Source organism: Urocitellus parryii, chromosome 16 (assembly GCF_045843805.1).
Source record: "Urocitellus parryii isolate mUroPar1 chromosome 16, mUroPar1.hap1, whole genome shotgun sequence".
Taxonomy (NCBI): domain Eukaryota; kingdom Metazoa; phylum Chordata; class Mammalia; order Rodentia; family Sciuridae; genus Urocitellus; species Urocitellus parryii.
The window spans coordinates 2,052,352-2,124,440 of record NC_135546.1 but is presented as its reverse complement, the minus strand read 5'-3'; the positions used below and the strand labels follow the sequence as shown (position 1 = coordinate 2,124,440).

At 43.7% G+C, this 72,089-nt stretch overlaps 1 protein-coding gene across 1 annotated transcript; it reads left to right on the top strand.

Moving 5' to 3' along the window:
* The first annotated feature begins 49,428 nt into the window (after window positions 1-49,428).
* Window positions 49,429-59,327, top strand: Mdfic2 (MyoD family inhibitor domain containing 2). Its single transcript, XM_026392700.1, has 3 exons — window positions 49,429-49,492; window positions 50,404-50,682; window positions 59,068-59,327. Exons 1-3 carry the CDS (start codon window positions 49,429-49,431, stop codon window positions 59,325-59,327), a joined length of 603 nt encoding a protein of 200 aa, XP_026248485.1.
* The last annotated feature ends 12,762 nt before the right edge of the window (window positions 59,328-72,089 follow it).

Genomic DNA, 72,089 nt, shown 5'->3' with positions numbered 1-72,089 from the left:
ATCATTAGAACAAAGTTAATACTCAGAGGAATGAAAAAAAGCCCAGCACTCAGTAACGTAACGCACTGCCCAGCACACAGTAAAAAATTACTAAACAGGGAAGAAGTAGTAATATGTGATCCATAGTAAGATGGAAAAAAAATCAGTTGATTGAAAACAGAACCATAAATGACACATATGATGGAATTTTCCGTCAAAGGTGTCAAAACAGCTCTCACAATTCAGCTCCACATGCTCAGAGATGTAAAGGAAAAGACAAACAGAATAAGGAGAGTGATGAATTACATAGAAATAAGTAAAATGGAATTTTTAGAAAAATGAAATATCTAAAATCAAAATTTCCCTAGATGGTATTCAGAGTAGATTAGACACTGCAGATAAGAATCCCAGTGAACTTGAGAATATAGTAACAGAAACCAGTCAAAGCAAAGCACAGAGAAAAAATATATACATATCAATGGGGACAAGTCAGGCTGTGGACCTACAGGACAATACCAACTGTCTGCCACACGTGCAATTGGAGGAGCAGAGGAGAAGAGCAAGACAGAAAGCACAAAGATACTTGAAGTAATGACAATTTGGGGAGGTCAATTTTGATGAAGATGATAAACCTATGGATCCAAGAATTTCAACCCCACATGGAAAAAAAAAAATGGTGCACGCAGTAATCCAGATACACGACACAGTGTAAAACCCCAGAGTAGAGGCTTAGCTGTCCAGAGCGCAGCAGTGCTCATCTGCACGTGTGTTACATGTAATCTTGTTCAGAATTAACTTTAAATTTCTTTTATTTTGACAGTAAAGTTAATTCCAAATGAAATGACCTTTCAAGTCCCCCCAAGACATTGCCTGTGACAAACACTTAACAATTCTGTGTGTACTATAACTGGTCTTAATTTATTTGTACAGAAAAAAATTATCAAAACTGTTCCTTCTCTTTTACGGAACTTTTATTGAAGTCCCTCTGCATTGAATCTGCCTCATCAAAGCATGGTGTAACAGATGGGACTCTCGAGGTACTTTCTGCTTTGGCTCCTAGGAATCTCAGAGTCAAATTCTGCTCTAAGCCCCAGGGCCTGCTTTCAGTCTAACATTACAGGCACGACTAATTATCCATTCCCATCTTTTCCTTAGACGACCTTGGTTCTTTCATCTTTAATTGATGTTCTACTGAAAGTATAAATTGTTGGAAGTGAAGAAAGCCCTTCCGGGATGCCAAGGAAGCCAAGGAGAGGAAGCACAACAGGGCAGAGCTGGCCACAGCAGGGAAGGGAGTCATGCCCACCCCGTGCAGGCATGTGCTCTGCCACTGAGCCACACCTCCAGCCAGCTCTCTGTTTTAGTTTGAGACAGAGGTTGCCCAAGCTGGCTTCAAACCCTCAACCCTCCTGTGTCAGCCTCCCCCAGTAGTTGGGATGGCAGGTGTGTGCCACCATAACTGGCTGAGATCACTCTCTGTAACAGTTTGTATCCACTGAATTCTATGTGCCAGAAACCATGCTAAGGACTTTACATGCAGTTTGTTTTCAGTGCTGGGGATTGAACCCAGGGCCTCCTGCATATTGAAAAGTGCTCTCCACTGAGCCGTATGCCAGCCCTTGGGCACTACGTCATTAATCCTCAGTTACACTCTGTTACAAGTTCTCCATCATACAGAGGAGAGAATAAGCCTTTGAGTGGTTAGATACTTCCTAATGGCACCAGGCTCAAGTATCCAATGCCTACTCTCTATAGTCCCTGGGCCTTCCTGTGTATCTGAGTCTAAATCAGAAAATATAAGGGGTGATGGTGGGATTATCAGCAGGTGGGTGGGGGTTGAAATCTTGATTATCAATCAGGATTAGAGAACAAAGCGAGAAAAAACACAATCACAACTGTCAGGGGAAGCCACTCCAGAAATGCCGAAAGGACAGGGCTGCTGGGGAGTGAAGCGGCAGCGCTGGCATGGCACACGAAGGTCACTGTGGGAAGCACAACTGTGAGTGTGTGACGAAGGGCACGCCAAGGGAGCATGCAGGGAGAAAGCCGCCCAGCACTAGATCCTGGTGTGGTGTGAACGGGGCCTGGGTTGATTTGAAGCATCAGGATGGAGTCTCATGAGCTGTGACCGGCCAACGTCTTTGGTTCAATTTTAAGGAATGCAGACGAGGACTAAGTCCAAACGCCTTCTGTTAACGTACATTTGACTTTTGTGACTTTATCCAAAATTCATGGAACTCAACGCTGAATAAAACTTTGAAGTGCGCATATGCTTACTGTTTGAGTAATTTCCGCAAGGTCTGTTTGGTGCCACAGGGAATCTTTCCAAGAGGTTGGGGTTCACAATTTCTGCAAATATTATGACCTTGAGAAAACCTCTTCTCCAGACACAGTTTATCTAACAGCTGGAGGTTTATCAGTCTGGGGCCTCACCAGAAACGATGGCACATTCTCTAATGGGAATAGAAGTTCATAAAGGAACTGTATTTTAAAGTATGGGTACACATTAGACCTTTGGTTTTGGGGGACTGGCTTACTTCACTTAGCATAATAGTCTCTAGATACACCCATCTGCTGGCAAACGCCATAAAGTCATTCTTCTTTATGGCTGAGTAATACTCCATTGTGTCTACGCGGCACCTATGTCAATTCCATAGCTTAGCTCTTCTGATTTGAGCTGCTATAAACATTGATTGATTGATGCTAAGTGAAGTAACCCTCTCCCCCCAAAGAAAATGTCAACTGTTTTCTCTGATATGTGGAAGCTAATGCACAATAAGGAGGGTGGTGAGGGGAACAAGAGAAGCGCAGTAGATTAGACAGTGGGGAATGAGGGAAGGGAGGGAGAATCGCTAAAGGAAAGACAGTGGAACGACTCACGTAGTTTTCCCACGTACATACATGAAAACAACACAGTGACTCCCACCACCATGTGCACCCATAAGAATGGGACTCTAACTAGAATAAGATAGATTCCAAGCTGGCAGAAGTATATCAAAGTGGAGTCCACTGTCACTACGAAGAACCAATAAATTTAAAAATAAATGAATAAATAAATAATTTTAAAAATATAAAGTGTGGTTACACAGATGTCAGGAAAAACCAAGAAGAGAGAACATAGTACCTTGGAGCTGGGTGGTAGTGTCGGGAAATGTGTTCATCACCCCTATAAGGCAGATTGATGGGAGCTGAGAGGAAAGATGAAGGAATACAGCATGCAGAACCTCCTCACCCCCACCCTGATTTCACGATGGGTACCTCCTGTCCACGACCTAACCCAATGGGAAGATGAGGGATAGCTGAGCTGTTGTGGGCTGCACTGTGTCACCTCCAAAAGACACGTTAGGGTCCTAACACCTGGTGTCTCTGGACACGACTTTATTAGGAAGTAGAGTTGTTGCAGGTGCAAAGAGCTGAGTTCAGAGGAGGTCAGATACAGAAACACAGTGGATCCCCAAGTCCAGCAGGACTGGGACCCTTGAAGAAAATGGCAAAGAAAAGACCCAGGTAAACAGGGAAGGCCCCTGTGATGACAAAGGCAGAGTCACCCAGCTGCCATCCAAGGAACACCCCTGATGGCCAGTGAGCCACCAGAAGGCAGGCGGAGGTGGGGATGCCCACGATGGTCCAGCCAGCAGAAGGCAGGGGGAGGCAGGAAGGTTCCCTTACGGGTTTCAGAGGGGACACGGTTGAAAGGAAGCAGAAAGTAAATATGCAGAAGCCAATAAACACTCCACGGGTGGGGGGGGGGCAGTGCAGAAAGCCCTGGCTCTGATTTCTGACACGGTCATGACGATTGTTGCACACAAGGGCGAGTGTTCACATACAATTCCAACACACCCAGACCCTAAATCTATCCCTAAGTAATTCAATTCTACCTGGTTGGGTAGGAAATAGTGGTTCTGTTTCCTTGAAAGGTAGTGTGAGATTCCACCCTCACTCCTTTCTCTTGGGTGTTCAGCATAGACTACAAATCCTGGGGGCTGCCTGGAGCCAAGGCTGCAGACCTGAGCAAAGGGCCCCACAGGATCAGGGCACTTGCCCGTCACCCTGGGACACGCACAGTGGGCACTGAGAGTGAACAGGGGCGGGCCACAGTACATTTTTAAGTAGCAAACCAACCCAATAATGCATGTGATCTTGATCTAATGAGTGTGCTCCAACTTCAGTACCTTTCTCTATTATCTCGTGCAACTTTCCTTTTCTTGTAGCTATTTCTCAAAACCATATTTAATTATTAAAGTGAGAGGTGCTCTGTTGGGGTATGAGCCCAACTTAAAGGAAATAATAATAATCAGCCACCGGGACATCGCCTGCCCTCTGCACTTTGGTATGCTTCCTTACTGCTTCTGTTTTATTGGCTAAATACCATTTTATTGCAAGGTTCTATTTCCCTATTGTTGATCATTTATATGAAGCTTTCACTGTGTTCACTATGTAAAACATGATTTGATTCACATTCTTGTACATGAAACTGTGACTGCATAGTCTCCTCTTATTTTTGTAAATTCCCAGTTGCGTAGGAGTCTAGGAATATTTTTTAAAGACTGTGCCCATCAGTAACTCTCCATTTGCAATTGATAAAACTTTATATCATACTAACTTAAGAAAGAAATGCCACTGGCTTGTACTAGTGGACAGTGTCAGCACTGAGCCCCATTCAGTTACAACTGGACAAATACAACTATGTTTTATTCTAGAAGATGACAGTTTGTATCTTTACATTGATATCTGTAATCCATTTCAAGTTAAAGTTTTGTGTGTGATGGAAAATGAAAGTTGGAATGCATTTTATTTTTTTCTTAAAAATATCCAAGTATTAAAAAAAATATATCAGGTATTTTCTTAAAAATATCCAGCATTTTTTTCCACTAATGACCTTGGTAGTTTGTCAAAACATCAATTGACTACATGTGTCAATGTCGATTTCTGGACTCTTTCTTGCATTTCATTGAACTACATGTCCATCCTCAAATCAATGCCATGCTTTCCTGATTACTGCAGCTTTTTCTGTAAATCGTGAAATCAGGTAGTAAATGCTTTCTAATTGTTCCTCCTTCTCAAAATTGTTTGGGCTCATTCCTACCAATATCTACTGCTAGGATTTTGGATGGGATTACACTGAATCTAAAGGGCACTTTGCAGAGGATTATCATCTTACAAGACTGAATCTACCAATCCACGAATAGGCATATATCTCCATTTTTCTCAGGCACTCTCTCAGCAGCATTTCTTGGTTTTTAGTGTGTGGGTCTTACACAAACTTCCTAAATCTATCCCTAAGTAATTCATGCTGTTTGATTCCAATGCATGTGATTTGTTTTCTTCTGATTCAATTCCAGTTCTCTCCCCTCATCCTCTCTGTCCCTCCTTTTTCCCTTCTCCCATCTTTTATTTTTGTACTGAGGATTGAACCCAGGGATGCTTAACCATTAAGCCAGATCCCCAGCTCTTTTTTGTATTTTATTTAGAGAACAGGTCTCACACAATGTTTTAGGGCCTTGCTAAGTTGCTGAGGCTGGCTTTGAACTTGTGATCCTCCTGCCTCACCTCCAGAGCTGCTTAGTTTATAGGCACGTATCACATGCCCAGCTCCACTCATCTATGAAATGTGGTTTTGCTCTTGGGCACATCTTTCCTGCCATTATCAGGTTTTCTCCATGAGGAAAGATGGCCAGGGACATTCCTAAATCTAATTCCTTAAAGGTAAAGATTTAAAAGTGAGCAATTCTTTCCTGTTAGCTCCCTGGAGAGTTTCCCACAGAAGTCCATTCTCCCCTTGCCTGAGTGGCCAGATGAACCCGGCTATAGAACTGGGGAGTTTGCTGACGGCGGCCAGAGAAGGCCAGTGCACCCTTAGCCCAGGCCCCACAGCAGCATGACATGTATTATCAAATTGCTTTCTAGGAAAGCTGGGCTGTGTAAACTCCCACCAATAGCTGTAATGTCCCCTTTTCTGTCCGTATACACGTGGGGTCAAGCTCTGACTCACAGCAATGATCCCTTGTCCTCTCCACGATGGCCCTTCTCTCCTCTCAGCAGCGATCTGGGGAGACAACTTATTTCCCAGGGAAAACAAAGCAGATGCTGGAATTCTACGTATTGACCTAAGAAGTTTATCCAAGCTCTTAGTTGCAGACACCTACAGTATCAGTGTGTTAAACATGTCTAGAAGGCTCTTAACCTGGAAGTCAATGCTTAACACAGGAATAAATGAGGAGACCAATACCATTATTTGGACCTTTCCAATGCTTCTCTGTATTATCAGTAAAGAGGGGCACAGCTTTAGACTTTCCTGAGTAATGCATTATTTATTTTACAGATGGAGCAGAAAGGGGCATGGGTTTTCCATATTACAATCATTTCTTCAAAGTCTTTATGGTTCCTTAGTGAACGCTTAGCAGACTTAGAAGAACTAATTAAACAGGGGGTTCTGAGTTCCTCCTAGAGTTAATATACCTCCCTGAACTAGAATTGGGAGCACAAGGTGTTATTAATTCCAGTTTACAGCCAGTACTCCATTTTAAAGAAATCTGAGAGATTAGTTTGCACAGTGGGTTCTCAGTTGATAAAACCAACCAAATCATGTCTCTCCAAAATCAAGTGCATTTCTCTCTGTAGGTTCGGTAAACCTGTATCATGATTCCCCAAAAAGCGGTCTTAATTTTACTGGCAACATTTTACAACATAATTTTACAATGTAATTAAAGTTTTAGCATTTCAATCTCAATTAAAAGGACCCATCTTAAAGAGATATTGCTAACCATGAGGAAATGCACAGATAAAATTATTTGACCTTCTTGGTTCTTGCTCTTTAAACAAGATCCCTAAATTTGCAGTGTGTTTTTACTAATCCTACTAAAAAATAATTTCAGACAGTAGTATTATACCTATAAAGTGGTTCAAATCTGGGAGGAGACAGAAGGGGTAGAATCTGATTCTAAATTTCATGTTGTAAAAATTTTACTAATTATCCATGTAACTTATTCTTTTTTTTCATAAATGCTCAGGATCTTCAATTTGTCTGTAGCCAAAGCATTCAAGAACCCTCTGCTGTGATCAGGCTCCCACCAATTGGTGTGCATTGGCCGTTCCCATTCCCAAGGTTCAGAGGGTACATATACCATATTGAGGGCTGGACGTCTGTATACATCCCAGAATCAAAGAGCCAGCCTGCTCACCTCTATCTGCTTATTATGGACCAAATGCAAGCACAGCCCAAACTCATCTTTGGGCCTTCTATTCATCTATAAAATTCTAAAATCTGACTCATAGAAGTTCTGTTTTTAAAAAATTGTCATTAGAGGTTGTGGCTCAGTGGTAGAGTGCTCACCTAGCATGTGTGAGTCCCTGGGTTCAATCCTCAGCACCACATAAAAATAAATAAATAAATAAATCAATAAAGGTATTGTGCCCAACTACAACTAAAATATAAGTATTTTAAAAAATTGCCATTATTCCAATCCACTTTTCTCCTATAGCCGACTGACATCTTAAATTCCTTTTACTTAAAAAGAAAAGTCAAAATAACTTCCTTGATATCAAAGGATGGCTGTGGTTCTAGAGCTTCATGGCCGATGGCATCAACAGATGGAAGCCCTTCCCGCTGACCTACAGCTTCTGCCTGAGAATTCTCTTCTCCATGCCAGTTTCCCACGCATTTAAAAAAAATTATTTAAAATTATAGGAAACAACCTCAATATCCATCAACTGACGAGTTCGGGCCACATGCATTGCCAAAGAGCAAGAATATCAAGCCACAATAAGGGAGTGGTTGAGGTGGAAACAAGAAACACAAGAACTACTGCATGTGTTTTCCCATTTTTCAAATAAAAATGAGAGATGCTACGTATCCATCATGCATGAAAGAATATACAGGAAACTGCCAACAGTTGAACTACCAACTGGGGACAGGTGATTGGAAGTCCCCAACGGAGCCATGGGACTGTGTCCCTGTAGGCCTCCTTTTCATTTTATAATCTTGAGAAAAGATCTTAAGTAATGAGCTAACTTCTCAGTAATCCTTGATTTTATAGACAGTTGTTTTTGACTTTGTGTTTTTAAGTTTGATTACCTCTGCCACCTCATTATTGGGAAAAAGACTTGCACTTAATACTCCAAAAGCTTTCTTCGTGAAAACTAATTTTCTCCAAAGTTTAATGGAAGGAAAGCCCAAAAGCATGTCTATTTTTGCTTTCATATCCTTTGTATCTAAGATGGATTATGTTATTTCAGTTCATGCCCACATCTGTTTATAATAATGTAAAACTAGTACAAAACAAAATAATAATTGAGAATAATTGCCCAGACGGAATACAAATAAGCAATTCTGGAATGTTTTGGGTTGAGCTTTCTTTAAAAGAGTCTTTTAAGTAGTCTCAAAATATGACTTTAATTTATCCATTAAATTCAACTGAATTCAAATACAGACTTCATAGCTGTTAAAATCATGCAATTGACACTAATGTTTTATCATTACTAGTTAGCATACAATTTTTTCGTAATTGCCACTAGGTTTTTGTTATGTACAATTGCCCCCAAATTTTAACATTCTGAAAAGAATATTAAAAATATAAATATACCGATGAAATAACTGCTACTTGAATCCAACTGTACAGATTCATAATTAATCTTATCTTTGCAATTGTTCACCCTGTTTTGATTTTTCAGAACCACCTGTCCTACTATGCCAACGGACCACATTAGGAAAGCTTCTGGGTTTTGCTTTATTTTTAGGAGTGATGAATACTTTTGATATATTTAAATATTTTTATCTCCTGGATCAGATTTTTTTGTCAACAGGCTTACTTGATACAGGAATTTCAAACTACATGGGCCATGGCATGGTCCGGTTGGGGTTTACTTATGCTCAGAGTCCAGGGTCTGGGTGAAAGGTTTTCAGTGTGGACACAGACGTGCCATCCCAGGCAGCTGCTCTGGGGCTTCTGAAACTCCTCAGGCCAGCTCCTCTCAGACCATTCAGTGCCCTAGGACAGGCCAACTCTCACACGCACGCGCCTCTGTACCTTGCCTAATGGAGCAGTCTCCCGTGCACACAGCTTGATCCAGGCTCCCTTGGGTCTTCACCAGGAAGGCACCTTCTCAGAAGAGACTGAGCCCGGCCCCTTTCTAAAATGTCCCATCTCACTTAGGAGCTGCCTTTTATTTACTTAATAGCATTTATCACAATCGAAAGTGATTTTCATTTTATTTATTTAGCTTCTGTGAAGTTTCTTTATGAGTTAGCTTTTGTCCGGGTTACATCCTGGCACCTGTTATGGGTTCTATCTTATTTTATTATTTTCTTTTTTTTGTAAATAAAAGATAATATAGTCCCTTCTGACAAACTCAACTGGAGCCAAAAAAAGCTGCCCCTCCTCCTGGGCACACATTCCTCAGCTCACTGGGAATATCCTGATCTCAATACCCGCCCCACTTACTGGTTTATGATGATTTCCTGGACTTGCTTAGCTTTTGAGATTTACCTTTGAGTCAGATTTTAAACCAGCTATTCTCTTAAACTTGTCTTAGTTGAAGCACTTAGCGCAATAGCCCACCAATAGCTCAGACTACAATGACTTATACTTTCAGTTGAGATCACCAAGCTCTAAGCCACCAACCATCAATAAGAGTCATATGTTAATGCAAATGAGGTGGCACCTACACAAGGAAAGTCTCGTGGGATACCCTCATGCCACACCACACCTGTGGGAAATCAGAGCATATAGTAAATGCAATGTAAACCTGAGTAACAGACTGTGTGAGAATACACTGGGGTATGGGTTTGCACCTTCCATCTTGTTCGAGGTCACCAAGTAAAGGGTCTGGGTGTTGCTCAGTTACAACTTATTGCTTTACTGAAGCTTTTCAGACATATGTGAGCTGAGGTCCCACTGCAGCTGTACTATCATGAGGCCAAGCAAGGGTGTGCACACAAGATGCAACTCAGGGAACAGAGAGTTATAGAACAAGAAGCTGATCTAATATACACTGTTGTGCAAGGAAACAGAGACCTGGAGTGTCTATAACCTTAGACCTCGAGAGGCATCATCAGATAAATCTGACTGAGACGATGTCTTCATTAGGACACAGTAAACACAGAGATATGAGGGTAGAAGACTGTAGCAATCATGTCACCCTCTGGACATGAAGTTCTAACAACTCCGATGCTGGAACTAAAACTCTACAAAGCACTGGCATCTCAAAATCCTGAGACCATGATGACCTCAGGAAGAGAGGAGTCACCATTTCCAAAGATGCGGGAGAAGACACCTGTCTGCAGTTTCTCTAATGGAATTATGACGCATGGGTGAGGCGGGGAGTTGCACTCTACTGGTCACAGAGCTTGGCTCAGTGAGCACCATTCCCCAGTGCAAGGCACAACCCAAGCCTCCCTGGAAAGGCCTCAGAATGACAACCTCACAAAATCTCACTTTTAATCAGATCACGTCAGCATGTTGTTATTGAACGGTTTCTCTTTCTCTACATAGATTAAGTTTCATCAGTGCTCACTCTGCTGGCTGAAGGCACTTCTGCTTGGTGACGCCTTCATACTCTTTGACAACCTGCCCATTAAACTTGGCTTCCCCCAAAAAGAGCCAATACTGCAGAGGAGTCCATATGTTTATGTCCATAAATCCAGAGGGAACACAATATTCTCTTGGTTCACAGTTGCAAGGTGCTTCCAGGACAAACAAAGGAACTGCCAGTGGAAACTCTGGATATTAGTATTTTAAGTGTTCTGGGCAAGCTGGAAATTTTTGTGAAATAAAAACATACAGTAATTTGAAATTACACACATTCACTGAAGAAACCACAGGCAGACTGGCTGCTCACAGGCTCCGTTCCTGCCCAGAGAGTTTAATGGTTTTTCTTTTAAGTGCTACTTGAAAATATTTACCTACAAGCTCAAAGAAATGTCCTAGAGTTTATTAAAATCTGCTTGGAAAACACTCTATTTTTTTAATGATTCATTATCAAGAAAAATAAAATTTAAAAAATATTGTTAAAAGCAAGAACATAGGGTGTTCTAGCAAAGAAGTTGTCATTAGCGACAGTAAAATTACAACTAATTTACAAATTATGCACTACGAGGAGAAAACTAATAAGTAGTAATAAATATACCTCGACAGATTCCATGCTTTTGCTGCCCAGAATGAGAAAAATTAAGAGGCCTGATTTGAGAAGTTGGGAAAAAGTGTTAAAAACTCCAGACCCCTCAAAATGTTTATTGAACAGAGAATAACTAGCAACAGATTGAAAAGAAATACCTTGGCTTAAGCCACGCAGCCGAAGAAGGGACATAAAATGTGCACAAGCTGACCACTCTCTTTGTTGAAAAGTCAGAAGTTCCCTCTAGACTTGACAGCAACACAGCTGGAGCTGGGGAGCAGGGGAATCAGATGAGGTGCCACAGCACACGCCACTTGGCAGCCTTAAGTCAGAAAACTCACTCGCCCCTCAAGAATTTTTTTTTTATTAGAGTTAGCAAATAAAGGAATCTTAGTACTTTATTTTATGACCACTGGCATTGGTGCTTAGGATTTGAAATAACTACCGTGTCTTAGCAACTCTAATCTTAACAAAATAAATACAGCAAGGAGCAAACCACCTCCCTGCCCTGCTGAAGGGGGGCTCCTCCACACCCACAACAGGAAGCCGGCCGTGGAGGGCGGCTATCACATGGGGGCGCCGTGGAGCAGGTCAGCTGCCCCGTGACCACCACATGGCACCGATTTCACAGCAGGGTCACCTGTGATGACAGGTTTTAAGAAAACTGCTCACTGGGAGGGGCAGCCTTGAAGGAAGGAGGGAAAGATGACTGACCAAAGGAAGGAGGAAGGGAGGGGACCCTGACTTGGGGTGATTTTCTGCCTCCTGCTCTCCCATTACTCGGCAGTCGCAGCCATGGTGGCATCCACTAGTTGTCCCCTAAACTATGTTCAAGCTGATGCTCAAACCTGTACAGGAAAACTTCATCCCTGAGGCACTGAAGTCTGTGGAGCCTCCAAATCATAACAAAAGGAGAACCGAGGCACCCAACAACCCTTGAATGGAGGAATGAATCCAGCTCTGTGTCCTCAAACTGGTTGGAAATAGGAAAGACACCAGCCCTGGAAAATGCCCCATGCCTGCATCCATCACTAGCAGAGGCCCTACGTAGAATTAAGACCAGACACACACATGCCCCTCATATCAGGCAAGCTCAGACTGTGCAATGTGAAGGAAAGATCAGGGGCTTTGTGGTTAGGCAGACTCAAGTGGGGACTGGATGGGGACTGCCATCTTCCCCTGAGTCTGCAACCCATAATATGATATTGGGTATCTGAGCTCTTGTGTTCTTCAGCCAGAGGGATGAGACTCTCTGGGAAAAGAGGTGGGGGTGAAGCCGTCGGTGGGACTAATCCAGCTCTTTCCTGGTGAGCCAGTTCAGGTTCACCTCCATCCCCTCGATTCCGTTGACCTGAGTGACAGAGGCGCCCTATGCACTTGTGCCACAGGCAGCCTCTGCAGGAGCGCCTGGCTGTGCTCTAACCAGGTTTACCCCCACTCCCCAAGACGTTGAGCGGTTGAGTTCTTTGCTTCCTTAACTCTTCAATCTGTCACCTCCTCTCCATTCCCATTTGCAAATTAACATCTTGTTTAAGCCTTCATTACCTCTTGCCTGAACTATTGATTGCAAGAGCCCAAACACTGCTGTTCTAATCTTGTCCCTCCCAATCTGCTGCCAGCACTCTTTCTAAATTTGACTATGAATTCTCCTGCTTTAAATTCTCCTCTCAATGACATATAGGGCCTCCAACTTCTAAGCCGTGCCTACTTCTCAAGTCCCGTTTCCCATTTTTTCCTCTCCTGAGCCTCACATTCCTGTCGAATGCAGCTCCATGACTCAACATGTTGGCAATTGTCATGCCGCTTAACATTTTCATCCAGGGGATAGATTCCTGCAGAACTTGATACAAGCACTGTCCTTACAGGAAGACACCCCTGCTGACAGCATTCTGTAAGGATCATAGCTGCACGTTGTACTGTCTTTGGGCGACAGTGTTACGTACGACAAGGCTTTGCAATTGTTGTCTTGCCTCTGTAGCACTCTCACTAGACTGTCAGTCACAGATTTCAAGTCAGAAACTACAGTTTAATAAGCTCTGCCTAGAGCCTGAGTTTAGTAGGTGCTTAATAAATCTTAGCCCATTTCCTCTACCAACCATCCTCCTACCCTTTGAATAATGAAAACGTGGATTGGGTTGACTTGCTTAGACTTTTGTTTCCATCATCCCAGCTACAAGTGTTATTTGGTAATGTAATATTTAATCCAAAAGAAAACTAAGCTTCTTTACACAGAAAACAGGAACTTAGAAGGAAAAAATGATCCGTGCTTGGTGAATATTTTTTAGTTGTCATGTTTTCTCAGTGACCATGATTCTATTTTGTGGGTTTGTAACCTTGAACCTTCCATGAGGCTCTGCCTCACTCTCCTTGCAGTTTCATCTGATCTCTCTCTTGCTTTATATTCTACTTCCTGGGCAACTGACCATTGCATGAATAAGATCAGAACAAAATGAATAATGATGATGACTTAGATGAAAAGACTTTTCATTTACTAGTAAAGAGTCATAAATTCTGAATTTTGAAACAGATAAACAAATGTTATATATTAAAATTCTAATAAAATGAAGTTGCAGCTTGGGTTTGCAGTTCAAAATCTGGGACCACACCTAAGATTAAATTTCTTAAAGTCTTCTGAAAAATTTGTAACTCATTTATTGCCGGGGTCCGGCTGCAGCAAAATAACCGGGGGGGGGGTGACGAATAACTTGTGTACGTTGATACAGCAGGAATAGGAGCCGTTTATTGTAGGGCAACAGAGCTATTTATACATTTTGTATAGCTTATCTTAATTAGCATAAAGTAGATACATCAATCAACCAATAAGGAATCTCCACACTTAATGGCTCGCTTTTGTTACTTCTCAAACCACTCCCTCTGACATTTTGCCAGGCACCATCCAGACTTGTTTATGAACTCTAACATTTTTCTGGCAAAATACCAGGTGTTATTTTTGACTTATTTACAGACCTTAACAATTTATATAATAGATAACAAATATTCTATGATAAAGAACATATACAAAATACTCAAGAGTACAATTGCATTTCTATAATGTAATTTTCTTGGTGGACTTAATACTTCACTAATTCTCCCAAAGAGAATTATTCAGGGAGATTTATTTTCTGCCATCCAGAATTCCTCTGTTCCCAGTGTTGTAAGAAATGCTGCCTATACCTGTGGGTAAGATGTGTCAAATTTCATCCCGTGTATGCTAAAGAATATGTTGCAATGGAAATGAAACCACAGAGGGAGCATTATTATATGCCTGGAAAAGGAGGGAAATGAGGGAGGTTAGAAGGAAGGAGAGAACTTGAATTCAGTGGCCCAAGAATAAATTCACTCAAGCAAAAAAGGATTGGTGCTTTTTTTTTTACCATGTGCTTGATACCATACTTAGCACTCAGGAAAAGAAACTCAAAAATAAAATTCTCTATCCTTCCTGGGATGTCAGGGAAGACTGACTGAATATTGTGCTATAACTTGAGCCTAGCATTGTCCAAGAGTATTCCATCCAATTCCTACAATCATGAATTATAGAAAGAGTCATGTCTAAATATAATATAGTTGTTTGTTATTATTTGAAAAGGAAAACAGATTTACAGATTTTTAGATGGGAGGTTTAAGAATAACAACAAAAAAACTTCTAATGTCTTTTCTCTAAAAACTTTCTTTACCCCACTTATAATCTATTTCCTAAAGAGTACACAAAGCTTTGTTTTCCTAGTTAGGACTGCCAGATTAAATATAGACTGCCCAGTTAAATTTAAATTTCAGAAAAATGATGCATACTTTTTTAGTATTTTGTCCCATATATTGTTATATAGATGTAAATTGTTGTCAATTTCAGTATTGCATCTTACATATTGTATGTGACATCCTTATTCTAAAATCCTGTGTCATTTAGCTGAAATTCAAATGTAACTGCATATCCTGGATTCTTATTTGCCATATCTGATAACTTTATTTATAATGCCCCCATCAATCATCACCCTCCCAGTTGGAGTCCACCGCCGTGTTGTCTCAATGGGTGTGACAGCCTGGGCCATGTCTAAGGGCAATCGGCAACTCTCCTCATGTCCACAGCAGCCACACACTCCAAGCACGTTGCCCCAGACACTTCCTGCCCAGCAATCTTTCCTAAACTGCTTCTGGTTCAGTGCACAAGTAACAACATCTGACCTTTATCCTTTCTACCTTATGAAGAAAACAGAAATTTTCTATGGAAGTAAAAATATCAAAAATTAAAAATGACGATGAACTTTTCCAAGACTCTTAAGGCTGTCAATACTTTATGCTTTTAAATAGTTGCCATGGTTCACCCCAGAAGCATCTGCACATATGCACGGTTTTGTTCATGGTGTGTAGTGAACTTTGATATCTCTGGGGAATAAAAGAACTCTCTGTCTATCTACACATATATATTTAACAATGCAAGTTATTGTTATATAAATGTAGGCTGTTGTCAATTTCAGTTCCCTGCCACATCAGAAGAACAAAGCAGGCAGGAGGAGCAAGAGGATGATCTAATATGCCTACGCTAATAACAAAGCCAGTGTCCTGAATTGGCAGTGGCAGCTCTGCTGCAGAGATTGTTTTTAACACCACCAGGAGACATTCAAAAACATGGATGGTGACAGGAAGAGCACATTTTAAATTGTCAACCTTTATGATGTCCTTTTGAAGAATAGCAATTACATAACTCAGGGAGCTTTATTTTGCATTCGAAAATATATATACATATATAAAGCAGTTTGCAGAGTGTTATGCAAGACTCCACGGTCTGAATTCTTTGTAGAAATTAAAGTTACTTATTTTTAACTGTCATCTTTCCCCCTTTTATTACCTGGTTACTAGTTAAGGTTGGCATCAATATTAAGTAGTTCAGAATTTAAATGAATTTTTACTTAAATTATTAACAAATTAATTTAAGGAGGCTGTCAAACATATGACTTTTCATGTGTTATTTCTTAAGTATACTCAAGGTCTGGTTTATAGTTTTCCAAGGTTCATGTACTTTTTTAATCTACATGGCATTAAAAACAATAGGAGATTTTGCTAATATTTAAATATTCTGTTTAAGATTTAAGCCACTTTTTTAAGACAATGAGAGGAAAATATTATCCAGAAGTAATTTTGTATCGCCAAAATTTCATTTGTGTTTTTTTTTCTTTTTCTAAGTCTCATCTTCTTTTGAAATAATTTTAGAAAAGAAAAAAAAGCTCTTCAAAAATATAGACTTAATGCCAAGAGAAAAGCATCGCACGCAAGTCCCCTAAATAGTTCATGTATTTTCTAAATGAATGATTTAAAACAGCTATTAAAGGAGAGGAAATGAGCTCAGGTTTCTAGTAATGACTTCTCCTCTTCGAAATGAAATCTGTAAATCCCTGATTGCAATTCCAAATACCCAAAGGAGCAGCAGCTCTGGGACCAGGGCTCACTGGCTTTATGTCTAATAGCGCCAGAGAAGTAGCATGACTTTTATATAAGTAATTTGGGAGAATATTCAGAATTTATAGTCCTGGAGACAAGTTATGAATGAATTTCCTTTTTAAAGTACATTATTCTGAAAATCAACTTTTCTACCCAAATTGTAAGCAGAGCACATAGGAATGTGAGAGGCACGGGTATGTATGCAGGGACGTGTATGTGTTTATATATGCATGCACACACATGCACAAAGTAGAAGTACCATTTTACGCATAAGAGCATAATGATTCAGCCTGCGACTGTTAATAAAAATGCATTTCTAACCATCACATTTGAGTCTATTATTCTAAGTTAATTGCATTTGCCCTAAAGAGACTTGCAGCTGGCTGTCAGCCTGTGTGTGTCAGTTTCCTTTCATTCATCAGTCAATCTTGTCTCCTCTTCTTTCTACATCCCCTCTATTGATCAGATAGATTTGTTAGCATATCTGCACAGCTTTCACAGGCTTAAAAAGTAACAATAATCTCGATAATGTTATTAGATGCCTCGATGGCGTTGTTCATTTGCACGTTCTTTTAATTGCTGTTTCAGGAGCCAATAGAATGCTCTTGGACAGGCTTATGGGACTGCCATTAAATATGATAACTGTACCCCATTCAAAGGGGCATTGAAAAGAAGCTGTATGTGAAAGTCTACACTGCAGTGGCCTTTAGCACCTGGGCTTCACGGCTGGAGCAGGAACTCCTCTGCGGGGTGAACATGAGTTCTCACAGAAGTGCTTTAGAGAGCAAGACAACATCTTGATAAAACTGGTCCTCTGCAGAGAATGCACTATTAGGAGGCAAGATGGATTAAAGAAGCAAATGGGTACCTGGTTCCTATTTGAGCAAAAGAAAGCCAGTGAGGGAGCAGAGGAGCAGGGAGGTGATGGCGGGAAGTGGTTAAGGTGGAAAGTCTGAGAAGATTTAGTCTCCTCCTTCAGCAAGTCAGGTGGCAGAGAACAGGATAAATGGCATCGTAGTGTGAGGAGATAATTAGTGGATCATAAGTGAGGCAGTTGAAAGGTGACCCTCGCTTCCTCTGTGACTCAGTTTAAGGGACTCTAGACAATTAGGACATGTTTCCCGACTGTGTGATGCAGAGTCTCCTCCAAGGCACGAAGCCCTCAGCACCTGCATGTGCTGCCAAGTTCAGCGTTTATGGAAATTCCTTCCATCTTGTGTTTCAACCTGGCTTTAGACCTGGGATTCCCAACGGGTTGCTTTTACCCTCAAGGGACACTAGGAATACCTGGGGACATCACAGGAAGTGTGGCCAGGTGTCTGGTGGGTAGAGGCCAGGGACACTGCCCCCAGCCCACCACACACAGCATAGCCCTACCTACTAAGAATTCTCCAGCCCCAAATGCCAGTCGTGCCCATGTTAAGAGAACCCGCCTCAGATGGGGGCAGGAACATGCTTAGAATTGAAGACCCAACTTTACATCCCAGTCCAGCCACTGTGCAGCAAGTGGGATTCAAGCAGCTCTGGGTGACAGCAGCACAACACCTTCACCTGCCTATTAAATAACACAACCCATTACCTAGACCCCAGGAACGCTGGAGCCCAATGCAGCCATTCCAAAGACCTCCAAGATGCACGAGCCAAAAAACAAAAAAACAAAAAAAACCCAGATAAAGCCCTCAGCAGTAGAATCGTGCCACAGCCCCTCATCCTCAACAGACCTTCCCAGATGTTCATGAGCCATGACTCAGGTCTGCAGAAGATGAGATGGAGGAGACAATGGAGGAGAGAGAAGGGTTACCATTGAGAGTCAGGAGAAAGATGAAACAGACCCTTTCACCTTACAAAGAACTCCAAAAAGAGTGACCAGCAATCTGCTAAAAGCTGTGTCACAATAATGGGTATGTTGCTGCCCAAGGGAAGTTAATAGTTAGGTTAGGCCTGGGCAATATTTTTAAAAACTGTTTTTTGGTGTTTTTTTTTTTTTGTTTTGTTTTTTTGCTGGAGGCTTTTTACCCACCTGACTAGACACCCTACCACAAAACCCCTCCCTGGCACAGATGGCCAGGACATTTGCTTTGTGAAATACTCCATATTTCCACAGCCACCCACCAGACAAAAATTAGATTACCAATGCTTGTGTAAACTTTCCAAGCTCTGACACAATAAGATTCCAGGAAATGTACATGCGCAGCTAAAAGCAGCGTTATACATAATGCACTGTAATTCCAACAGACAAGTTGCTATCTTCGATAGATACACACACTTTTCCATGCCAAACACATGAACGTCAATACATTTTTCTCAAGTTAAAATGGAAACCATTTAACAGATATAATGGGCACAATGAATTTCATTTTGCATTACTAACGCAGCAGAGGAGGAGGGAAGGTTTGGCAAGGCTCACAATGAGGCCAAGAAGACAGAAAACAGCTTAGAAGCCACTCCACTCATCTCATCCCAGCCACTGCCCCCAAGTGCAGCCCTGGAACCCAACTGTCACTGACATGTCTTATTCTGCAAAATCTAATGCTCCCCAAACTAATTCACTACAAATCGAAAGTTCAGGGATGGACACAGTCAAGAACCAGTTTTGCTAAAGGATTAAGAGTGTCACTATGTATCTTCCCTGCTCATTCTGAGGACCTGTTATCATGGTCAAGTTGATTTTAGAGGTGATTAACTGGAGGCAAATGCACAGAATGTTGTGTCAGGTAAAACAACGTAGGAAGAGACTCCAGAGCCCGATTCCCAGCCCTTTCTTTTCCAAAAGGTCATTCATCTCCAAGTTTCCTTTTTGTCACTGTCATATCTCTGTCAAGAGTAGCAGTAGGCATCATCGGCCCTTACCCGTGCCAGGAAATTGTCTCAAGGCTTGCCATCATCAAAGATGGCTCATTCAGCCATGGTCGGTCATCACTCACCTAGGAAGTATGCTGACACTAAGTACTAGGTTTGGATATTAAAAGTCTAAGGCCCTAAATAAGGGTTGTCACATACTTCACAATGGGACCTGTGCACAGGTTCCTGGCACAGGCAGACCCTGATTCTAAGCCCATCTCCACTACTTAGGAACTAGGGAAGCTTGAGAAAATTACCAGTGTCCATTTCTGCATTTATAAAATGGGTACAGTTTCCCCAAATTAATGGATGTTAGGAAGGATTCAGCGTAAAGCTTTGGGCACATCAGTGGGGTGGTAACGCCTGGGGTAGCAGAACCAGGATGAAACATCCAACCACCCCTTGAGGAAATGTGTGTTTCTGCCACTTCTTGACTCTTTGGCCCTGGGTAAGTCTGTTTCCTCATGTCCAAAACGGGGGTAATGCTAGTAGCAATCCCTCTAAGGTTGTTGGATTAATTAATTTCTTTATTCTAATGAGGTCTATATGATAGAATGCATTTTGATTCATCATACACAATTACAACACAACGTTTCATTTCTCTGGCTGTACACGAGGTAGCGTCACACCCTATGTGCAGTCACTCACGTACCTAGGGTGATGATGTCCGTCTTATTGCACCATCTTTCCTGCCCCCTCCCCATCGTCCACTTATCAGAGAGAACATTTGGCCTTTGGTTTTTTGGGATTCTTTCCATCACATTTATTTCTCTAGTACTAGACACCAGAACAATTGGTGGAAACCTCTGAAAACGCAAATGCACACACAGAGAGACACTTGGAAAACCGTACCTGTGATCAGCCTCCACCACACCTTGTGACGGAGCCAGGGCTGCCACCAGACTGTTTAGACTTTCGGTCTCCCAAACCGAGAGCAAAATAAAATGCTTTTTCTTTATAAGTTAAAAAAAAAAAAAAGACAATTGGCAAAGCCCAACAAATTCTGGATTGTTTACCATGAGTTCCTCCAATAACTTTCTTTTCTTTGAATTTACTTTTGCCCCTAGCAAATAAGAACAAACCTATATGTAGTGAAGTTTGAAAAGCAGAAATGGGACAATGTTCACGAGGATCCCTCCCACGCCAACAGCCTCTCCCAGGAACACAGGCCTCCAGGAGCTAATGCATCATGGGGTAGCTCATCCAGGTACAGAAGTTCTCTGTGATCGTGACAGGCTGCGAAGGCCCTGAGAGCTGGTGGGTTGAGGGTTACCAAGTGTTCACAGCAGAACCACAGCGGCTACCTGCAGACACAGCTCTGAGGAGCATCTTTGCCCATGAAGGGTCAGGATGAGATAGTAAGCAACTGACTTGGCTCCTAGGCAAGTGGTGGATCAAACTAGGTGAGAAGTATTTGGAGTTTGCCACCTACTTATCAAGGATCCTGATCCTGTCATCTTTCATGCCTGTGTCACTGAAGTCTTCAGGACACCACTTAATACCAGAATGTCAGATCCCAGTGACGGGCCATGGTGTATGCAAATAATTCACACTTGTGACTTGTTTCTGTTTTTCTGTGTGGAATGGACTTTTGAAAATGAGGGGCTTCTAACGTGTTTCGTGTTTAGCCAGATGAAAAATAAACCAGATTGGTCCTATAATCAGCAATAGAAAGAGAGACAAATTAAGTACTTGTAATTGAAGTTTGAGGAATGGGAGAATTCACACTTCCCCACAGCTATTATTCCAGGCAGTCTGTGTCAGAATTAAAAGCCAACCAGTGCATCTGTTTATATTGCCAAGGATTTTCACAGTAAGAAGGGCTAGGAAACACATATTTTTTAATTAGGGTCCAAATTCCAAAGAACAACTAAAAAATAGTATTTCAAAAATATATGTTCTTATGATTTTGATTGTCCAATGTCTAAACAAAGACAAAAAACACGCTGCTTATTCTCCTTCACAAATACAAGTGAAGGGGGAAAAGTAATTCTGTTGCTTTGGCCATGGACTCCCTTCTTTCTTTTTTAATTTTTTTTTTTGTTGTTGTTGTTGTTGGTATCCTGCTTGCTTCTGGCTTAGCTACTACTTTTCTTTCCCAGGATAAACTAATATAGGAAAAGCCAAACATGGCAGGTTTCCTTGATCCCCACGGAAGGTCCACCAGGTTACCAAGTGTTCATAGCAGAACCACAGCGGCTACCTGCAATTACCAGTTTAAACTTTAAAATAATTTCCCTTTATATTGTACTGCACTAACTGTTTGGCACCTTGAGCTTCTCATAAAAAGAAAAGTCCTATTTAAATTCGTATTGATGTATAGAATGCTCTAGTATTCAAGTCTATCGTGGCCCTATATCTGCAACTCACCCACAAAATATTTCACAATATTTTCTACCATTTCAAAGACCATTCCTTTGGTCAGTAAAAGGAAAAAAATATGAACTAAATAAGCAATATTCTGCACACAGAATATTCATTGCCTCATTTGTTTATCCAATAAATACTGGTTGATACATACTATTTGGGAAACTGATGAGGACAAAGATATGTCAGCCTGTGACATAACATACCTCAGGGTGCTGCTCTAAGCTCCAGCAAGGGAGGCACAGAACCCTGGAAGCATAAAGGAAGAAGGTTGTTCCTTCTCGAAGCTTGACCCTCAAGTCTCGTCCAGCCTTCAGAGACTACTGACCCTTAGGCCCTTTCATTTTACTATGTAGGATATTAAGGTATCAGGAAGTTGAGCTTCCTAATGACAAAGCCGCTTAGTAGAAAACAACAGGACTAGAATTCACGTCGTGGTGTGCAAATCGCACACGCTTTAGACAGCGACATACTTCCCCTTTAAAAATAATCAGACCTGGTTTTCCTCAATAACAAGGATAACAATGAAATTCCAGTTCACGAAGTTCAAGTTCAACTTCAAGTTGACTGAAGTTGGGAGTGTAATTTGAGAATGAAGAACAGAATTAATATCCAAACTAATTGCACAGCACCAAGAAGGTAGAGAGGCAGGTCTGTGAAGCCAGATCTGGGTTCTGATCTCGCATCTACCACAGCCACAAGCTGGAGGAACTTGGGTGACAATGGGACACCAAGCATCATGTGATTTTTAAAAGAATCCTTCCAACCAGGATAACAATGTCCACAAGACACAAGTCAACTTCATGACATGGTTGAATAGAGTCCGCACTCGCACTAGTCCCTGTCCCTTCTTTTCGCTATGGTAAACTGAATAAAATATGAGGTGAAAGACCAGGCCAGGTCAGCAGAGACGGCCTCTCTGTTTCTTCATTCCTTTCCATTCGTTTGCGCCCAAGATTCAGCCTCCAATTTCAAGTCATTTTTCTAAATGATTTTTGGCATACCTTCCCACAATTAAACATTTCCACTGAGTATTTTGGGAGTTTAGGAAGCAAAGACTAAACAATTAAATTTACAGAATTTAATCAACTCACATCCTATAAAGAGAGATGGGAATAAAATACAGACTTAAGAAAGAGTCAAAATGAATGAAACCCCTGTCCATTTCTGTGCGTCCTCTCCATCAACACCTGGATGGAGGGGCTTTGTAGACTTAGAGTGTGCAGGAGTAGGCAGCCTTCCATGCTGGACAAGGAGCAGCTAACTCCAGGGACCTGCACGACAAAGTCAGTGCCTGCCATTGCCCTGTTCCCTGGCTATTTGTCCTATTTTGTGGCTTTGTTCTTAGGCTGACTTCTTAGGAAAGAAGGCTCAGTCCATCCCAAGTCCGCAGACTGCACACCCACCCCGTTCTGGGTGTTAATTTCCAATCTCAGGTGATGCCCAGCATGGTTCTCAGGGATTCTCATAATCACCACAGGACAAAGCGGCCAGAAGGTGGAGACTCTGGCTGCCATGTGTCTGCATGAGCCTCACCTGCTCCAGCCACTTGGCACCATCCAGCTCTTGTTCCTAAGAAAGGGTAGAAAGGGATCCTGGATAAGCAAAGACCAGAGGTCCACTTAGTTCCTGTCCTTTTCCCTTCTGGTAGGATTCTCCAGCTTCCTTCTAAATCCTTCTGGAAACCCTGGTAAGCTCATCCTATCTACTTTCTCTGGGTGTAGGTTCCTGTGTTGACTGAAGGACACTGTTGGTGCAATATAGTAAAGGCAGAACTCTGCCCCTCCCCATGTCTACAAAACGGCTGTGAGAGCATCAGCATGCCAATGATCACACAGGCACATTTTTCAAATCATGCTTCTGTCTTCGAGGTACTCCTAATCTATCTGTACAAACACCAGGCAAGACAAGGCTAGCAACTGTTTACTGCTTTGAGCAATACATAGATTCAGAGTCTACTCTTATGTAGGACAGCAGGTTTAGCTCTGTGAGAGTAAAAACTCAAAGGATAGGTATGGAAGAGGTCTAAGTCTTCACCTTCAGCTTGACACCACATGGAAGGTAATATTTGATCTTCATTCTAGAGAATGAGCAGAAATTTGACTATGAGTAGAAGAGAAAGAAGGCCAGGCACAAGAGGCCAGGACAGAGAAGTATAAAATGTGTTTTCTACTTTGGTTAAAACCTTACACATAGCACAGGGCATGGTGGTGCATGCCTATAATCCCAGTGGCTTGGGAGCCTGAGGCAGGCAGATGGCGAGTTCAAAGCCAGCCTCAGTAATGGAGGGTTTTAAACAACTCAGTGAGACCCTGTCTCTAAATAAAATACAAATTAGGGCTGGGGATGTGGCTCAGTGGTGGAGTGTCCCTGAGTTCTATCCCTGGTTCCAAAAAAAACAAAACGAACAAACAAAAAAACCTTATACATAGGAGAGGGACAGGGATGGACACAGCCAGGTAGTTTTTAAGCAATCACCTGGGCACACCTGTGCTCCATAATGTGCTGTGGGAGGAGCTCTGGAAGACAAGGCAGGTGCCCAGGAGCCCACCTCCAGGACTTGTCCAGGGGAAACCCAGCTTTACAATGATAAACACAGCATAGCCCAGCTTACAACAGGTCAAAGCTGTGTGTGTCCATAAACAGATGCTAAGGTATCACCCCCTGCTGATGGTGAGAACCAAGTGCGTTTTCCAACGGACACTTGGAACAGAGTAAGCAGCAGCGAGGCAGAGACTCTGCTGACACTTTTCCTGTTGCTTAAATCACAATTTCTTACAAGAAAATCTACCTGCATGCTGCTTGTTGAATAAAGAAAGATTTTACTGCCATTTTCTGCTAAAATGAGGGTCAAATGAATGGCAAGATAAGGAGGGGAATTTTTTTTAAAAATAAAATTATTTGGAATTGCCATGTGGCAGGTCGCTCATGCATGAAGCCACACATTAGGAAGAAAACAATTTGCAAACGGGATCATCTCAGAGCCAATGTGGAGGTGGGTGTAGGGAATTCTCCAGAGGCTGTTGGAATATATGTGTGTAATAAACAAGTATCAGCAAATGCTTAGGGTTGAGAGGGCAACCAGTTCTTTTCTAAGTAAGGAAGGTTAAGTCATCAAAGTGAAGTCTTCGGGTGTTCTTTTGGGAAGTGTTTAGCAGACAACAGATCTGGGCTCAGAGGCCACAGGGCAGAGCTCCACTGAAGTTAGACTTGCCAGTCATCTCCGTGGAAGAGACAGCTACCCAGGGAATGAAATCAGGAGGTCACCAGGGTAGAGACCAGCCCAGCCAGGAAGGTCAGAGAGCTGAGATAAACTGGGTAAAGGCCACCTAACAGAGAAGGAAAACAGTGTGCCTGCTCATCCGCTCCCTGTAAATATCTTCAAGCACATTGTGCCAAATATTCCATAGGTCTGAGGACAGAATCGTAAAGTTTCAAAAAAAAATGGTATAGGACCACCTGTAGGGGATTACCCCCATGCTAGGTCCTCAAAGCTCTCCCAGCATTAGGTGCCTGCAATGGCAGGTGAGCTTCAGTCCACCTTTGAAGCGACACTTTCTCTTTTTCCTGTGGATGTTGAAATGAGACTTGGGAAAGTGGAACCATTTGTCCTGGGTCATGCAGTTAGCAAGTGTCAAGGACAACAAATCTCCTGCCACCATGGCCCTCACATGGGCAACACAGCCTCTGAGAAGTGCCAGCCAATGGATGTTGGAGAAGCATTCAGAAGAGCTAGGATTCCAGGTTACAGATTACGGCAGAGTCTTGTGCCGCAGGCTTCTCGGCCCCAGGCCGAGCGAGCTGGCTGAGCCCCGTTCCTGCCGCTGCTATCGCCGAGCACTGCCTGCCGCACCCCTGCTGAGCGCTTCCCTGCTGGGCTGTCAGTGCACGCGGGCTTGCAATCTTGCAACCCGGTTGGGCACAAAAACACAAGCCAGTCAAACTGAGACAAAGTTTTATTTTGTGAGAGGCCGTGTGCGTCCCCTAACAAGTGGGTCCACCACGTGTGTTCTACCTGAGCCGGGGGGCCTCCACTTCCCCCGGAACACCCTCCTACCATCCTTTCCCAACCAATGGGAACTCTCCCATTACAAGAGTGACATGAGTAACCTGAGTCCTGAAACGGGCCCAGCTAAACAGCATGAGTCCAATTACCATATGAATGTGAATTGCTGGCTGGCAGTCATTAAATCCAAAGGTGCCTGTATCAATATTTTTGCTGTGGCTCCTAACAGTCTTGGGCTTGACTGACTGTGAATCAAGGAAGATGGAAACTGCCTAAAGGTCACTGAGTTGGTAACTAGAGGCACGTGCTCCTGTGTTAATTCACTGGACAATCACTTATTAAGCGCCTACTGTATATCATTGCCTGGGCTTTGGAGGACCCTTTCATTAGTGCAGGGATAGAGACCAGGGACAGAATATAAACCCCAAAGGAACACCCCGAGTGACCTCTTCCTCTAGTCACACTTTACCTGTCTATAGTTACTTTCCAGTTAACTCATATCAATAGGTTAATCCATCCATTAGGTTCCAGCTCTAATAATATAATCATTTCATCTCTGAACATTCTTGCGTTATCTCATACAAAGAGCTTTTGGGGAACACCACATATCTAAAGCACAACAGAAACTGTACTAGTAAATCCTTTTGGGACAGTGGTCAGGCCCGGCTACAACTGCATCATCTTCCAATCTACAAAGGCAGTGCCCAGGGGCAACCCAGATCAAAAAAGTCAGAAAACCTAGAGGTTTCTTCAGGCTAAAGCTATTTAACACAGGCTGTAAAAATGAGCTAGAAAGATGTTGGGGTGATTACTCATTTTTGATACCCATGCTTTCCCCCAAAAAATTTTTAAAGCAAATTTCAGATATTAACCTCATCCCTTTGAGGGCCCCAACATTTATGGTCAATTATGATTTTAAGTGGCAGATTTTTTTTCTCTCTTTATACAAAATAATGACTTAACCTAGGAAGACAGGTGGAACCCCCTCCCCCAACCCAATAATAAGAAATTTGAGGGCAAGGTGGTGTAATGCCTATCAACCCAGAGGAAGGATGCAAGTTTGCCTGTCATCCCAGCGGCTTGGGAGGCTGAGGCAGGAGGATCACAAGTTCAAAGCCAGCCTCAGCAACTTAAAAAGGCCCTAAGAAACTTAGCAATACCCCATCTATAAATAAAATATAAAAAGTGCTGGAGATGTGGCTCAGTGGTTAAGTCTTCCTGGGCTCAATTCCTGGTATCAAAAAAAAGTGAGATTCTGTTACTGGTAGTTCATAAAATAACAGATAACTGTGTGATCACTGTGAGTCTCAAAATCATTGGCTTTGGTTAGAACCACATCATAGTGCCCAGTCATGTGAGTGGTGGGGGTGAATACAGTGGCGCTCAGCACATGCGCACTAATCATGGGGTTAAGGGTAAAGAGGAGCAACTCTGAGATTTTATACCTTATAATGGCAGCCATAGTAATAGCGACTTTGTACATCCAGAGCTGTTTGGAAGGACTAAGATTTCACATGGCACACATCCTCCCAGAGCAGATCAATATTTATTCTTCCCAGTGTGAAAAGTATACAGTTGGGGCACCTCGAGGTGAAAGTGTCACCCTGCCAGTGCCGCAGTGTCAGCCTCAGAACTTGGAGATCACATCTCCCAGTTCACTATGTCGGAGTAACAGAATGACCCTCACCATGGAGCATGTTCATTAGTTGTTAGGCCGGGAGAGCAGAGGGGCAGAGAGGATGCTCCAGGGCTACCGCTCGGAGCCGCCATCAGGAAACGGGATGTGACTTGAGGTAGCATCAGGCCTGCAAGGAAAAGACGCACACGTCCAGCAGGACTGGTTCTTCCTTCTACATGGGAACTCACTTCTATGGCTCCCGGTCCAGGCAGGTCCACTGCCACTAATTGGCAGGAGGGCTGGAGAGTGGGGGGTTCCCCCTCTCATTTAGCGTGCTTCACTGATTAAGCAAATCAACCTTAATTAGTAACTAGCAGGGCGAGGGCTCGGCAGGATTCCCTGCAGCAGGCTCCAGCCCAGCCCAGCCCACCCAGCAACTTGAGGCCATTAAGAGGCAATCAGCCAGGGCAACTAACAAGTCACTCAGAGCAGGCTGGAACGGGCTCTTTGTCCTGTCCCTGTGAAGTACACCCGTGATGCCAGTTAGACGGGAGCTGGGTTAGAGTTTTCACTCCCGCAGGTGGTGGAAGCTGCGGGGTAGAGCCGGCTCAGAATGAGGAAGGATGCCTGTTTGCCTGGACAGCCAGAAACCAGAGGGAGTGGCATGCCGTTTGTCTAGCAGGTGCCCTGGGATGCAGTGCAGCAGCACGGCAGCACCCTGGGGGCGAGTGTCCGTAGGTGGTGCTGCAGGAACGCTGACCCCTCACTCCTCCTACAGCTTGCTGTTGGCCAGGGCTGTGTCCCTCAAGGAGACTTCTTCTCACTTGGCAGCCCGAGCCCACCAGACAATGTTAGTTTTCATGCGCGATATATGTACTAAAATGCCCTGTGTGCTCCCAGTACATACTGCTGTTTTGTCAGGAAAGGCAGAAGTGTGTGCTGCAAATGCACAGCCATGGCCAGAGGTGGCGCTCCAGGGCTAGCACTATACCTGTTGCCTGCCAGGTTCATGGGAGGGTCACCAGACCCCAAGGAGTGGCAGGGAAAGAGCAAACTGTGATCAGGCTAGTCTTTCTATTCAAATTGAGCTTCCCCTTTTTAATAAAGAGCTGAGTCTGTCCTATTGCTCTTCTGTGATTTGGGAGGAAGAGGGAGAGGACCAGCAACTTCCTTCTATCTGACTACATTTCTGGCCCTGGGTCTCACTGGGAAGTGCTGCCATCAAAACTCAAACAGGATACAGGAATGGGGTGAAGCATTCCATAGCCGAATCACCATTTAGAAGAGGGACCCACCCCAAACGACTGGCTTCCCTGATTAATAAGCTACGGCTTGCTGTTGTTACCACAACCCAGACTATTTGTTGCTAAATGAAAGTGGAAATAGTAAACCATAAATAAACAATTTTCATCAGCCAATCTCAAGAGAAATTCTGCTACTCCAACATCCCCCCTCCGGCCAGCTCTAAAAACATATATGCATATGTGATCCATCTATTATCTGCCCAGTGGTAACCATAAGTGGGTAGAGGTTTGGGGAACCAAGTAATCGCTATTGCGGTTAGAAATAGGGTTTGACACCAGTCTGCAAATAAAGACAGATTTTTAGAAACAACACACAGATGGAAAGAATTGTTACTGCCACAAGAAGAATGAAACCACACTTTTAGGTTATGGTAAACTACATTTGTCTTCTTCAAAAGAACAAGGGATTAGTGGTCCAACACAGCCCACAGTGGGTACTAATAACAGTACAGAGTGAATGAATGGCTTCTGTGTCAGACACCTTGGATTCCAGTCCTGGCCTCGCCACTTTTAATGCCATAATATTAAGTAAATAACTCCAACTCTCAGCTCTCCCATTTCTTAACTGGCAAAAATGAATGGCAGTAACTGTATCGACCATGGAGCGTTTCTCAGGGGATAAAATTAGATAATAAATATGCCATGCCTTACACAAGTCCTGGAACTCAATAAATAGGAAATATTTCTTTTGTGGTAATTCCATAGCATACACCAAAACATGTTTCCTGATTAATTCATGTATTAGTTGTATTCCAGATAAATATGCTGAAGTGAACGATAGCAGCTGTGGGAAGCGACCACCCCTGAATTCCAGGACCTAATTTAATAAAAGGCAATTCTTGGCCCCTGAAACTTCAACACAGCAAGATCCTCCAGCTGCTCCACAGGATCTGGTGACTCGGAGATCCAGGCTTTTCCCTTGTAGCTCTGATGTACCTGGGATGCACCTCACAGTGTCCCTGCCTTCTGCTGGCCAATATTCACACTGGCCAGGTGCAGCATCGTGGTGCACACTGAAGGGCCCAAACCTGCAAGTGAGGTATGCACCATCTCTGCCCACACCCTTTGGGCTAGAACTACCTGTATGCCCCAGCTAGATGCAAGGAGACCAGAAAATGTAGGGAAGGTCTCTGACACATGCATCTAGCCTGTCTCTGTCACTGACATAAATCTTTAGGAGCTACAGATAATCTAATTATGAATATCTTCTGCTGTATTAGACACATTGGATATACCAATATATGCAATGTGGATCTTTCTGCATATGCAATGGCACTGGTGACCACTAAATCTTTTATTTGCTCACCTCCCTGGGATGATTCTGGGCTTTCCTCCTATTTCCTGAGTATTCTTCATCACTCTCCTTTCCTCTGTTTACATACATACCAGGATGCCGATTAAAACAAAAAAAAGAAAGAAAGAAATCACAAAATGCTTCATGCTTTTTACAAGAGAAGGTGCACCCTTCCTACTGATCCTACAGTAAGCTCTTGATTCATCTTCTCTGGGAAGGTAGATGATGAAGGATAAGCTGGGTGTCCCACATGGATTCCCCACTATGTCTGTCCAAGCATTTGTCACCTGGCATTCTGTGTCTCTTCAGTGGACTTGGCCATGGGAATGGGATCCATTCAAAGGCTGGACAATCATGGCGTCTCTGGGACAAAGTCTATCTGTGTTTCTCGTTGCATGACGATGTCTGCCACAGAGTAGACACCCAACCCCACTGCCTGAAGGGGTTAAGGAATTTCAAGGTGTATCTCAGCTTGTATGTCCTAGGAGGTCAAGAAAACCAGAGACAAAGGAGACTCAAGTGTTGCCAATCAGAAAGCAAGCAATCATGGTAACAACTTACGGGAGGAATGCACGTTTTCTTCAGAATGCTTTACTATTCCAGAGGTCTTGCCTTTGTTTTCAACACTATTACCATAGTTAAAGAAAAAAATAAGCAGTCTTAAGCATTTCCTACAGATTCTAGAAGTCAGAAAAAGAGAAACTTGGAACAATCACACAGGAGTCCTCTTCCCCACTCTTTTGGGCTAAATCAAAGCAAAGTCTATCTGTGAATTTCTATTCATATTTTTTAGTAGCCAAATATCAGTTACAAGATGAAAAACTCCTTCTGAGAGTTAGGAGAGAATATTTATGGTGAACATGGTTACTTTCCAAGTTAAATTTTGATTAGAGAATAGTTTCAATTTATATTTGCCAAGATTTTCTACTAACAGTGAAACAAAAAGTAATATAGGGTTCTTTGGTATTCTGGCATTATTGTCCTGTTTAAATTTTATGATAGCTATTCACCTTGGAAAAGATCCTTGATATTAAAACATCTTAATTAAGGTTAATAAAGACTACAGACCTACTACTAAAGTATTTAGCACAGGTTACTCTAACAGTAGGGGTGACCTATTCAAATCTGACATTCAAGTATCTCCTTTGCATACGATTTAAATTGCTTGCTGTATTACTATTGTAACACTACTGCATTATCAACTTATATTCAACATGCATTTCCTTTCTGTGTCTCATTTGTAAACTGTGGTATAATGCTCAGCCAACTGACTTTGGTGAGGACATAGAAACTTAGCTTCAGAAAGCTTTATAACACTGCTGGACATAGGAAAGCCTCCTGAAGTGTTTAGCTATTGGTACCTATGACATTTTCACTTCCATATACCCCCCCACCCCCGTCAGCGTACTCCACTGCCTACTGGCCTTGGACCCTACTGGGATTGATGGCCTCCATGGGGCTAAAGTTAAGGGTCTGTTTTCCAAAGGGCCTCCTTTGCACCATTTGGTTCTTTAAATCTCATCTCTTCTCTTGAAGTATGCTCAGTTCTTTGGAGCAGAAGAAGAGGTTTGGAAAGCAACCACAATCAGAGAAGCAGAGACCAGAGCCTGGGCAGGAGGAAAAGCTGTAATGCGCTTGCTGGTCAGTGTGCCCAGTCTTCTTGCCTCCCTGACTTCTCCACAATCATGGCATCTCTAGGACGAAACTAGGATCTCGTGTCATTCCTTCTTGAAACCTCTGCTCAGGCTCTCAAAGAGCAGGTAAGGAACTTACAGATAGCTGGAGCCCTTAAGTATTTCCAGAGTGAGTAGTGAGCTAGCTACCCTCTGGCTTCCCTTCACCTTCTGGGTGGGGACTTGATGGGGTTTTCTGAGGAATGCAATCAATTATCATCATTTTTAAAAAAGGAAATGAATGCAGATTAATTTATCCCGAAACATGCCTAGAATATTCCCCTAGGCATTTTGTCTCTAATCCTGTAAATGTTACATCAAATACAACCTAGTAGACGAAGATAGAGCAAAGATTTGATACCTTGCTTTTTAGAGCAAGGGTCCCTGCTCTCTATCCATGAGCAACATTTGCCTAAGTGTCACTCATTCAGAGTGACTTCAGTCCCACCACAGATCTTAAACTAGAAAGCAGTATTTCTAAAGGGACATATCTCCGGTGTTGGTGTTCTTGACACGAAAGTGCATATCCCTCTGTTGTTTCATCTTTGTGGGTTCAAGAAACACCAAGCCTCTTCATTCAGAGGAGAAAAAAAATTATTACTTTACAAATTTTCTATAGAAAACTTGGAATTAGGCATGCTTCCTGCACCTTCAGTGTTCCAGAGAAAAGCATGCTGGGGTTGTGGTGGGGAGAGGGCTGCGTAAACAGTAGACACTGACTCTCCGCACACCACTGCTTTCTTCAACTAGAATAATAAAAATTTGCAAATGAACAAAAGAGTGGGAGGTAGCTATCTGATTTACAATGTTTTTGAGATAAAGAACACTGTAAAAAAAAGATTAAGGTGAATAATGCAGCATTGTTAACAGAGTCTGACATTCCTAGGCTGTGACTCTCAGGCAGAGCTCAGCAAATGAGCACCTAGAGCCACCCCCAAAGGGGGAGGGAGGCATATAATTACCACCCTCACTGAGGAGACTTGAAGAGAATCTAGAGAAAAGTTTATTGAAAAACATATTGACATATCAGCATTATAAATTACTTTCTCTTATTAAACCAAAAAAGAACTTTCTTTTGTGGGCTAGCTCATCCTGGTACAAAAGATGTATCATGAAAAGACATTCCTGCTTTCAAAAGCCTTTTCTTATATTGGAAAACACCTACCCTGTATTTATTCTGTAACTTTTCCAACACCCATCATATATTAGAAGCATATCTTCCCAATACACTTTAACCTCCATTGCCTGGAGCTCACCTCTCAGTATTGACATGTCTCCTACCGAAAATCTCATGGAAACCTTGTATTGAGTCAAAATGAATGAATCTGTTTTCCCGCCCTTTGCAAAAAAGTAAAAGATCTATATTATGTCTTCATTTCACATACATTTCCAGCCATCTCCATTCTCTGGTGCACAGTTAAGGGGTGGGAAGAGGACTGCAAAATCTCCAGCGATGTTATCAATGGCAGTGTTTGGAGAGAATTGGGGTTGGCACCGTACTGGGTGAACATGGAAATGAACAGGCAATGAACTTTCTCCTGATGCTCAGCTCCACTGGTCTCGGGTGCATTTCCTAGTGGGTGTGGAAGAAAGCTCTCTCTCCATCCCGTCACTGCCACCAGTTCTGAGAAGTCCAAGGGGCAAACGTAAAGTGAGATGCTCAGAGAGCATTGTGGAAATCATAGCGCCCTGCTAAATGCCCCTCTGCAGGGAGCTTCCCCGACTTCAGACAGCAGGCTCATTAAGTGCATCACTGAATGAGAGGACCATGGGGGTTTTGCAATTTTGATTCTTTTTTTTTAATAAAGAGCAGCACCTTTTTATAGAACTCCTAGAGCCCATCCAAAGGGCTTTGGGAGTAGATGGTAGAACGGTGCAGGAAGCAGGTCGGCTGGCCACGGTGCAGTGCCAGCGGCCACAGGGCAACAAGGGCACAAATACCCTGGCATTACTTGTTCTCTGCATGTGATACGTCCACTCTGGGTGGAAACCTGAGCTAGGCCTTTGAATCAGCCCACTCGTGGAGAGCAGAAAGTAGATTCTAACTACTCAAGTTCACTCTGTTTCTCCCACCTTCGATTATTTCCCGTCTGCTCCTTAGTGATAAAGATGCACATGCAGATTTAGTTCTTACACTAATCTGGTGCTTTCTGTAATGTCTGTTGTGATAACGAACAGACTAAGATAGGAGAGGGAAATTAAGACTATTGATACAGCATTCTGACTAAAGATAGCGTGGGGGACCCCAGGTCAAATTGATCAGGCAGGGGCAGAAATAGCACACAGCCAGGAGGAGCCGAGGCTGGGCCTGAGGGAGTGACCACAACAGTCAGCCTTGGGGGGGGGGGGTCCATAGCAGGGCCCACAGCAGCCTCAGGCTCACTGGCATGCAAATGAAATGGCCACATACCACCTTGGAGTTGACCTGGATGAGGCGGTAGGCCAGGAAGAGAAACGTCCCAGATGTGAATGGTGGTGATGAGCCTGGGACGGTGGCAAGGAGGCACCTGTGGGGCCACTGTAACAGCTCACAGTGCAATGGTCTCAGAGGTTCCTCATTTCCAGGTGACATGGCACCAGTTTCCTGGAATTTAGAATAGGAACTCGTGCTTATGGAGGAAGCATGGCGGCTGGGATGTGGGCCCTGGGCACAGAGTGGGGTTCTTTCCATACTCTGCGGTTGATTTTAAGGGAGCTGCATACAGACTACTGGTGGAAGGACAGATCTGTGACATCAGAATTGACCAGGTTCAAATCTTGGCCTTGTGGCCTTCAGCAAACTGCTCACCTCTGAGTTTTGGTTGCCTTTTGACAGACTCTGAACATGTGAACAGGAAATGACACCTCTTTTTGAAAGTATCCCTCTCCCACTTTACCATCCTGCCACAAACACACACACTCTGAGGACAGGAGAGCAGAGGGGGAAGCAGAGGTGAGCAGTGAGATCACCAGGCTTCCCTCACTCTCTGTTTAATCTTCAGAGATGTCAGGATTGTCTCCAACGAGGCTTATGGAATAGGAAGTCCTGGGGGAGTAAGGGTAAGCACAATGGGATTCCCCCCAGGCTGGAGTTGGAGAAGCACTGTCCTAGGTGGCGTCACAGAACTAGATCAGCGGCTCCTGCCAATACCCCGTCCACACCCCACAGAACATCAGCAGGACTGCAGCCTGCCCACCTGAAGCCTTCCTCACCAAGCAACCTCAGAGGAGCAAGGGCAATGCCTTGACAATGCGCAAAGCCGATCCGAGGACTTATGGAGCACCCTTAAGGAAAAACTCCTCTTGCCACAGTGACTGAATTGAAGTCACCTGACATGCTTGTACTGTCACCCAGGGACACTTCGTAGCAGGATGGCTCATTCCAGGTTTAACTATCCCAGGGCTAAGGGGTTAGGATGCTGGTGTGACCAGGAGGCCCCGGCTCCCTCTAAACTATTGTCCCTTTAGGGGCTGATCCTGACCTTCTGCAAATGTGTCTGGCGTCCAATTCAAGAGAGAAGAGTCCTGAGAAGATTGAGCAGTAGTACCAAACTGCTTTGCTTGAAAGCGATCCATCCTAAGAACTCAATCATAAGACACACACACACACAAACAAATCCATAAATAACAACTACTGAATTTGATATAAAATGCATAGCTTCATACAGCTCATTTCACAAAAATGGAAATGTCAAGGAGCTCTCCGCAATGTCCTAAGAAGACCAGTTTAATCTATAAGGTAAAAAAGAATTCCAGTGACCAAGAATTGCAGAGTCTTCATCTCTAGTTGCCAAGAACTCAGATTTTTACCCAAACCCACAGCTCTGACTTTGCTCTTCTACCTCAGGGTCTCAAGGAATCAAATGGCAGAACTTCTTGGCCTCTGTAAGCCTCTGAGCCTGTGGCGTGGGGTGGAATGTGTGCAGGGGAGAAGGAACTGGACCAAGTCAACGCCCACAAGGCAGATGTGGTCAATTGCTATTTACTGAGTGGGCCCTGTACTCACGTGCACTTGGGATTCAAGCCAGGTTCCACTGTTTTTTTTTTTTTTTTTCCTATGACGACCTAATTGATTGAGGTTCTTAAAGGGAATCAGGTGATTAATCGACCCTGCTGATGAGAATCCACACTCACCATCTCATTGGGCTGTAACTTTGGAAAACTGCTCTACAAAGTCAGCTGGACATAAAAGTACCTATGAAGTTCTGAGAAGTGGGACAATAGCCAAATTGCCCTTACCCCATCCTGCAAGACCTCTCACATTGTCCTCTCTACCCCTTCATCTGAAATGAGGCCTCACTCGGGAATTGTGACCTGTCCATCAAGAAGTGGAATTAAACTGGTTCATGAAAATCAGCTTAGAGATGGCATGGAAGGGATGCCCAGGAGCAGTCTGTTGGCCCCAAAGGCTCAACTGTGCCTTATCTGTCTTCTTGTCTCCTGCTCACATCACAGTGGTACGTGAATTCAAAGGTTCACTCAGCTCTGACTGGCTTAGGGATCAGAAGGCATAGTCCCTTGCTCTGCAAGAGCATTTTCCTCACTAGAATAGAGCCTATGATAGCTTTCTCCTTGGGTTATTCTGAAGATGAAATGAGAATTCACCTAAGGCACCTGTTCAAGACTTCCTAGTCTTGAGAGCAGATACTAAGGGATGGATGGATGGATGGATAGATGGATGGGCATGAAGGAGAAGAAAGCATCTTTCAGTCATGATGTATTCCATATATAAAATTCTACAGTTGAGTTTCCAAAGAACTTATCTGCAAACTGTTTTAGCCAGCTTTTTCATTGCTGGGACCAAAAGACCTGGCAGGAACAATTAGAAGAGGAAATGTTTATTGGGAGTCTCACAGTTTCAGAGGCCATAGATGGCCAACTCCATTCCTCTGGGCCCAAGGTGAGGCAGACCATCATGGCAGAAGATTGTGGCAGAAGAAAGCAGCTCAGGAATAACACCATGAAGCCGAGAGAGGAACAAAAATGTGGATGTGTAACCGATGTGATTCTGCAACTTGTATTTGGGGTAAAAAATGGGAGTTCATAACCCACTTGAATCAAATGTATGGAAGATGATGTGTCATGAGCTTTGTAATGTTTTGAACAACCAATTAAAAAACAATAATAAAATAAATAAATAAATAAAAAGCTAGCTACATGCAAATTAATGTCAAGAAGCAATATTCCTAATATTGAGAGTAAATAGATATGCATAGACATGTCATTAGAATATTAAGATTTAGATTACATATGTTATAATTATATAATCTGGAACTTATTACAAAGTAATGAGACTCAACTTTTTAACAATATATAACTCCAATGTGTTTAAGTGTATTGGCTATGATCTACAGACACAATGCATTAAAAGCCTGTTCTTCCATCTGAGCCCCCCAAAAAAATAAATTAAAAAAATAAATAAATAAAAATATACACCCCAAAATCATGCCCCCAGCAACCCACCTCCCCCAGCCACACCCTACCTGTCTACAGTTACCACCCAGCTAGTTCATTCTAGTGGATTATACACTGATTAGGTTAAAACTCTCATAACCCTATCACTTCACCTCTCAATGTTTTTGCTTATCTCACACACAAGCTTTTGGGGACCACCTCATATCCAACCATAACACAAATATTTCACCAGTCTGGCTATTTTTGTGGCTGTTTGGATGTAATACAGCATACGGTTTGCCAACAGGACTAGAAGCCTGAGAGGGAGGTTTGAAGTGCTTCCTCCTGACAGTGCATAGGCTGCTGTGCACCTGCCTTCCTTCAACCTTCATGCCAGGCATGGTCCATTCTCGGGAATGCCCAGGCAGGCCCTTCCCTCACCGTGGGCAAGGCACTCTTACCTACTTGTCAAGGAAGCACAGAAAAGAAAACTGCTTTATTTTACTCAAGTCAAGGAAGGCCTCCGAGAGGTGGAGATCTCCATGAAGGTGGGAAATAGGTTTGGTTCATCTCATGTTCCTGGTACTTGAAGAATTTCTAGAATATTTACACAATTGGGAGATACAACTGGGTGTGGGTGTGCTGTTAGGTGGAGCTGGGACTCCAAAGAGACCAGGGTCCTGGAAAGTCAACAAACACTCCTATTCCCAAAATATTACTATTTCTATTAAATCATTTTGAAAAGAAATATTCCTTCAGTGAAGAAATATTTTCCTTAGTTTTTGGTTAAATTTGTTTTTGCATTGAAATTTTCATTAGGAAAATTTGAAAAATTCACAAAAATTGGAAAATTCAGAAATATGTGGAAAACACATTCAGCAAGAACATTTGGAAAATGCAGAAAATACTTTTGTGGATGAAGCTTTCATTTTTTTGTGTCATTTTTCAGGCTACTGCCGTAATGAAGAAAAAATTCATTTTAACTTAATAAAACTTAAATAAAAATCAATTATAATGTATCCTCTCTCGTGTCACACCCTACTGTCACCCTGAGAGGACGAACAGCCATCCTGTACCCTGTGGGTCCTCAGGACATGAAGTTCCACCAGGGTTAACTCTGTGGGTTGAGATTTGCCTTGGCACTTCATAAGAAGCATTTATACCAGTCAACAGCTTCTTTCTTGTCTTGGTCTCTCAAATCTTGGCTCCCTAATTTTTGCTCTCTTCGTCAGCAAAAATGGACATTAAATAATGATTTCAAGAAGCTCCTCGTGGGAGTTTATTCTCTTCTCATAATATATGAAAAAAACAGTTGTTCTCTCACAGAGAACACAAGTTGATTGAGGATTACATTTTGGGGATATGATCTTACTCTTTCAAAATTTTTAATATGTTACATCACTGTTTTCTAACAGTTTGGAACAAGAACAATTTATGAAAAAACTCAAGGCATTTCTGTCTTTCTTAAACAATCTGATTTTTCTTTCCTGGTTGCTTGAAAGGTCGTATTTTTGTTATTAAAATATTTTCTAGGATCGCGGTCCTCTTTTTACTAAATTTTGGACAGCAGGGGATACATTTAAAACTGGTTTCTGCTCAGGACATGCTTCAGGATCACCTTGAATCAAAGCTTGTGCTTAGACTGCCTTGGTTTCCCCTTTGGGGAAGTGTTTCTCACACAGAATCCATGTGCTCTGGCCTCTGTATCTAGCAACAACTTACCACAACAAATTCTTTGTCCCTCATTTTTCAGCTATAATAGAATTTTCAACATTTGCTTTCTGGCCAGTCACAGTGGCACATACCTTTAATCCCAGCAGCTCGGGAGGCTGAAGCAGGAGGATCACAGTTCAAAGCCAGCCTCAGAAAAAGTGGGGCCCTAAGCTACTCAGTGAGGCCCTGTATCTAAATAAAATACAAAACAGGGCTTGGGGATGTGGCTCAGTGACCAAGTGTCCCTGAGTTCAATCCCCTGTTCTCCCCCTCAAACTGCTTTCTGTATTTCCAGTGGTATTTTCTGCAGTGTCGATTCTGTTCTTTACTGCCTCTAAGGTAGATTTTAATTCTGTAATTACATTTTTGATATCTTCATATCTTTCTTATTTCACACATAACCCTTTGGGTCTATCATGTTGACTCTTCATTTCATTCATTTGTTCTTTAAGATATTTCTTCTCTTCTGTACAAAGTTCTTCTTGCATCCTAAAGAAAACCTTGCATGGCTTTTGGAAACGTTCTTCTATTTGTTGTAACAGCCCACTCTTGGCCCACTCGTGGCTTGGTTAGAATGACAAAGAGCTATAAACCTCTCTTGGCAACATAGAAAGCAATGCCATTCTAGAGAGATGCAGCCCAGCTTTCCGGTTGTCACACACTGAGTTTCCTGTGGCAGGACAAGCAGAACATAAAGGTAAACTCATCTTATTTCAGTAGAGCCAACCCAAATGCTAGATGGATGAGGTTCTCTAGCTTTGTTACAATGAGCTAAAAGTTTGCATAAATATACCCAGGGGTATCACTGCCAAACTCCATGGATGTGTGCTCTCTTCTCTTTCTGTATTTTCAGAGGTTTTTCAGAAGGAAATGAGGAGGCTACACCAGGGCCTACAAGGTAGAGCATACCTTAAACTTGGAAACCTCAATACAATGACTATTTGGCCTTTGGAAATAATTTTTTCAAACCTCTCATTATTCATAAGTGGAACAAATGAATACTCTTTTTTCTAAAAGAAGACTTTTTTTTTTTCCTTGAAATGACCCAAACACTTCATAAAATTGTCCCATTATTTTTAAGACCTGAGATTTTTAAACTAACTTTGCGGTTGCTTATTTTAACACTCTAACATACATTCAGCAAGCATAGTTCACCTCGACAGGCTCGAAAGCTGCATATTTTATGCTTGGACAAAGAGCAGACTGTAGGTCTTTCGCCAAGCACAGTCAATGCACTTGAGTATGGGTTCCCGAAAATGCTGAAGAATTTTTTTTTCTATTTATTGTTATAGCTTGAATCCTTGTGTCTCTTGTAGGCTTTAAGTGACATAAATATGCATTTCCATCTGCACATCCTTGTCAGGAATAGTTCTGCTGGGAGGTGTTATGCCACCCAAGTACTTCCAGAATAGAGTCTGTTAATCCTGTTACCACTATAGAAACTCCAAGGAGAAGTCTACTCAGGGCACTTCTGCAGCTGCTGTGGCTGCGATGGTTCCAGCAACCACACCCGTGGTACCGAGAGGAAGCAGGAGAGCTGGATTCCTCCAGTAGCACAACAATATGGAGCCCTGACCTCAGTCTCTCCTTTGTGATGGTGGTCTTCAAAGTTCTTACTGTAAACCTTGTAAACCTCGAGTAGAAAACGGAGGAAGTGAACAAGCCCACCTGATTCACACACACATTCACACTCCCACACACACAATGGATACATGTGCTACCATATTCACTGTCATACACAATATTAAATGTGCAAAAGGAGTGATTGTATATTAAGATTTAAAACTAGAAATAAATGGTCTAACCCCAATGGGTAGAATTGGGCCACCTGGAGACCACTGGGCTAACTTCTACCAGGTGGGACAACAAGAAATCCATCATAGAGCTCAAATCAGGCCTTTCGATAGACTCCATAATGCAGTTGGGAACGCTGTGGGTGGAGCACCATAAATAAGCCTGAGCGTGTCCTCTCCAATCCTCCCTCCCTTATCTGCTGACCTTCAGCCACGGTGGCCTGACAGCTGGCCTCTCTGGGGCCTCAGCACAGATCTGGTTTCCAGCCCACATTTACAATGTTGGATGCCAACCAGTCAAGCTAGGGGTCCACAAGGAGCCTCCTAAGTCCACCACCTCCCAGCCCTCCTGATTCAAAGACTAGAACCAAACAAAAGAAACCAGATACAATCAGCGGCCATTCAATAAAGATTTTTAACAAAGAATGTATTGATCTCTAAGTACAGAATGGGTGTTTTGAAGTGCCCAGTTCCATAGAACACAAGAGTTCTCAGAATTACCCAGAATCTAGCTGCAGAACAAACTTCCACAGAAAAAAAAGTAGATATGAAGAAATCCTATCCTTGTGGGACTGTAAGACCAGCTACTCAGCTGTCCCAAGTGGACATTAAGATTCAAGTTTCTTTCAAACTGATAAAAAATGACTCATTTTAATGGTGAAACCTAGAATTCACCAAAGAACAGCTCTTCCCAATCTCTGTTGGTATATACAAGAGAAAGCTGACAATCTCTGGAGCTTTAGAAATTCAGCCATTAATTCAATAGGAGTTTTCCTGTCGGTTCAACCTACAGAAACAGATTCTCCCTCCCTCCCTCCCTCTCTCTCTCTCTCTCTCTCTCTCTCTCTCACACACACACACACACACACACACGAGTATTTACCATATCAAAAATCAGAAACAACCTACATTTTATTGAATGGGGAACTGATTAATCATTTCTGCCTTTACTAGAAGAAACATTAGTGCATTCTTTGATCTTTCTTACACAGAGCACCTACTTTATACAGGTGGCCCACTAGGACAGGAATTAATAAGCACAGATAAAGCTTCCTAAGGGTGGCATCTTAGTGAAGTGTGGGAAGAAGCAGGTGAACCAATAAAATATTTTTAGAGTGTTGAAAACACTTGCATTAAAGACTGGCATGATAGTAATGGCCAGTGGTGAGGACGGTGGCTGCTTTCATATCAGGTGGACCAGGCAGGGTCCTCTAGGGGACCAGAGCCAGCAGGACATATATATGCATGGTTATAAAAGGGGACTTGTGCCAGGTGCAGTGGCCCATGCCTGTAATGCCAGTGGCTTGGGAGGCTGAGACAGGAAGATGGCAAGTTCAAAGCCAGCCTCAGCAACTTAGAGAGGTGCTAAGCAACTCACTGAGACTCTATCTCTAAAAAAGATACAAAATAGGGCTGGAGATGTGAGATGTGGCTCAGTGTTCAAGTGCCCCCGAGTTTAATCCCCAGTACCAAAAAAAAAAAAAAAGGAGGGGTGGGGTGGACAGGGAGGACTTGATAGACTGCCCTATAGGGTCAGAAGTCAGAAGGAGCTAGTCCCAGGACAGTCATCTGCAGACTGGAGCAGACTCTTAACCCTAGGCATCTCTCAATCCCATCAAGTTGACAATCCAGAGGAACCACCACACAGGACTCCTCCTCCTTGGCACCACAAACATTTGGAACCACATTTTTGATGGGTTTGGTGGTGGGGGAGCAGAGTAGGACATTTAGCAGCATCCTGGCATCTAGATAATGTCAGTTGCCCCATCTTGCTCAGGACAATGAAAACTGTCTCTAGACATTGTCAAATGTCCCTTTATGGGTAAAACCTGCCCCAGGTGAGAACCATTGTTTTCAGTGTAGTGAAAGGGAAGGCCTCTCTGAGGAGGTGATATGTGGGCTAACACCTGAGTGTATTTTCAAACACTCTTTAAGATGTAGGGAAATGCTTATAATACAGTGGTAACATAAGATGTTAAACAAGATCCCAGAATAGCATTTTGGTTAGGAGCATAGACCCAGAGCAGGGCTGTCTTGTTTAACATTTCAGCTCCACTTCATCCTTGCTGGGTGACCTTGGATAAGTTATTTAACATCTCTATGCTCCTGCACAATCGTGGGAAATCGGGATGCCATCATCAGTACCTGCTGCACAGGGCTGAAGGGAGTACTAAAGGGGCTAATAGATACAAAGATTTTAGAAGAATGAGTGACATCTGGGAATTACTAGACATTTTAATTCAGACTTATGTATTAAGTAAAACCAGGATACATAATGTTTATTAGATATTCAAATATGTTTTAGTAGATTAATATTCTAATTAATAGATTCTAATGTAATATTTACTAATTAGAATGTCATATGCATTTGAATTTGCAGATAAATTAGAACATACAGGATATATTTTTATTCTAAATACCATCATATAGATGTACCAGATATTTCCATTTTTATGAAAGAAATTCAACAATGCATTTAAAATCATAAGAATTATACAGAATTATTTACTTTCTATCTTTTTATGTTCATTACAGTTTTACATACAAATGCAAATATTGCTTTCAAATCAAAGTAAAAATAAATATGTAAGCATAAGAGAGAGAAATTAGTAGACTTTCCCCAGGACCAATGGTCATACCAAGAGTGGGGGAGAAAGACAATGGGATGTGCTCAGAAGACCTCTCCTAGGGACGAGTTCCCATCATCCAACAGCTGAGACACCTGCCTGTCATCTGTCAGCCAGTCCAGCAGTCACCTGAAAGTTATTTAACACTTGATTTCTGGCAGACGCCGTGCTGGGTGCTGGAAAATCCAAGGTGACTGGAGCATGTGTTCCTCAAGGAGCTCAGAGAGGAAGGGGAAGAGAACCAGGTCTGCACCAGTCATGGAGCTAGAACCAGAGGAAGGGCTGTGACAGGGGCCAGCATGCACCCAGACCTCCCAGCTGCTCCTAGGGACATGTTTTTCACTGGGGTCGAGACTGGAGCAGGGAGCTACTGGCACTGGGCTTCAGGGTAAGACTGGAAAACTCAACTACTAGTTGCCAAAAGGAACAAAAGGCCCCAACTAGTTGACAAAAGGCCCCATACACCACTGGGGCCCCTTGATGAAGTAGCAGCAGCGCCAGTTACCCTGCAGAGAAGGTGTCAAGAAGGCACAGTTGTTGAACTTCAGGAAAACATCCCAACCTCACGCCTAAGGGCCTGGTTTCCAAAGATGTTTGAGAACTGGGAGACCCAGGAATTAGAAGACAGAAGTTCCAGAGCCAGCTCAGCCTCTTCCCAGCTGGGCACTCTTGGGCACTAGAGCTTCCTCATTCATCTGACAGTGAAAATACTTTGCAAAACTGTTGTGAGCATCAAAGGTGACAATGCCATGGGAGACTTTAAGTGCCATTCACATTTTGGGATGAATGAATTGTGATTGTTCTAATGTAATAGAGAATATTTCAACCAGAGTTTAATTTTTTAACATTTATATTTAAATACCGATAGTAAAAATACTTGTGTCTATAATACCAATGATGCCTGGGTTTGTAGTCTGATTGGCTTCATATATTTTTGTTTGTTTGTTTTTTGAAGCCCTGAACCTATTACCAATCCCAGTGCATTAAGCTGTTAAAATGTAACCTTTTTTTTTTCCACTCAGGTAATAACCACTTTTTTTCCTCAGGTAACATAATCTTTATTTTCTGAGATACTTTCTACACATGTTAAATGGAAGGTAACTGCATAAAAATGCAATGGAAACTCATGTCATAAGGTCAGACTGTTTTTGTGTTGAAAGAAGGTTCCAGCATCTCTTAGGAGCCACTTGCTCCATGTTACCAGCTGATGACATGGCTATAAGAGTGGATCACCTCTCCAGTGCCACTCTACACGAGCAGGGTGAGGGGCGGGCAGAAAACGGAGGAAATCATCTGGAACAGAAGGAAACAGCCACAGAGCCTGTCAGCCCCAGAGTTAGGAGTTGCTCCACAGGATGGAGGAGCCTGGGGAGGCCTGCTTGGCCTCCCTTCCTCGGCTCTGCATACCCTTTCATCATCTTCACCTTGAACATTCACTGCCATTATTTCTGGAGAAATAATATGCTTTTGCTCTTTCCCACTTTTTAAAGAAGATTTGCGAAGGCTGATTGAAAGGGCTTCAAATGTTCTCCTGTCACGGCCCTTGATAAACATTTCATCCGACGCTTTTGAGGCCGAGCTGCTGTTGAAGGGCTATGTAAGACACATCAAAACCAGGATGTATAGAACTGCCACTTTTACTTGAAAGTCTTTAAAGGACATCTTCCAACTGGAGCTGTGTTTGAAAGTTAAGAAAAAATACGCTGGATGTATTTAGCTCTCTTATTCATCCCCAAAGTTAAAACTCATGAACCTGAGGTTTTGTTCTCTCCAATCTGACAGGCAACTGCGATCGGTTGATACTCCTTGATGACAGATACCTGTGCACTTCCAAAAGGTGATAAGGATTCAAAAAGTCTTCATCCATCAGCTGGAGAAAATTATCTACTCATCTTCTTCCTTCACCCTCCAAAGAATGAAGTAGTGTTCTGTTGAAAATATGGCTTCCTTAAGGACCAGTCTCGTTTTATTTTGTTTTTGCCAATGCTGAGGATTCTTATCTTCCCGATCCTGCTGTTTTCAGCCATCCTCCTCCATTTTCCAGTTTTACTCAATATAAAAATAAAAGTGATCTACGCATCTAATGATTTTCACTACATTTGATCACATCAGATGATTTCCTGTATTTTGTGTATTCTGTTACTGCCTAGAATGTGGTCAGACATTCTAACAACAGCAAAGCGTAATTTCTAACACTTGTGTGAACTCTATCAAGTTCTTATAGAAAAAAAAAAAAGAAATTTCTCTACAGCGTCATTTCAGTTAACTATGTTACCAGCCACAGCCATTCATTACTGCTTTGGTGGCTCATACCTTGAAATGTCACACGTCTGCCTTGATCTGATCTCAACCACAGATAATGACAGTACTAAATTCTAAGCCAGAGAACAGTGGATGGAAATCCAAGGGAAAATATAATTCACTTCTGTAGGGTAGAGAAGAATCGGTACATTCGAAATCCACACTCACTTTTAAAGTTTTGGTCTAGAACTACACCGCCACTGGACCTTAAAGCCTAATCCAAAAATTTTCATCAAGGCATCTGGAGTTTTCCAGAAGAAAATCTTAGCCACAGCTGCCTGTTTCAACAGCAGCCTGGCCAGAGGGTGGTGGGTCAAGTGAGAATGGGAGGAAGGGGAGATGCGTAGGAGCTGCCGACATTTTGAACATGTGAAGGGGTGTGTGCTGTGTTCCTTCTGCTTTATGAGTCATGAGATCAGAAGGACCAATTGTGAAACCTCATTTGATTGCAGTGTATGAGATATTTTGGGTCCTCATCACATGGACACCATCCAAAGAAGCCCACTGTGAGGGCACAGACAGTGTCACTCGGATGGCTGGCAAGGGGAAGGAAGAGCCTCTGTGGACCTGAGAGACATTTGGAAGGAAGAACAAAATAGAACTCGTAAATGACTGGACAGAGGGAAGAAATTTGAACCTGGGTAACAGGGAAAGAGACAATCCAAGAAGAGAAACCAACTCTGCACTCTCCCAGGAGGGCCAAGTTACCCGTCTAGGGGAGGAGGAGAAGGAAGGGCTTAGTGAAAGGCATGTGAAATTGAGAGGATTTGGCTGGAAACCCAAACAAAACAGCCAGTAACTCAGTTCCAAGGTGACCCAGGGCCTCCTAAGAGGCCTGGATCCCCCAGGGTTAGCACAGGCCAACCTGGAGGCTGCAGCTGACTGGCCGCATGGAGGTTTCAGGCCAACTCTTGGAACAATTCATTTGCAAGTGTGGACAGTTATGAGCTCCCAGGGTGAGGTACAGGGAAAGAGACTAAGGGGACCGAGGCCTTCGGAATAAGGATGTTGAAGGAGTTGGAGGGAAGGCACGTGAGTGACAGGGCCTCAGGTCAGTCACCGAAATGAGAGGGCAGAGGGGAAGATGGGAGGGGCAGGAAGAGGGAGGCTAGGGAGGCTGGGGAGGCTGGGGAGGCCAGAGAGGCCAGGGAAAAGGATTGGAAAGAGGAAAGAGAGAGACCAGAACCAGGGCCCAGACAGGAAGAGGCTGCATACCCACATTTACATCCATAAAGACTGTAAAACTGATAAAGTCACATTTAGTGAGCACAAAGGAAGAGTACAGAAATGTTTCCTTCATAACAAAAAGTAAATAAATTACTAGCGCCTGTCACACTGATTCATCTCTTCCATGTGGGTCCTCAATAAATGTTAATTGAATTAATAACATTTGCTCAATGGTAATAAAAAATTAATTAACTGTCCATCTTTCTGTTACTTAGTTTATGCCCAGTAGTTCTTGCAATTACTTCTAACCCAAATAGGAATTTTCTATTTCACTGAGGTTCATGATATGCTTTAATTTTTTTCTAAGAACTAGAGAAGTGCTCCTAATTTTTGTCCTAATTTTGGTTTTTTTATTCTTCTGTTGAAAAAAAAATTATTTTCCTGAGTTAATGTCAAGAACTATGTATAACATCCCAAATATAGTTTCTCGCGCCTTATTTAATTCCAAAATAGTTTTCTCTGCAGAAGATGTGCTGCCACTGTTCATGTGCTTCTCCTTTTAGCTTTTTGTACTTTATGATACTTTGGGTACAATGTCAAGTAACACCGTAGAGGAAGGAATCTGGGGACATTATTGCTAGCATTCCGTCTTCAAAAAATGGAAGATGTCAGTAACATTCACCCAAAAACTGTGACTCCCTTCAGATGTCAGAATTCTGGGCTGAACAGACTGAGTTCTGGAATGTGTGTGTCAGATGATTCTTTAATGAGCAACAGATAGCTCCCCCTGGGGAGTGAAAAAAATAAAAATATAAACAGAGAGATCGAATTAAAATAACTTTATGAATGGCAGTTCAACTTCTCCATAAAATCCTCTCCGTACAAGCCTCGTGTGCTCCAAATGGTTGCTTAATGTAGCACCACTTACATTCAAAATGCTATACTTAAAACTGTCGCAAAATTAAAAAGAGAATCATATACCACTTGGCTGTATGCTGCGTTCTCCCCGTGTTCTTACATTCCAGTAACCTCTATCCAACTTTTTTTTTTTTGTTTCTGAATTACTTTGTGAAAAAGCAATTTAAATTACATGCAACCTGACTATGTATGATAATTTGAACTGATTGTTAATTAATTCTATTAAGTAAATAGCTGCTTGCAATCTCCGTTCTCATCAAGGTTTCGTTATCTATCAGCTCTTTCTCAGCTGAGGTCTTCAAAACAGCTGTGACTGAACAGGCAGGTTTCCCCAAGTGGGCAAGAGACTACTTTTACCTTGCAAACATCGATAAATGAAATGAGGCTTCTTTCCAGGCTGGCTTTAGGGTAGGGGATACACTTCAGGACTCAGAGTGCAGGGGTTTTGCTGAAGAACAGTTTCAGCAGTTAGGGAGCCAAGGCGAAAGCTAACAATGAATCAGAGACGTCTTGTGGAATGCAAAAGAGACAAGGATAAGAGCAAAGCTTTGGGAACCCACTGGCCCTAGGTTTGAATTCCAGCTCTAACACCAACTGATGAGCAGGCCTTGGGCAGCTCACCTGGACCAGTGTTCTGAGTCCCGATTCCTCTCATTCATCTGTTAACTGCAGGCACCAACTTCTGCTTCAGCCATCTGTTCCAGGAAGGGAGCAAGGCATACTCCAAGCATCACAGAGAACATGAGTGCACGGAACGTGGCATAAGATCCACCAAGCTGCACGTGTACATTCCAAATGGGGACAATCCTGTCCCATAGGGGACATTTGACATTGTCTACAAACACTTTTGATGGGCACAATCTAGGGGGACAGGTGCTACCCATTGGGTGCTACTGGTGTCCAATGGGTACAGGACAGGGATGCAACTAACCATCGTCTCTGGCCCAACATGTGGATCTTGCTCCAGGGGGTCTCACACTGTGTTTGACAGTCCATCTGTTTGTGACATTGGTTGGTTACTGGGGGCTTTGATATCCAAAGAAGAAAAACAACCTTATTTTCCTCCTCATCATTATTATTACTTCATTAATTTGGTGAATCCCTCTTGCATGGAAGAAGCCTAGAATTTCCCCATCTGTGGAGTCAATTCGATTTCAATATTCAACACTGTGCTAATTGCTGTCAACAATAGATGTTTCCCTGGTCCCCATCTTTCAAGGGTGGATTAAACTGCAACCAAGAGATTTAAAACCAGCAACATACAGGGAAGGGAATAAAAATGAAGCATTTTTGAAAACCAAGGCTGTTTGGAAAATCATAAACAAAAATGGCCTAAGATGACTATATGTATATGTATATGACTATAGGCCTCCTGCCAGTTCTGAACCAGAGAGCAACCATAGCCTGGCCAGTCTCTGAGAATCACTGACTCACATCTGTAGGATGTTCTCTCTCCTCTATTCACAAAAGTGAGAGGTCCCGGGGGTCCCCAAACTGGACTGCCTATGGGGAGTTTTAAAAATCCTCCAGGGATTATGAGATAATTGGTCTGCTAGGGAGGGAGGTGTCTGACCTCTAAAAATCAGTTCAAATTTTTAGATTTCTCAAGTGATTCTACTACATAGAAAACTGCAGAGATTTCTATTTGCCCCAAATGAAGACGCACCTTGGGATGGGCGAGGAAGATGGGCATGGCAAGGATGCTTTCCTTGCTGTGAGCTGCATTTGAGTGGTGAATCATGCCAGGTTGCCAATCATCATCTTTGTTTCAGTGGCTCAGTGGGCACTAGGCAGTCAGACAGGCCCTGGGCTGGCTGTGGGAATGCCATTCCCAGAACCCACCCTTACCACTCCCAGCAGTGTCACCAAACTCCAGAATCATAGATGTCCCTGGGAATCCCCAGGTTGCATGTTGGAGAGGAACTTCTTCTGTTCCCTCTCTTACCCATCTCAGGACTCTGCTTATTGTGGAGGTGAGTTGTGCTAACTGCACCTCCGTCCAGCCTGGGCCTCACTCTGCTCTCACATGCTTAAAGGATGTGTCTCTTTCAGGCACTTCTGATCACTGTAGTGTGCATAGTCACTGCTTTGCTAATCTGTATCATGTTTTTGTCACTACTAGTACTCAGGTCCAACCTTGTACCTGTCACATAACAGACTCCAATTATTATGTAGCTTGGGTAGATTAAACACCAGAGTCCCAAATGCAAGAAACGCTGGCCTTCCCAGCTTCCTCTCCACCTCTTCAAATAGGAATCTTCATTAGGACTTTTGCTAGAAGTTCCTTGAACATCTCTGGCATTTGCACCAGCTGATTCCATGGAATAAGGTATGTCCTCAGGAAGCACACCCCCAAAGCCAGGAAGCACATCCCCAAAGCCACAGAGGTGGCTGGCAAGGGACCTAGCAAGTGCCAAGGCAGAGAAAGGGGTGGCAACAGAGCTTCTTAGGAAAAGAAGTAGGAAGGGGCCGTGGAATAACTCAACAAAACATGACACCATTGATAGAGGAAAACATAATAAAGGACCTGATTGAGGGCACACCTGTAACTCAGCAGGGCTGCCCAGCAGTTAAGACCTTGTCCCTGTGAATCAGATCCTTGGTGCACCACCACAGGGTGCTGATGACCTCCTAGGAGATTTGTTGATCTGAGGGAATGAATTCCTTATTTATCCCTGCTCATTAAAACACACACACACACACACACACAAAAAAAAAAAACATGTAGTACAGATACGTGTTACAAATTAATGGGATAGGCAGAGCTTATAAAGTGTATAAAATTTAATGATTGTATTCTATTTTTAATTGTACTTTTTTCCAGAATAACCCTGCTAAAATACTGCTCCATTCTTGTTCAGCTGACTTTATTCTTATGTTCTAGAATGTGAACTCTATAAACTACAGGAGGTTGGTGTGTGTGCTTTCTTTTCTTGTCTAGATGAGCAACTCACAAATGAAAACCACGCAGATGAGAAACCCATTAATGCTATGGTTATAAATTCAGTCTCTGAATTCAACATCACAGATGGACCAGCCAAGGAAACCCCCAATGAGAAAAAGCTGTCAGCATCCAGCACGTCACTGTCCTCCCTGGAAGAATGTCAGACAGAACGCTCCTACCTCCAAACCAACCCTTCAGAGCGTCAAAGAGACATGGAGGGTATGTCTCCCAGAATCCAACCCTTTCTAAATAAGGCGCCCCAGCCCCCAGTCCCTGCAAAAATCACTACATATGCTGTGAGGAAAAAAAAAAGTCTTTATGAATATTAAACAGCTTGACTTGGATTTGAAATCCCTGGTGAGTGACACATGTCAAGGTCACTTTGCAGTTGTGAGGTGCTTGGCAGATTGTTTGCTCTCAAAGTGGGGAATCAGAGGCGATGTATCTTACATAGTAGGGAGGGGCAGAATCGTTCTTATACAGGGCTGTGAAGTGGGCAGGGGAAAATGGCAGACGTTGCCTTCTCAGAGATGGGATTATTCAGCCCATGGCTCCAGGCAGAGAGGAGAAGGCAGAGTGGACGGGGATGAAAATGCTGGAAACACAGAAATCGAGGCAGTATCAGATACCAAGATGCTTGCGTCAGCTGTCTCTGAAGAAGGTTTGCTTCCCCTAGGTAATATCACTTTCCAGGCATTCTGATCAGAGAAACCTAGACCAAAGCACCCCAGGCACAACATAAAGGGCACATCATGTTTGCAGAGGCAGTTTCAAATTGATCTCTGCTCAACACTGGGCACCATCAAGTTCAAAGTCTCCAACTCCGCCCCGGCACATACAGAGTTTAACTCAGGTCAAGGTTCCTGTGACCTTCAGAGGGACACATCACTCCAGAGTTCTGCTTTCACTCTCTTGTGTTGCATTTAAAGGAAGGCTGGGGTTTCTCAGAGGAAAGCGTAACAGGGTATTGATGTTCTCTGCCCTTAAACTCATATTTAATTTTATAGACAAGAAAAATTTTTAAATAAACTTAAAAGCCCATTTGACATCCCACTCATTTAACTCTTGCCTCTGACATTTATTCACCGTACAAAACTGGACACATTTTATTTCTTGTCTTCTATTTTTTAAAATCATCTCTGACTCTCAGTTTCAGTTACATAGCATTACATAGTAGGACTAGTAACACACCATGGCACCTTTGAGGATCAATGAAATAACATGTATAAAGCGAGCACAAAGTAGGAATTCAATTCTAGCTTTGGTTATGGTTTCAGTGTCAGGAAGGAAGAAGAGAGAAGACCCCTGACACAGGTTATCAAGGTGGAACTGGGTACAGATGTTGAAGTAGCTTCTTTAGGCTAGAAACTCTAGACCTGATTGCCTGCAGCTGCAGGAGAGATGGGAATGACAATGTGGAGAAGTGAACAGGTGCACCCATGGGACCAGGACAAGCCCGAGAGCAAGTGTCACCTAAAGGTCACTTCTTCTACATGATTCCAGCTGATGGCTGCCAGAGGACACCCAGACCCAGAGTTAAAGATCTTGAAGCATTCCAAGAATAGTCAGAGGTTAGGATGGGAAGTTTCTGAATTTCCCAGTGTTGGGAGCTCATTCTATCTATTTGATGGAGTGCAAGACACTCCCACAGACACATCTTAGAGCTGACTTTGGCGTGCAGACCACAGTGCCCATCCAGAATCATGCTCAAGTTTCTAGCTTCGGCAGAAGTGAAGAACACCAGTCGGGAGAACGGGCAAAGCAAAGGAGTTCTCTGCAAAAGCTTTGCAATACTGCAGCATTTTGCTGGGTTGTACCGGAAAGCATGTGTAGTGCTCCATGAGGAGTGTTAGCCTCATGGCCCCAGAGGTAGGAACTGCCATTCCACATGTTCACAGAGTAAGACTTTCGTCCCTCCCATCAGGGATCGTGAGAGGAGAAGGACTGGCCTGCTACCATGATATCTGATCCCCCGTGTTCTCAGGGCCGGGCCAAAATGACAGCTCCGATAAAATGGAAGTTAATACTCAAAAGCCTCCTACAGAAAAATAACAGCTCACTCTTGGCTAAAAAGAGCAAAGGAGATTCACAAGGATAAATGAATGCAGTGGTTCTCCAAAGAACTGGACTGAAGCCAGCATGAGCCCGAACGTTCAGGCTTCAGCTGGTGGCACAGGTAACCACCACCGCAACTTAGGGCGCCCCCCCCCCCCACTGTGAAACATCTCTTTCATGCAGTGTTGACACCTGCACAAAGAGAAAGCAAACAACTCAGGCTAAAGACCCACGGACAGCGACAAGGAACTCATTATCTTAAACAGGAAAATGAAGAGTTAAGTCAGACACGCTTCGTTTTAGGGAATCTTTGATAGTAATTAATTTAAGGATGCCAAAATTGAGAACTGGGGTCATTGTTCGTACTGAGATAAATACAGAAATATCTTTCAGGAACAGCAGGGAAAACAGAAGGGAAGAGAGAAGATTGCATCCACTTTTGTGTAGTTTGTGGTTAATTTATCTTCAGATGTATAAACGAGTACATAGGAATGGATGCTTAATTGCTAATATCTATTATTTATATACATTGCCCCACTTAAAACAGGATGGAAAAGCCTCACACATGCAGATTCTGTGAAATGTGCCGCGTCCATTAGCTTGGTTCATGGTGTGTGCTCTGATGGGAGTTAAGAGGATCTCTACTGCACATCACAGGCCACGGGCTGCGGCACTGCTTTGTTATTAAATCGTTGTTCATCATGTGTGGTCCCTTCCCAGAATAAAATAGGAAAAGTACAGAGAGCTATCTGTACCTGCTTCTGTGTCTGGGTTCTTCTGATTACAGAAGCATCCCCAGGGATAAGAAAACCAGGGGTACACATGGTATTAGAAGCCAGCTCCCTTCTAAAACAATCCTGAGCATATGCCTAATTGATATATAATTTTGAATTTGAGATGTCTCATTCAGGTGGAAGAGGCAAACCATAAATACAAGACACCTCAAAAGAACAGTCTTAATTACAGCATGGGCTACTGAATAAAATGATTACATTTTCTACACTGTAAATTTCATACAATTAAATATAGTGGTGTCACCTTTATAAAATGTTTCAATTTTATAATTATTTCAGTTCATTTGCTCAGAAAAAAACATAAGCACAGATTTACCAAGTATCACCCAAACCTAGTCATTCTGGTTCTAAAGAACTGACTCGGATGTTACTTGTGCTTGTCTGAACTTAAATAGATCTTGACATATTTAAATAGCTATTAAAATTGATAACATCAGGGATGATACCCCACCCAGAGAAAGGCATTCAGTCACTCTTTATTTATTCCTATTCCACCTTACAGACTTTTTTTTTTTTAGAACTTAATATTGGGGGAGTGAGAGCCAATTTTTAGACTTTTCAATCAAAAACTTTTAGCCATTAGTGGGAGCCATGGGGTCCTGAGCCTCATTATTAGGGCAGTTGTGTGAAGCATAGGATGGTTCTAGAAGACTCGATCTGCACTGGCTTCACCTGGCCTCTGTTCTTGTGTTGCTTTGCTTTAGGGGAGAAGGAGGGGGCACTGTTGGTTTTGTGGAGTCACTTCTGTAAGAACCATGTTCTTCTGCTCAGGAGGCTAAGACAGGAGGATGGCAAGTTCTAAGCCAGCCTCAGCAATAGCAAGGTGCCAACAACTCAGTGAGACCCTGTCTCTAAATAAAATACAAAATAGGGCTGGGGATGGGGCTCAGTGGTCGAGTGCCCCTGAGTTCAATTCCTGGTACCAAAAAAAAAAGGACCATGTTCTTGTAATTTGGATGAGATCCCTCAGTAGCAGAGGTGTGCTTCTGAAGTTGTTTTGGGAACTACAGTTGGCAGCTTAGATGCCTCAGCCCGCCTCCACCTGATTGTGGCACCATGGTGGCAGTAGAGAAACTCAGGAGCAAGGTGCAGGCTGTGGTAGTGGCAGTGAGCCTGGGGTTGACCTCAGGTCCCTTTATGGAACTTCCTTGTATAATTATATTTTCTGCTTTACTTAAACATGATCTTTCCTAATTAAGAGGGACAGGTCCCCCTCTTAATCGACCAATAGCCAGTGTATGTTTAGCACCTCTGGAAGTTGTATCATCTCTCTGTATCCTTGGGGTCCGGGAGGTTCCCTGCGGATGTGAGAGGAGACAAAGCCACCCTGGGAGGGATCTGCCATGGCTTCTTGCTCCAGTCAACACCACTCTGGACTGTGCGCTGCAGGTGTCCAACCATCTTACGCAAGAAGCAGGACAGCCTGCTGGGCACACTGACAGCAGCAAATTAGAGCAGACGCAGGGACCAGTGGCTTGACAGAGGGGCTTTCCTGTGCAAGGAATGTTTGCAAAGGTCCCAGAGGAGCTTTAAGGTTTGTAAGATGAACAGCGAGACAGCCCAGAAGCAGGGCTATGGGAAGGCCCTGCCCTTCTCCTGTGTCCCTGCAGTCTAGGGGCAGAGGCACTGCACTAACTTGCAGGCCATGGCAACCAGCCTTACTGACAGGCCACCAGGGATGTGTTAGCCACAACCTCAGGGACAAAAGAACTCCAAGGGGAAGGCAGCTCCCAGAGCCAAGAGAGGGTGTGAGGAACACCCTGGGCTCCCCTTCTTCCAGCTTCCCAGCTCCTCCCACAGCCTCCATGAGCCCAGCCATGAACGTCAGAACAGGGAAAACAGAGGACAGCAGGCCGTTGGTAAGTGCAGCGTCCTGTGCTGTGCCCAAGACAGGCAGGAGAGAGCAAGTGTTCAGAGGGCTGAGCTTCCTGCTCCTAGGCTCTGGGTGGGACAGCCTCCAACACCCTCTCCACCAGTCCCTCCTCTGTAAACAGGGAAGGTAACACCACCACCTCCCAGTGCCTTTCTGAGGCCTGTGTGAGGTGCACAGAACAGGTGGAGGGATGCAGATTGGCCCTTGGTGAATCAGGGACCCCTGACCATGAGAGAGAGGGCACAGGCTTTAGATCCAGAGGGATGAGTCAGGCATCTCTGCTCTACCACCTTAGAATCGGGAGGACTCCGGGCCCTCAGTGCCAACAACTGGACCATAGTCCTTTCACTGAAAAACAGGGATCACAAAGCTTCCCACTCAGAATCAGCCTCGGAAAAGGCTTTCCTACCTCCTGTGACGTGAAACCAGCTGACAGACTCACTAGGTCAATGCCATCTGAGGGTCGGGCCGTGAAGGAGAAATAAAGCAGGGGCTGTAGAAGGTTCGGCAATGGTGTGGCTTACAGCATTTTAAGACAGACCTAAAAGTTTGCTCAGGAGTTGGGTACAGCTGGGGGAGGGTGTGTGACACATCAGAAAGCTCAGCACACACACGGGTCCTGAGCTAGGCTAGTGCCAAACAGGGACGTTCAGACAACGCAGCTGTGGTGTGGTGAGGATTAAGGAGAGCAGGTCCTGGGGTCAGGAAGGAGGAAGAGGCCCAATGATACGGGGCTTTTAGGCTCTAGCAAGCCTTGGGGACTCGGGGTGGTGGTGGTGGAGTTTTCTAATGTCAGATTACAAATATCACAGCTGCTGAATCTGAAGTGGGCCCCTGTGATTGCAGAATGTCCTCCGGAGGAGGCCTCTGGAGATGGCTGATAGGGCCAGAGCTCAGACAGTGGCTCTGCAGGAGGCAGAGGCCAGAGGGAAACAGGGCAGGATGCAGGGGTGCCCTGGACATGGGGGAAGCAATAAGTGAAAGGGAAATGGCAAAGAGTGCCTCCAGGTTCCTGGAGAATTCACCTGGGCATTCAGGAGCCACTCCTAAGAGAAACCAGAGGAGGGACAGGTGTGTGGGAGGGGGGACGAGGAAGGCCCCAATGCAGTGAGGCCTTGGCATGTGAGATGTCCTGCAAACACTGAAGAGGTGTGATGTAGGCCACAGTGTGCGTTGTGTTCCTTCCTGGGGAACAGCAAGAAGGATACGAATCACAGGATGTGACTCTGATGTCAATTTATGGAACGTGAGTGGGCAAAGGAAGATGACCTCCTTCAGGTGCAGGGAGACCCCGACACCCTTTCCAAACAGTTGCACTCTTGTCCTTTAACCCATTTACATGACATCTGTGTCAGCCAAAATTGACTCTATGCAAAACAGTTTTTTTTTTTTTTTTTTTTGCCTACTGGTGAATAATTATTTAATACGTGATTTAGGAGAAGTACGGAACAAGCCTGAAAGTTTGGAAAAATCTGTTTTCAATTCATTAATGTTACCTTGGGTTTTTTTTTTTTTTTTTTTTTTTTTTTTGGTGGTGGGAGCTAGAGGCTCTGCCTTTTATAAGCAAATAAAAAGGACTGACTTAGAAACAGAAAAAAACCAGCGCTGCTCTCAAGTGCAAAATAGAAAGGGGCAGAAATCCAATGCCAAATTAGCCAAATGATTAGGCCAAAACTTTCTTTTTCTTTCTCTTTCTCTCTCTCTCTCTCTCTCTTTAATGAATAAAATCTAAGATCTGCATCAGAAGCAGAGATGTTCAGAGTCTGTCAACTTGAGGAGATGTTGGCAAGTGTGATTGAAGAAGAATATGTGCCCTCAGGAAACCATGAGGCCCCCATCTTAACGCTACATACGGCGAGAATCACCAGGTCCTCCCTCACGTCAGTCCCCCTGCCTCCTGCCCTCCTTACTCCAAACCCTTGTATGCATAAAGCCCAGGGTCCCTGGGGTCGTTTTTATAGAGTCGTAAGCCTGAGTGGGTTCTCCAAGGGATCATGGAGGACCTCTTGCCCTGGGCTGCTATGGGAGCAACCTCAGTGCTGCCAACATTCATGAGGTCACAGTTGCCACCCGCTCTAGAAAAGCCAGTGCAAATAGAATCCGTGTCCTGTTACTAACTCACTCTCGAGTTTCTGTGGGTGGTGGGTGCTGATAGGACTGAGATGGCCACTTGCTAGGAGCTAGCCAAAGCTAATGAAAACACGCCCAGGCTGGTAAGAGATGAGCACCCACCAGCAGAGGCACTGTGGAAAATGCAGCCTAACTATAAATACCACATAATGACCACCACACCTGCAGCAATATAAGGCAATTAAAGTCATCGTAAAAATCATGGTGTGTTTTATTTTACCACCAGCTCACTGGGAAGGAAGGGGCCGGTGGGAAGGAGCAAGGAAGATCTCAGTTTATCTATACTCAGGATTCGCTTTACAGTGTCAGATAGTGCTTTCACAATACGTTAAAGCTACTTACTTTATAGCATTTGCTCCTTTTCTGAGCATGTTTACAAGTTCATAAAAGAGAGCAACCTTTTCTGGAAAAGTCGGTTGGAAGTAAATGGACAGGGCAGAAAGCACTTTGATTTCTTTGTGGGGGGCAGGGGGTCTCTTCTGCATGCTCTACAGTCCCGTCCATCCAAGTCTGAATACCCGAAAATCAGTCACATGCCATTGAGAAACGAGATCCTCATGAGAATCAAAGCTTGATCAGTGGATAAGCCCGTCTGAGGGGAATGTTCTGGAAGCTGACTCCCAATCGTCAGCAAACTTCAGATGACAGATTTTGATTAACTGGATGACTTATCCCATGAACACTTACCTGCCTTCTCCAAAGAAGCTCACACATGTTTGAAGCATTATAAACTGGAAAATAAGTTATGATTTTAACAAGAGAACTGTTACATCTTCAACTAATTCCCTTTATGGAAGCCAAAAAAATAAAATAATCTATAACCCGTTGCAGCTGTTTGGCTAGAATTACCAATTACCTTCAGTGCTGCAGAGATACTTCCCAGATTTTTACAAGTCTGCATAGTAAATTTTTAAACCAATTTTCTTAAAGAGGACTGATAAGATTTAAAACCTTTTAGACCTATGATGACGTACTTCACTTAAACACTTGAATATAAAATCAAGGCTCTGCAGAACTGGAGGGAAAAGGAGACAGGAACTAAAAATGAAACACAACCCCAAAAGCTGTGATTCTTTTAAAAAGCATTTATATTAAGTTTTGAAATGTGCTCTTCGGTTGCATTTATGGATGTGGTGGATTTCCTGGAATACACGGTGGAACACATAACAAAGCATGGTGACAAGAAGTGAGAGCTGGGTAGCCTCTCCTGTCCAGCTCTTGAGGCTCCAGCAAAGGCTCTGCTATTTTTCAAAACAGCTTCAAGGTCTCCAGGTAGGTAGCTAATTCTGTGGCTTCCTAGCACCTCTGTAGGCAAAGTAAGTAAAGGAATAGAGAAAAGGGATAGCATTTTAAATAACCTGATGATGTGGAATCAACAGGAAATGCTCAGGAGTTAATAAAGCATTACTTCAGTAGTGACAGTGGTGGCATGGGGGTGGGGCTCAAGTGGGCCAGGGTGAGCTGTCCCCTGGCATGGACAGACAATCAAGAGTCAGCTATGAAGCCCGCTTATGCGCCCCTTGCTGATACCCCCATAGGTGTTACTATCCATCTTCTTTCTTATTTTATTTTTGTTCATGTGCAATAATAATTTTTATCAGCCATTATTTTAAAGGTACATATTTCCAGTTACAGAGTAGTAATTTAGTGCACATATGAGGATCAGAGCTGGGTGGTTAGCAATTCCTTCTCCTTAAACACTTAACAGTGATTCCATTCTCATGTAGTAATGGCATCTCCTTCTTTCAACAGAGGAGTGTGCCTCACTGATCCTCGCCTGTCTGTTCTGCCAGTTTGGGGACTGTCTGCTGATGCTTCCTGACACCTGTGAAGCGGTGTGCACCGGCCTGTGCTGCCCCTCTCATGGGTACCACCATGCCACGGACGAGGAGCACCCGCGTGGGGACTGCAGCTGCAGTTGTGACGTGGACTGCAGCCTCTTTGAGTCCTGCCACGAGACCAGCGAGTGTCTGGAGCTGGCCATGGAGATCTCCGAAATGTGCTATCGCTAGTGCCACCCACCCAGGAGCCCCCACAAGGCCATCAACGGGAGGGGAAATTCCATTGCAAAGAAACAGGGGTTTCCATGTGCCCAAATGCAGGGCTGTATTGCAGTCCTTGGACGCTTGGGGCCATTTCATTCTGCATCTGTCTGGGAAACTTAGCATGGTCCACTCAGTGGTCTCATTCCAATTTCACAAACGCATGGCTTGCTGAAGAGTAAGCGCCTCAATTGATGAGATGAACAAATCGTGAATACCTCCTAAAGGCCATAGGTGTGCGATGCTCCTTGAGTACCCAGTAGCATGCTAAGCTGCACTGTGCTGCTGCACTTGGTCTGCTTCATGGATTCAGCCTCATTCACAAATTCAGGACAGATTAGTGCTTTCTTTCAGCATTGACATACATTAGCTCGCCTTTCTAATGGTTTCATGCATAAACATTATGCATTGTTGGTTATTATTAATAATGTATTGTATAACATCATTTTGTAATTAAAAATTTATTTATACAGTCTCTTAAAATTCACTTATAGGTACAGTTTCGGTAGGAAAGGGAATTAAATGAATTAGAAACCATGTTCCTGTAATTACAACAGATGTCTCTGAAGCATCTCCAGTGAATTCTGAATCTGGTATACACTTCAGGAGGGTGCTGATGATCCCAGACCATGTTATGGTGTGTGTGTGACTATGTCATCCCAGGCAATGATATTCTCAATTTGTTCCAGAAAGGCTTCTCTTTATTCTAATAAACCTAAATGGGAACAATGTGCATGTTTCAAGAAAATTATCTCTGATACTTGATTATTCCTTTTTCTCATTTCTGTCAGGTATCATAAGCAACAGGATATTAAAACAGAATCAGCTTATTTTATAAACTCTCCTTTTTTCACCTATCTCCCCATTTTCTCTAGTATTTTATTTTTTAATTTATTCTAATTTGTTATATATAACAGCAGAATGCATTTCCATTCATAGTCCACATATAGAGCATAATTTTTCATATGTTGTACACAACATAGAGTCACACCATTTTGGTCTTCATACATGTACTTAGGGCAATGATGTCCATCTCATTCTACCACCTTTCCTATTCCCATACCCCCTCGCTTCCCCTCCCTCCCCTTTAGTTCATCTATTCCTCCCATGTTCCTCCTGCCATCCCCATTATGAATCAACATACTATATCAGAGAAAACATTCAGCATTTGGGCTTGAGAGATTAGCTAACTTCATTTAGCATTATATTCTCCAACTCCATCCACCTGCAAGTGCCATGATTTTATTCTCTTTTAATGCTGAGTAATATTCCATTGTGTCTATATGCCACAGTATTTTTATCCATTCATCTGCTGAAGGGCATCAAGGTTGCTTCCACAGTTTAGCTGTTGTGAATTGAGCTGCCATGAACATTGATGTGGCTGTGTTACTATAATATGCTGAATTAATAAATGGGATAAACTCAAACTAGAAAGCTGCTTCTCATCAAAAGAAACTATCAATGAGGTGAACAGAAAGCCTACATTTTGGGAGCAAATTTTTGCCACACACACACACACCAGATAGAGCACTAATAACTAGGGATATATAAAGAACTCAAAAAACTTAACATCAAAAATACAAACAAGCCAATCAATAATGGGGCTAAGGAGCCGAAAAGACACTTCTCAGAAGAAGATTATACAATCAACAAATATATAAAAAAATGTTCAACATCTCTAGCAATTAGAGTAATGCAAATCAAAACTACTGTAAGATTTTATCTCATTCCAGTCAGAATGGCAGTTATCAAGAATACAGACAACAATAAATGTTGTCGAGGATATGGGGGAAAAGGCACACTCATACATTGCTGGTGGGACTGCAAATTGATACAACCAATCTGGAAAGCAGTATGGAGATTCCTCAGAAAATTTGGAATGGAACCACCATTTGACCCAGCTATCCCACTCCTCAGTCTATATTCAAAGGACTTAAAATCAGCATACTCTAGTAACAAACTCTCCTTTTAATGGCACCCAAAAGAAACACACACAGGTTCCTATTTAGCCCCAAATTTCCTAAGAGAGCATGTGTTTCAATAGCTAGATTTCTTCTTTGTGCTAAATTGATAAATATTGAATACTTCCTTATACTTACAATGTTTTCTTTAAAAGATTGACATGAAGTGGTTTTCAACTTAATTAAGACAAAAAGTTTGCAGGGAAAGCACATGGAGTTTGAAGTCACTTTGGAATCTGTAGGCCTAATTCTTTAGGTGCAAGGAGGACAATTTCTCATTAGTGCTTCTATATCCCCTGGAGACGCAATGATCATTGGATATCAAGAAGCACAAGGCATCAATAACCAAACGAAGAACAGGAAAGTGAAAGGGAGAGTTGAAAGAGATTTAGGTATTGTGCGGAAACGAGACAGACTTCAAAGCACATTTTTTTACCTTGCCTTGGGTACTATCAGGAAAACCAATGCTTGTTTTACTTCTACAGTCATCTAGCACATTTTTCCAGTCTGCAATAAATTCCCCCAACATTGAAAACTATTAACCTTTAAAGTATATTTTTTTCAGCTGCCTCCAGAAGGTATTTAACCTCCCTTGAGTTGGCAGGGCATGTGCGGTCAAGGCTGGCCTGGCTCCTGTCGACAGTGGCACTCGCTGTTCACGAATACAGAGCAGGAGAGTCCTCAGGCCCTCCTAGAGGCTCTATCCTTTTGCCTTTAGGAAGCTCAAAAACACAGCTCCAACCTCTATAGTACTCTATGCTTAGAACTTGCAGATGATGAGCAAAAGAAAAGAAAAACATTCATAGGACAGGAGGCAACCCAGGGTTACTCTTCTCCAACATTCTCACATTTTGTGCAAGAAAGAGGAGGCTCCAGAGCTGCCGGGCAGAGACCACATAGGGGGCTGGGCTGGGTGTCAGCACTCTAACTGGAAGTCTGATTTTCTGACCACACAGCCTGCTCCTTAGCTCCCCGTGGGAGTCCAGGGACACACAGCAGACAGCTGCAGCCACTGAAGGACAACCCACCAGACAGCATCCTGGACAGCAGTGACTTGAGCCCCCAGCCACCCTGGCCATCTCCGGGCTCCCCCTCCACTCACCGGACAGCACTAGAGGAACAGGCCTGTGCCCACGGGGCCTCTGCAGCCCTGTGCCCACAACACGGTGCCTGCCATCACTGATCCGGCCATGGCACACTGGGGTTACATATTTCCATCATTGCCTCCTCACTCTATCTGACCCTCATACCCTCAAGTTTTGCAAAGCTTGTGCATTTTAAATGTGAATTGAATGCCTGTCGACTAGAGACATAAAAGCCACCAGGTCTTATTTTACACCGTGGTCAGAACACTCCAAAATCTTTCTGCGCCCTCCCTCCACGGTTTGTTAACTTGTGCCTCACTTTCAGAATTCACCGCGCTCTCCCAGAAAGGGTCGGTGATACAGAGTGTGAAATTTCTTTTCTTTATAACCAATAATAAAACATCATCCATCTTGCAATCATGAATGACTGTTTCAACTGAATTTTTACATGATAAAACACACACAGCTGGGGACCCACAATTGTAGGGGTAAGATCACAAAAGAATGCTGTTATTGATTAAATACAAATATCAGGATCTGAGAAGGCTCTGTATTTTATGTCATGGTGAACTTGTGATTAGTAATCATGTTGTTCTTTAAGGTGGGGCTTCCCAGAAAATAGAGCATTCTGATTGAAGGAAGAATGCTCGAATAAAAGACACCTGAGAACATACAACCTGTACAAGAACTGAGAACACAATTTCTCTTCCCCACAGCAACAGAACCATGGAGTTACATGGTCTCTGCTTGACTCAGTGGATTTCTATAAAGCCAGTGCTTCTCTAAAAGCCCCCCAAATATGGAAAGCAATGAAGAAATGAAGTTATGTTTAATTTACTAATGAAATCTTCCCACTACATGAGCTGATACAACGTTAATTATGAATGCTGGACAATCAATGTTAATAGAGTAAAAGTGGCTTTCACTTTTTTCAAGGGAACAAGAAAACACATCCAGGCAGAGAAACGTGACAAACAGGAAACATGATGTGAAAACATTCCAGCATTTTTTTTCCCAAGCATAAACATAAGTGGGAAATTGTGGGATAGATTTCATTACCCAGTGCTGGTTAGTTTCCCCTCTACAAAATGAAAGAAAGAATAACGTGCCGTGGTAGCTTTTCTGTCACTGTAACAAATACCTAGGATAATCGACTTATAAAGAGGAAAGGTTTCTTTCTGGCTCACAGTTTTAGAGGTTCCAGTCTATGATCAGTTGCTCTTGGACTTGTGGGGAGGCAGCAAACCATGGTGGGAGCATATGACAGAGCAAGACCACTCACCACAGGGCCAGGGACTACAATGGAGAAAGAAGAAGGGACCTGCCATCACTTTCAAAGGCATGCCCCCCACCCAATGTCAGAAGACCTCCCATGAGGCTCCACTCCTTAAAGGCACCACAGCTTCCCGAGAGCACCATGCAGGGGACCAAGTCTCCAGCACGTGGGCTGTACCAGACATTCAAGATGCAAAGCTCTGCAGTGCACTCTCAGGGACAGGCTCTGATCCAGCCATGCCACACTCCAAGGGTCATCCAACGCCTGGTCCTCAGGCCCTGGAGACAGGTGGCCTTTGATGAAACTCAGACACTTGGCTTGCTAGCTTGTGGGGTGTTCTTTGAAGAGGAGATGGAATAAAAGCCCACACTTGCCACACTCAGCTTCACGTGGGCTGGGTAGAGAGGCAACAGAAGAGAAAAACGGATGACTTACTAGGGATTATAAACTATGCAGGACAGAGACTTTGTTACTCCTCAAAGTGAGCTCTAGATGGCTCCTAATATTTGAGACAGAGCCAAGGATGCAGGAGAGGTGAGGAGCAGGGTGCAGCCTGCTGCATTATGTGAACAGAAGTGCCACCTTCTGGTCGGCCACCTGTATGTGCCAACTGTCTGCTTAACCACCACCTGTGAATCAGTGGCTCTCACCTGGGGGCAGTTTTACCTCTCTCCACACTTGCTTTTATTTAGTTTGATTTTATTGATAGATACAGACAGACAGACAGGGTCTCACTAAGTTGCTGAGACTGTCCTGGAATTTGTGATCCTCCTGCCTCTGCTACCCGAGTAGCTGGAATCACAGGTGTGTGCACCACTGTGCCCTACTCCTCTCTTCCCAAAGTCTAGAAACATGATTGGTTGTCAAAATGGTGTGTGTGTGTGTGTGTGTGTGTGTGTGTGTGTGGTGAGGCTGTATCTAGCCCCAGTGGGCAGAAGCCAGGGACAATGCTGAGCACCCTACCATGAGCAGGGCAGTCCCAAAATAAAGAAAGACCCACGTGTCAGGAGGGCGAGGCTGAGGAGCCTGCTTGGAAGACCTTCATCAGTCTCAATTAGCCATCCCCACATTTACCCCAAAGAACTGTGAAGAACAGAGTGGCCAGATAGAATGCACCATGCCCAGTTATCTTCAAATTTCAGAAAAGCAACAAGTAATATCTTAATATAAGCATGTCCCCACTATTGCAAGTGACCTGCATATACCACAAAAATCACTCCTGATTAATCTTCGATTCCAATGTAACCAGGTGTCTTGTATTTCCACTTGCAAATCTGCAACCATGGTTCAAGGCACTCCATGTCTTGAGAAGGGATCTGCAGGTGCGAGAACCTTGAGCTTTCTCCCGGCCTCCATTGGAGGAGGGTTGCTTTGTCTCTTCAGTCAGGGCCCAGGGCACCCCCTGGGCCATGATTTGCACTGAGAGTGTAATGCATGACAGGTTGGGGCAGTCCAGTTTTCAGCTCCAAAGTGCATTCCTTGCTGCCCAGGCTTTCATAGGACACTGCCTGGAGTAAGCCATCTCCTGTTTCACATCCAGACAGAAGCTGAAGAGGACCTCAGCCAGGACTATCTTGCTTCAAGGGGAAGGGAGTGGGCACAGCACACTTAAGTGCCCCCTAAAGTTCACATGTTAAATGGCTGGCCCAGCCTGTCACTTGTGGGCGGTGGAGGAACCTCAGAGGAGGGCCTGGTGACAGGTCTTTGGGTCACTGGGGCACAACCTCAGAGGGGTAATGGGGCCACGGCCTGTTCCTCACCCTCTACTCCCAGCCATGAGGTGGATGGTTCCTCCTCCTCCTCTAGTTTCCCACCATGATGGGCTGCTGCAGCCAGTCCATGACCACAGGGCAACAACCTTGAACCAAGATCTCTGAAATTGTCCTTCCTCTATGAGTCCAGGGTGTCTGGGGTTTGTCACAGTGAAGGAAAGCTGACCAACGCATGAGTACAAGCACTCACTCAGGCCTGGGGGTCTAAACACTGTTTTCTGATTCCATTCTTGGCTGGAAAGACCCATCCTGAGTGGGGCTTACACAATCACCGGGGAGTGTTGCCCCTGTCTAGCTATTTGTCAGGGGTGAGTGGCGGGGGAAGAGGGATGGAGGCATTTCTGGCTATTGAAACCCCAGCCTCACCATGCACTCTTAGTAGAGTTAGGGGTAGGTGATTTAATAAATTAAATATTAATTATTTTATAGGTGAGAAAAATTATCACACAGAACACATTTCAGTACTTTACTCTGACCAGCTCTATGAAACAGGTTCTGTTTCTCCATTTCTCTTGGGGAAATAGAGACTCAAAGAGACTAAGCACCTTGCCCAAGGTCACGCAGCTGATAAGCACTTGTCACAGGTTTGAACCCAGGTCTGTCCGTTCAAAGCCTGGGCTTGTAATTAGCCTACAAGTTATGCTCGCAGAGATGGTCAAGCCAAGGAGAAGTTCAAGCCTTCACTTTCAAAGCAGAGAAATATAATGACTACGTATTCAAAGAAGAAACATTCTCTGATAGTAAATGTCTTTAAAGTTGTTATCCAATGCAATGATTAGAATCTGGAACATCTTTAAAATGCTTTTAAGATATGTACCCAATGAGTAATAAATGCAAAGTCAATGTATTGCAATTTAATCCTGGTGTGGGGTAGCTCTACCTCACTCATCTGTGGCTGCAGAGACTACCTTTTAGTGCTCTGTTATAGCAAAGCAACTTTGATCTCTGCTTCCAGAGAGTCCATCGGACCCAGTGCATCCCAGCTGGCTCCTCATTAGCATTCCACCGGAGAGTTCTAGGAGCATGAATGGTTTTTATTCAGTCAACAACACTATAGTCCACCAGATGCATTCCGATACTTAGACCTTTTATCTCAAAAGCTGTGCAGAATCCAAGGTCATGGTAACCTCTTTTATGATTTATTGTTCCTCAAATGTACTTAGAGTGGATGTACAAAGCCACAACTTATTTTGTGGATACAGAGCTTTCATTAGGATCAGTGCTCCCTCGCATTCTCTTTGTTTCTTCTTTCAGCACTTTTCTGCGATGGTCCGCACTCCAAAGAAAGTTCCCGTAAAATTAAACAATAAAACAAATTAGGAACATTGGGCAAGACTTGGTAGCTAAGCTACTCAGCATTTGCCATTGAGACTCTTCAGAGAGTGGCAGTCACGGGTCCAAGTCAGATGGCTTTGCAGCACAAGGTTCAGGTCCCTGAAATCTGGAGGAAGGCAAAAGCAGAGATGGTGCCAAGGTCACCACTCCGCCATTATTATGGTCTCCTGATTGCTGATTTGGGCATGTCAGTAGCCCAGGGTGAGTTAATGGAACTGTCCCTTGGGAGGCCACATGGAATTGGGGCTCCAATATTAGAGAAAGGCCTCAACAGAGCCACAGCCCCATGAAGTTGGGTCTGGCTTGTTCTGGTGCCTTTCATTCTAAGGAATAACATGCATGAGTTCTTAGCTTCAGTTTACTGACATTTTCATAATAATGTATTAGAGATAAATAATTGAGAGATAAATGGGTCCATCATCCTGCACTCTACCAATGGCATTTGCCTACTATTTTGGCAAATGCTAGGTGAAACTGAAGCAGGGGTGTGACCAATTGGGTGACCAATTAGGAGTTTCCTATCAGGCTCCAGGTTAAGACCTAGTAGAGACCAGGACACAGATGATGGCTGGGAAGACAGTCCCCAACTTTCTGAGGAGCAGATGAAAAGCTGATGAAGAACAGCAGAGGATTATGGGATAAAATTGTGGATGAGGAAGATGGGCCTTGTGACAGGGTGGGAGACAAATTAAAGCAAGGGACTCTGGGGATGGAGCAGGAGCAATTGCAATCAGCACGGGATGCTGGTGGCTGGAAATAGCATAGTGGAGGGGACAGCAGGAGGGAAGAGATGGATGGGAAAGAAATCAGAAAAGGCCCATTAGTGCTCTTGAAAACTCTTCTTATTTTAAGACCCAAATATTCCCCACTGTCTATCACATCTATGAGTCATGAGGCCATTATTTTCATTAGGCAAGAAACGGGTTGGGGAGGGGGGTTCTATTCCAAGTGGAAAGTCAAGGTATATTTTTAGCGACATTAAGCCCACCTTCTGCTGCTCTGCACACTGATGTAATTCCAACATAAAACATAATCTATAATATTCCAGGGGAACAAATCCAATTCTTGGTCATATAAATTTTCATATAAGTCCATCACAATTCATTCCCAAAACATCTCATTCTCTTTGAAAGCTGAAGCTGCAGCAACTGATCAAAAAGAGTATTTTAAAATTGCTCTGGAATTTTCAGAGATGCTAAATCTAACCTGCCTACGGTGCAGGACCAATCCCCCAAACTTTAAATCAGAGGTAAAGCATTTTATGCTTTAAAAGATATATTCCTCAAAGTTTATCATGGTGTATTAAAGTCAAATGTGAGTTATTACTCACCAAATCCGGAGCTGACGTCTCTCCTTGATTACCCTAGGTAGGCGAGAATAAGTATCTTCCAACCGACATATTTTTTATCTTTTCATCTGCCTCTTGCTATTTACAATAGAGTGAAAATAATAGCCCAGGAGTGACTCTGCTAGGCTGGACTATGTGCAAATCCCATCTGACTACACTCTAAATCGTATTCCAGGCCCCTGGCAAGTTCGGCTGCATGGAGAAAATGGAAACTGACTTCTCCATAGCTAGATGGGTCCTGCAGGAATAATCAGTGTAGACGCATCTGATGAACCTGCAGCCCATTTGCATGGCTTAGAACCAGAGTGTATTTATTGGTTGGGCCTGAAATTTACATATTTCTGCCTTGGCTGGGGCATTTTCTCTATGAGGGAGACAGTTTTGCCATGGTGAGAGTGCCCTGTGGAACTTGGCAGAAATTGTATAACTAATAGTATTTGTACAGGAAAAACCTCGTTAGTCTTTCTGGTTTTGTCCATTGTAAACACAGCTTATAATGGTAACTCAAAGTTCCTCCTAGGAGCCGAAAGAAGAGGAGCAATGGAGGCCACCCTTCAGCTACCTCAAAAGGGCTGCACCTCTCATTGGTGGGGGCAGAAGACCCTCTGTCAGAGGAACATCCTGCGTGGTCACAGTGCCTGCTCTAGGATGCAATCTTATCATGCAAGTGTGCTCCATGAGAAGATTTTACATTAGCCGTAAGGAGGAGGAAAAGTTGCCATCTACACAGAGACATAGCTCCCACTCCATACTGCCATTTAGTGGCTAAACGTCCTGGGCTAGTAACTAACCTCTCTGAGGTCCCTCAGGGATAAAATGTGGTTAATGTGACCCCCTCCACTGGGTCACTGTGAGGAGTGAGAGATCATTCAGTAAGGCCCATGGCGTAAGTACAATACCTTCAGCGCACCCACAAAATTGCTTGGAGCACATTGATATGACTACCTAGTTCACCAGTTTCATAATATCTGAGAGATGTCTATGCTTCTGTATCATCCCACCTCATATAATAGTTGTAGCTACTCCTGGAAACCAGCACAGCCAGCTCCTGTCTCTTTATTTTTCTTGCTATTGCACACATTTCCCCCCAAAGACTAGAGCAATATTTTCTGTAGTAGGAAATTTTAATGAGCACGTATGATGTACTGAGAAGATCATGAACAGCTGTTAGCACATTCTCCCACTGAATCACAGGACCCTTCCTGAGAAGGGCATCATGATGCCCAATTACCGATGGGGAAGAGTGAGGCTTGGAGAGGTTAAATAACAGCGGGGTAGCACCATAGCAGAGTGGGTGTCTGAACTTTGGAGGCTGAGCCCAAAGCCCTGTTCTCAACCTCTCTACTAAAGTCAAGAAAGAATGTTGCAGAGATGACCAGGGTGGGAGGCCAGGAGGATTTTAACAAGTTGGATAGAGGGAGACAGAAAGGGATGTGCTTCCGAGGTGGCTTTCAGGGCAGCACAGAGCAGACAGAAGGCTTCTTTACAGGAGCCAGAGGGACTCCAGAGAGAGCCTGTTATGGCCCCGTTTCATGGGGACAAGGTGAGGTGCAGCGACTCCCACCCAGGAAGCCAGAGGGTTCTCTGTTGCTGTGGGGCCCGTGGTGAGGCAGAACATCTTGAAGGGGAGCATGGGGCAGAGGAAAGCTTCTCACCTCACAGTGGCCAGAACCAGAGAGAAGGAAGGGGCTGGCCCTGTGTCCCCTTCAAGGTCATCCCACATGACCTGACTTCCTGCCACCAGGCCCCACCCCTGGGGTTCCACCACCTCCCAGCAGCCACAGGCTGGCAACAAAGCCTTTGGGGAAATTTAAGATGCAAACCTAATAGGGCCTTCCTGTGTACACACAAGGGCCAGGGACGGGCTTCTTCCAGCACACACACAGGGGAGAATGGGGACAGAGAAACTGAAAGTGGCTTTGATGATGATCCTCTTGCATACTACTTGTTTGAGCACTACCACCCTGCGGAAAGGATCCAGGGGTCTGAGGTGACCATGGGCCAAGGGCATCTCTGCAGGCCACTGTGACAGTTGCTGGCAGGAGAGGGTCCTCACCCTCTACCCCATCTTTTAGAACATTCTGTGAAAGTGCTTCAAGAAAAAGGTGGAAATTGAATTTAGGTGGTGCATCCTGCATCTGCCAAATGGGGAGGTGATTTTTTGATTCTTTTTCTGGCCATGAAAATGGAGTTTCCAGAAAGTGAGAGCCAGAGACACCCAAGGGTAGCTCATGATGTCTCTGTTCTGTGAAGCTCCAACACGGTCCACATGGTCCACATGTCCGGGTAGGGCTTCCCACCCTCTGCCTAGAGGTGCACAGGAACCTTCAACCAGGGAGAAGCCTGGGCTAAGCGAGCACACCCCTTACTCCTCACCTACTGGGAAGAGAAGGCAGAAGGGGCACCCCAGGAACAGCTGGGCACCTGCAGAAAGGTTTCAGGCAGACATTCCAGGGGTATGTTGGGCTTCTTTCTTATCTTGCCTAAGGTAAAATGTGTGGCCCAAAGACATTTTAATACAGCCCCTCCTTGTGTGGTGAAATCCCATGACGGCTTTCTTCTGGAATGGGGGGAGAGGTTCCCATTCTGTGGGGCATGATGCTTAACTCTTGGCAGAATCTCTTCAAGAATCAAGGCTGCAAAGTGATCTGAATTGTATCTTAAAAGTTATTTTAAGTTTGCTCTTTTACAAGAACATATTAACATGTTGAAAGGGGCTCACCAGAGCTCAGGTTTCATTAACATCTAGGTTGAACGCTTCTGGCTGAAGTAAGACGAGTTTCTTTGGAATCCATGGATAGGGACCTAGACACGATTTCCCACCTCGTCACATTGGGCCTGGTGAGTGTCTGCTTGTGCTAACAAGCCTCCTGGTGTGCGGGCTGCTGTGCAGCAAGTCTGGTCCTGTGTTTTGTACCTAATCCCCAGGCCCCATCTGAGGACTGGAGAGGGAGGTGCTGAGCAAGGAGACGTCTCCCAAGTTCCGTGGACTCGCTGGGAAGGTGACACAGCTAATGGTTCTCTTTCCAGCTACTGCTCACAACTGAATTATTCAGTGAGAGCCAGGACTTCAGATTCTAGTTTTTACTCACCCTTCCTGCTTGGCTTCCTTCTTTTAATCTTTAACTTATGATTGTCTAAACATCAACTTAGTTACTGATCCTTAGGAATTATGGGCTACACGCATAAAACCAAAGAGGACGGAAGAGAGGAGTGAGAGCCCTGTGTAGCTAAGCCATAGGGCCTGGCATTTCCCTAAGGCTGTCCCACAGCACTGTAGGGACTCTGTGGGAGAAGTCTTCTAAGATCAAATGGTATACTATTACCTCTTTTTGGAGACTAACCAGGTCCATTAAACGCTCTGTGAAGTCCTGAAGTTGGGAGCGGAGGTGGGGGGGGGGGCTGGCCTCATTGGTTAACTCGGGATTTCCAGCATGTCTGTTAGCCAACCCTGTCTATTAATCTGGGCAAACATATTTGAAACATTGGCTTCAGCATTTATTTTACATTTCCAAAGCATCGTGCATGGTGCACTTCACTGGGTATTATAAATTCTTTTAGACAGTTATACAAGACAGTTTTCAGAGCTCACCAAATGACCCAAAGCCCCATCTTTACAACCACACTGCTTCAAATAAGAATCTGCACCAACATGGAGCATCCATCTGCTTTCGCTCGCAGAACTAAGAATTGGGAATCTTTTCAACATGACATCCAAAAGAAGACAGAGAGCCTGCTACAGGGAAGCAGGGACACGCTCTCTCTCGCCCCTCTCTTTGTTTTGGGGTGCACAGACTTGCTCTCCTGCGTCTCACTGTCTCTCTAAACACATCACTGGGCGCCGGTCCTTTTGTCTTTTAACTGCTTGGTTTGGTTTGGGAACTAGAAAGTGCTCCTTTTGTTACTGAATTGGTTCATAAGGATAGAAGAGCATCATAGATTTGGGGGATTTGGG

Coding starts and splice junctions, on each gene's coding strand:
- Mdfic2 (XM_026392700.1), top strand. CDS start 49,429: ATGTTGGAGAGGAACTTCTTCTGTTCCCTCTCTTACCCATCTCAGGAC. Junction 49,493..50,403: donor GGACTCTGCTTATTGTGGAG/GTGAGTTGTGCT, acceptor CTTATGTTCTAG/AATGTGAACTCTATAAACTA. Junction 50,683..59,067: donor GCGTCAAAGAGACATGGAGG/GTATGTCTCCCA, acceptor TTCTTTCAACAG/AGGAGTGTGCCTCACTGATC.